Source organism: Saimiri boliviensis, chromosome 14 (genome assembly GCF_048565385.1).
Source record: "Saimiri boliviensis isolate mSaiBol1 chromosome 14, mSaiBol1.pri, whole genome shotgun sequence".
In the NCBI taxonomy this organism is placed as follows: domain Eukaryota; kingdom Metazoa; phylum Chordata; class Mammalia; order Primates; family Cebidae; genus Saimiri; species Saimiri boliviensis.
In genome coordinates, this window is record NC_133462.1 from 62,092,048 (window position 1) to 62,163,923 (window position 71,876).

General features: G+C 43.7%; 1 protein-coding gene and 1 pseudogene across 1 annotated transcript; one reads left to right on the forward strand and one right to left on the reverse strand.

The window, feature by feature from the left end:
• The first annotated feature begins 17,917 nt into the window (after nt 1-17,917).
• UTP25 (UTP25 small subunit processome component) lies at nt 17,918-42,136 on the forward strand. Its single transcript, XM_003930396.4, has 12 exons — nt 17,918-18,117; nt 19,699-19,738; nt 20,707-20,950; nt 23,074-23,244; nt 24,992-25,080; nt 26,672-27,082; nt 28,698-28,917; nt 30,591-30,793; nt 31,992-32,174; nt 32,311-32,423; nt 33,177-33,422; nt 41,252-42,136. Exons 1-12 carry the CDS (start codon nt 18,011-18,013, stop codon nt 41,493-41,495), a joined length of 2,271 nt encoding a protein of 756 aa, XP_003930445.1. The 5' UTR covers nt 17,918-18,010; the 3' UTR covers nt 41,496-42,136.
• Nucleotides 42,137-59,577: 17,441 nt separating this feature from the next.
• On the reverse strand, nt 59,578-60,687 carry LOC101045886 (large ribosomal subunit protein uL3 pseudogene; annotated as a pseudogene).
• Between the last annotated feature and the right edge of the window lie 11,189 nt (nt 60,688-71,876).

Here is a 71,876-nt window from a genome sequence, read left to right on the forward strand (position 1 = left end):
CTTTCAGTCCTATTCGATTAAATCTTAAAGCAGATTTACATACTATTTAATGAAAATATTACTTTTTTTCAAGAACGAAGAAAGAGCACTTGGGGAGTCAGGAGACCTGGGTGTCGGATCTTTCTCTGGCACTCCGTGACAGCAGAGATGCATCACTGTTGCTGTCTGAGCCTGAGTCCCTTCATGCAACAGACCTGAATGAATCCCACGATTGCCTCCTAGTCCTAATGTCACCCAGCTCTGTGATTAAATTCCAGAGGCGGCACTGAGATCCTCAGAAAAACTAACTGTGCTTTGGAATGAGTGTAAATTTGTCTTCAGTTTCCCGTCTCTCATTTCCCAACTGTCTGGGCAGTCTGAGCCTCAGTTTATTCACCTACTAAATGAGAATGCTACCTATTTCACAGGATTGACTATAGGATTCAATGAAATAAATAAAACAATACCAGGTCTCAGAAAATGTCATTCTTCTCTATTGCTGCCTTCCCCTCCCCATATTTAGGCAAGGATATGGCACAGTTCAGGGCACCTGGTATTCACTTTATAAAAACATTCAGCATTAAGTAATGTGTCACTGTGTATTTACTCTTGGGACAGTGAGGATACAAAGCATCTCTTCTCTGTTGATTGGATTAAGAGCAAGGCCCAAGTGTGACTCTCAGACCCTAGATAAGAATTCCCTTGGGAAGATACGGCTAAGGGACAGGGACGACAGGATAGAAACGAGAAGTTCTTTGACCAAGTAGCAGCCCCACCCTTCACCCTCTGCTGTCAGAATGTTCTCTACACGTAGTCTACATGCTCAGCCTCAACCTAGGCTGGCCTCCTATCCAATGACCCTGGCCTTCTGTGGAAGAAGGTAAAGATGGTGTCCATGGGGCGTTCCACTGTCTTGAGTGGGTCTAGACTGGCCGGGGAAAGTCAAAGGACCACCTGCCACACTAATTTCTCCACATTGCCTAAAATTCCAGTTGCATAACATTCAAAAAGGTGATTCTATCTGGTCCCTGCCCCAGACACAGACAGCCTAAACCCCACCTCAATTTCTACAGCTTCAACCTCAACCTTGTCCAAGCTAAGCTGGGGCCTAAGAAATGACTAGATGCCACGGAGGGCTAGCCCAGTCAAAGAAGAAAGGGGAAATATATACACAAATAAGGGTGTTCAGTACCAATCTCATGTAACCCCTGCTGGGAGAGCCCCAAAGTCAGGAGCAAATAAGGTTTTGGTTTTTCTAAGATAGATCAAGACCAGGGCCCTGGGTCCACCCGACATGAGACACAAACATAATTCCTTCAGTAAATATGTATTGAGCACTATACACCAGAAAAATAGCCACCCTTTGGAAACATATTGTCTCCTATTTCTAGGAAGGCCTTCTATTTAAACTTTCACATATGTGTCCTTCTGCTATTGTGACCACCTCGAAAATCCCAGCTTCCAGCCCCACTCCGATCTCTTCTACAGCCCTCTGTGAGCTCCAGTCCCATCCCCATCCTGCTCAAAAACATTCTGTGATTTCCTAGTGCTTACTGAGTCAAGAAACCTTATTCCCTCATCCAACAAATGCCTGTTGTTTATCTACTGTGTGCCAGTTTTCTGCTCTAGGTGCCAGGGACACAGCAGTGAGCAAGAAAGACAAAAACTTCTGCCCTCATGGTGCTTACATTCTAGCTGGGGAGACAGGCAATAAACAAGATAAATAAGTTAAGTATGTTAGTCCAGGGCAAGTTCTAAGAAGGACAACAGGGCAACTGGAAAAGATTAGGAGGGGGTGGAGTGGATGCAAATTTTAAATGGACTAACCAGGGGAAATATGAGATTTAAGCAGAGCTCTAAGAATGTGATGGAGGCGAGGTTGAGAGATCAAGACCATCCTGGTCAACATGGTGAAACCCCCTCTCTACTAAAAATACAAAAAATTAGCTGGGCATGGTGGCACGTGCCTGTAATCCCAGCTACTCAGGAGGCTGAGGCAGGAGAATTGCTTGAATCCAGGAGGCGGAGGTTGCAGTGAGCCGAGATCACGCCATTGCACTCCAGCCTGGGTAACAAGAGCGAAACTCCGTCTCAAAAAAAACCAAACAAACAAAAAACAAAACAAAACAAAACAAAAAACAATGTGATGGAGGAGCTGGGCTGGGTGAGGTAGCTCACACCTGTAATCCCAGCACTTTGGGAGGCTGAGGTGGGATCACAAGGTCAGGAGTTCAAGACCAGCCTGACCAATATGGTGAAATCCCATCTCTACTGAAAATACAAAAATTAGCCAGGCATGGTAGCATGCACCTGTAGTCCCAGCTACTAGGGAGGTTGAAGCAGGAGAATCGTTTGAACCCGGGGCAGGAACATACTTGCCCCATGAAAGGACCAGCAGGGACGCCAGTGTGGCTGGAGCAAGGGGAGAGTTGGGGGTGGGGCATACGAGGTCTGAGAGGTAACAACTTTTACTCTGAGAGTGAGGAGGAGCCACTGGAGGCTTTTGAGCAGAGAACTGATGTAGGTAACTTGTTTTGCACAAAAGACTAAGCACAGGCTGCTATGCTTAAGCTAGAAGGGCGACAAAGGTCAGGCAGAGAAAGACCAGTTAGAAGGCCCCTCTCTGGCCCGAGCCTACTTTCCAACCATATCTTCTACCATTTCGCTACCCTTCAACCATAATCAATTAGTCTTCCTCGAATATACTTTGCACCTGCTGATCTACCGTCTTTAAAGAAGTTGCCTCCATTTGAAATATTAATAATAACAACAACTGGAATACAAACTACGGCTTATTAAGCATTAATGACTCCAAACACTACTCATGCATTATCTGAGTTCGTTTACAGCCGTATTCTTTAATGTTCACATTTTGTCCCCATTTATTGGGAAAGCTGAGGCTTTTTACAAATTGTGACCAGCTGAAGCGCCCCGTGCCCAACCAACCACAGGATGTAGAGCCACTGACCCCTTTGGTCACAAGTGGATCATTTACATCTTTGAGGGTCTTCAGACCACATGACCCTCTGGGCATTTTCTCAGCCGAAGTCTTCACAAAGGGAGAGAGAGGAATGTTTAAGATGATCGTTAAATGTCAATAACCATTTTCTGGGTAGAAAAGGAAAACCAAAAAACATTTCAGGCAACGAGAATAGTATGATAACAGTTCGGCAGTACCTCATGGGATAGGAAACAGCAGTTTGCTGAAGGAAATTTGCAGGGATGAATTAGGCAGGAAACAGAACTAGAAGGAAGGCTTAGAATGTGCTTAGAATGTGACATGAAAGCGCTGAACTTTTTCCTGTTTATAGTGAGGGGCATTGAAAGGTTTGGGGTAAAAGAACAAAAGTCTTGTTTGTGCTGGGCAAGGTAAGCGTCTAGAAATGGTGAGGACCGTGGCCAACTGGAGAGCATGCTTTCTTTCTGTTTTTGTTTTGTTTTGTTGTTGTTGTTTTTCTGAGATGGAGTTTCGCTCTTGTTACCCAGGCTGGAGTGCAATGGCGCGATCTTGGGTCACCGCAACCTCTGCCTCCTGGGTTCAGGCAATTCTCCTGCCTCAGCCTCCCAAGTAGCTGGGACTACAGGTGCACACCACCATGCCCAGCTAATTCTTTTTGTGTTTTTAGTAGAGATGGGGTTTCACCATGTTGACTAGGATGGTCTCGATCTCTTGACCTCGTGATCCACCCGCCTCAGCCTTCCAAAGTGCTGGGATTATAGGCGTGAGCCACTGTGCGAGGCCGAGAGCATGCTTTCTTTCTAAAGTAAGCAGCCACAAAGCTGGGGCTGATGGCTGCCCTACAGAAATACAGGCCCAATCTTGCCACTGGGAAATCTAGATTTTTATGTAAAATCTACTAATTTTTTATACATTTGCAATTTTTTTTAACTTTTAATTACATGAGCCAGATAGAACACCCCACAGGAGCTGCGATCTGGGGGCCTCTTTCCTGGAGCATGAATAAGCTCCAAGAGGGCAGAGGCTTTGTCTATCTTGTGTGCTCCTGTGTTCTCAGGGCCTCACACAGAAGGTGCTCAACACATTTTTGCTAAATGCATGTGTGTGGGTTAAATAATTTCTATTTTATTTCATTTCTATTTTATTCTTGAGGAAACTAAGGCCGATGAAGGATAATCCCCAGGATCACATGAGAAGTGGCCACACTCAGGTTCAAGTCCAAATCCCTGAACTTCAAAATAGGCAAGCGGACTTCAAGAGACACAGAATAAGAGTAGAAAGAGCTCTTCAGACTCCTCTATCATGCCCTATCCCAGGACTGTCCCCACGTGTTACCAATGTCCTGTGCGTGGCTCTACCTGGTTTTAAATCCCCTGGGAAACTTTTGATCCCACCGAGACTGGTTTTCCCCTGTTATTTTGTTCAGGCCCAGGAATCAGAGACAAGGCTGCCCACATACCACCTGTCCCTCCCCAGCACAATGACATCTGCATACTGTTGAGTTGCTGCTAGCCGTAGCAGTTTCTCTGTGCCTTTCGGATTCAAAAAAGAACCCTCCAAGCCTACGCTAGCCTGGTGCCTCGCCAGCTTAATCCCCTGGGGTAGCCAGGAAGCTTCAAAGCTCAGTCTGCTCTAGTTCACTATTTACAAAACACTGTGAGAAGAACTGGGCACAGCTGCTGCAGAATAGAAATGGAAGGTGGTAGGGAAACAGTAGACCTAGCAAAGAGGTATTTGAGGAAATAGGACACCAGCACTGGCGGCTTCTAAAATAAGAATCAGTCCTTTGAGTGGAAATGTAAATAAATAAATAAGTTACATTCTATAAAATTTTTTATTTATTTATAATGTAATAAATAAATAAATAAATATTTTTAAAAGTAAAATAAGAGTCATAATTTTTACTAAGTCCTACCCAGTTGAAATAAAATAGATTCTTCCTTTCTTCCCCACTTACTTTCTGTCTTCCTCTAGTTAGCCTGTTAGTTAGTCAAGAAACATTTAATAAAGACCTTCAGTGTTCCACGTTCTTCCTAACTGCCAGGTAATGATTTCAATGGTGCCCATGAGCTGAGCGTATTACACTGAAGTCACGCACTTCTGATTTATTAAGAAAAGAGAAGGAGAGAAGGAAACACTGGCATGTTTTACTAACTATGGCAATTCACAGGGGGAAGATTGTTATTGTTCTTGTTCCCCAGTACAAATCTAAGAGTAATTTACCTATGTTAGCTTTTCTGGAATGGTTCCAGAATCCTGCACTTTGAAGGAAAAAATTGTGGCTGTGTATTCTGCCCTCCTTTGTTTGGAAATCCCCTGCACAGCGTTATCAGCTAGTCAGCCCGGTTCACTGGGGGATTTTTTAAAAATTTATTTATTTTTTATTTTATTTTATTTTTTTGAGACCGCATTTCGCTCTTGTTACCCAGGCTGGAGTGCAATGGCGCGATCTCGGCTCACTGCAACCTCTGCCTCCCGGCTTCAGGCAATTCTCCTGCCTCAGCCTCCTGAGTAGCTGGAATTACAGGCACGCACCACTGTGCCCAGCTAATTTTTTGTGTTTTTAGTAGAGACGAGGTTTCACCATGTTGACCAGGATGGTCTCAATCTCTTGACCTTGTGATCCACCTGCCTCGGCCTCCCAAAGTGCTGGGATTACAGGCTTGAGCCACCGCGCCCGGCTAAATTTAATTTTTAAGAGTTTTATCCGAGGTCTCACAGCTGGGGTAAATGGTGAGAAGGAAGTTGATTCCGCCTGATCTGTCTGACTCCGTGCCCTTTCCATTAGGTCATGAAGGGGAACCCGAGGATTGGCGCTTTGGAATGTTAATCTCACCGAGAGGACTGAAGTAATATCCCAGGATGTGAACATGTGCGACCATCTGCCTGTCCTGGGGGCGGGAAGAAGGCAGCGTGCTCTATCCTTGACCCTGATTGAGCCCAGGGGCTGAATCTGGAGCTTTGGGGCCTGGGAACCTCTCTACCTGCGTCAGTGTCTGGAGGCCCTGAGAGTTTCGCTCAGGCTCAGAGCAGGCATTGCAACCTCCCAGTTACTATTCTGTGCTGTGGCAAGTGCCAGCTTGTCCTCCCTTCCCCACCCAGCCCGGGAAACTGGTGGCATTTCTAGTTCAGGCCCAGACCTGTCCTGGCAGCCTGAATTCCATTGCTTAGACAGGAAGCTCATCTCAGCCCAGTGACCCTTTCTCTCTGGTTTGTTTTTTTTTTTTTTTTTTTTTTTTTTTTTTTTTTTTTGTCACAGAGGAATTTCTATGCCAGCAGTGCGGGGCAGGAGGGTGGGTGGCCAGAGGTTTCTCCCTTAAGCCACAGGAGCCATGGAGTGGAGGTAAGCTAAGCACGTGGAGGAGGAAAGACGGGAGAGAAGGATCAGGAAGCTTTAGAGAGTCCATTCCTAACGCTGCATCATCCTCAAGTTCCAAGGCAAACAAAGGTGTTGGGAAGGATGCGCTGTATGTCCAGCTGCCCAACCCTTGAGATCCTGCCCCTAGAGAGTTGAGAGGAGGAGTTTTCTCACATTCCCACATTCGGAAGGGAAAGAGGCTGGGCCTGGGCAGGTCTAGAGAGTTCTGTTCCCCTGCCCCTGGCGGAACACGCCCAGACTTGCTGACCTCTCAGGTAGGAGTCTGTCAGGTAGGAAGCTGGGCCTTTCATTGTGTGTGTGTATGTGTGTGTGTGTGTGTCTGTTGGGGGTGTGTGTTGGGAGGTGTGTGTGTTGTTGGGGGTGTATGTTGGGGGTGTGTGTGTGTGTGTATGTGTGTGTGTGTGTGTGTGTGTGTGTGAGAGAGAGAGAGAGAGAGAGAGAGAGAGAGAGAGAGAGAGAGAGGTGTGTGTGTACTGGGGGAGAGAAGCATATAGGATAGGGTAGCCAGATTTAGCAAAGAAAAATACAAGATGCCCAGTTAAATGTGAAGTTCAGATAAACAATGAATACATGAATATACTAAACGATTATTTGTTGTTGATCTGAAATTCAGATTCCTTGATTTTACTGGCAATGCCAATAAAGGGGCTTGAGGGGACTGGACCACGGCTGGCACTCCATTGCTTTGCCTCTCTGATTCCAGTGAGGTGGGGCTCATTCCTGGACACACATCCCCGCCTTGATCTGCTCCTAACCTTGAAGATAGAGAATTCCTTGGACATTGGCTTTTCAGGGCACACATGGGGCCCCAACCCACATGGCTAGGGCTCTTTCGACTTTAGTTCTCAAACTCCAGAGACTTTCATGACAACTGTTAATGCTCCATCCTGGAGCCCCTTTGAAGATGAAAAGCTCTCCTAAGAACTGAAGTGCTCTGTTGCTGTAATTAACATAATTAAAAGCAATTTTTCTCATGGTCCCATAGGAAACCGGGAACCTCACTTCTTGTATGAAATCCTGACCACACACTCCCAGGAGAGGGACACCACTTCTAAGCCAACCCTAGCCCCCCGGTCCCTGTCCCCACCCCATTCTGACTTAGATTTAGAAGTCGTTTTTTATTTCACGTTTGTTTCACCTTTTCAGATGATTCTTCATCAAAACATGGCATCCAGCTCTCCAGACACAGAACTCTGTCTCTCCTGGGACATGTCTGTGTCTGCTTTCCTCGGTTGAAGATATCTGGTGAATGGTAAAGCCTAAAGCTTTTCTACCTTAGAGAAGATGCTGTGTTACTAATCAGGTTAGGCCTAAAGCTTTACCATTTCAACCCTGGCTCTGCACCCAGACAGAAAGGACGCCCGCTGTTGTGGTCTCACCTCTCAACCACATGCCCTGACCACTAGGAGCAAATGCTTCCTTGATTTCAAGAGTCAAGTTGTGGCTGTCAGAGTGACCAGGCAAACAACATGTAAGCATTACTCTGCTAAGGCAGCTTGGTCATGCAGTGGTAACCGGGGCAGCAAAATTCATGTCCAGAAGCCCTGCACAGTGTCTGTTGTCCTATTTCTAGAAGTGCATCCCGCTGCATTCCCCAAGGAGATGATAAACTCTTCCACAGTAAGAGCAGCAGCATTTCATTCCCCAATGGCCCAGCATACAGAAGATCCTGTGTTACTAATTGCGTTAGTCCAAATTAATCTATTCCTGATAGGCCAAAGAAGCATCTCTGTCTCTTTCTGGGTCTCCAGGGCTCTTAGCAGACAGCTCTGGGGTTTCCTGGCATACCTACAATGTGATGAGAATTTGGCCTGTTGTGATTGTCAAAATGGGCAGGGTGATTCATGCCTATAATCCCAGCACTTTGGGAGGCTGAGGCAGGTGGATCACTTAAAGTCAGGTGTTCGACACTGGCCTGGCCAACATGGTGAAACCCTGCCTCTACTAAAACTACAAAACTTAACCAGACACAGTGGCAGGCGCCTGTAATCTCAGCTATTCAGGAGGCTGAGGCAAGAGAATCACTTGAACTCAAGAAGTGGAGGTTGCAGTGAGCCAAGATGGCGCCACCTCACTCCAGCCTGGGCAAAGGAGCAAGGCTCTTTCTCTCTCAAACAAAACAAAACAAAACAAAATCTCTAGACTGTGATGATGGCAAGTTAGCAAAAGGTTATAAAATTTCTCTGTCACTCAGAATCCATTTTTAACACCTTTACGTTGGTTCTGCTTTAGATTCTCTTAGGAAATCATGAGAGGGAAGAGTCCTAGAAAGCAGAGGAATGCACTCTGAGGGCTTGGTGTTTAAAGTCTGCTCCCCTCCCCACAACACACACACACACACACACACACACACACACACACACACACGGATCCACACGCACACACACATTCATCTGGGGGCGGCAGAGTTAGCTCTTCCCCACCCTTTTTCTGTTTCATTCAGTTTAACTTAATAGGAACTAATGCATAGACAGCAAATAGTGCTCAATAACAATAATCATAGCCCAAATTGAGCATCACTGACCTGGCCTCTTTGAGATTCAGAGTTACCAGAACATGTCGGATGAAATGGGGATTCTCTGACAGAGGCTTAAGGACAGACAGTGGTGACAAGCCCTCTGAAATAGCTTCACCATGAGAGAGGAGACTCTGGACTGGGCACGGAGGGCTTAGAGCCTATCAGAGGGAGAGCTGGTTCTGGAAACCGTATGCAGCTGGTGCTGACACCTCCTTCCCACCCATTCACCTGACTCTGTGGTGGTGCTAGGGAAATGGCTAGCATTTGTGAACTGAAGAAGTTGGACCCTAAAGAGCTGTGCTATTGAACGATCATCCCGGCATGGCAGACATGAAGCTGACCACCACAAGTTGCAGGGAGCCAGGAAAGAAGAAAGGGGAGAGTCTGGGGGAATGTCTGCTCTTGCCCCCTGGAACACAACCAGATTTCAACAACAACTACTCAACATGAGGGTAATCAGGACTGACCCTTTAGACTGGGTTAGCATTTCTGAGAGACTTGCCAAACCAGGGGGAAGAATGAATTTCCTGCTAATCTAAACCTATAGCTCAGCCTCACTGGGAGTGCCATATTAAAAGAAACTCAGTCCTTTTAATTAAAGACTGAAACACAGGAACAGTTTTCAAGGATGATTATTCTTCAAATAGCATACCCTACTTAGGAAAATAAACCTTAACTGTCTTTTCTTGAGAAAAAAGTCTAGTGTCTTCATTTTTTAAATCAGGAATACGCAATTCTCTGGATGATTTCTTTCCTTTGAATGATCTGTAAAGGCATTTTTGTTTCTTGAAGAGCCAACACAGGTTCGCGGGTGTATTCCTGTGTGGTTGAGAAAAATATTTCTCCTTATATTTCAGCAGACAATGCCCAGCCCTTGCCCATGCTGCCTTCATCTCTCTTCGCACTAGAACCTGTCCTGTCCCAAAGACATTCACTGTCATCTACCTTAGCCATCAGAGGAACGACAGTTACAATTACTTTAGGGCTAGAGGACAAAATTATCCAAACATTTATCTGGCTACCAAATCCCTAGCTGTGTCTTCAGACAAAGCTAAAGGAGCTGCTAGTTAGCAGAATAAGGGTAGCACTACTTTACAGCACTCAACACTGAATTACAGTTTGGCAATCTGCCTTTGTGAAATTTCCAGTGCAAGAATTTATAATAAACTTATGAAAGGACTTTTTTTCTCTTATTTTTCTTTTCTTTTATTTTTTTGAGGTGGAGTCCCACTCCACCTCCAGGCTGCACTGCAGAGGCACGATCTTGGCTCACTGCAACTTCCACCTCCCAGGTTCAAGTGATTCTTCTGCTTCAGCCTCCTGAGTGGCTGGGATTGAGATTACAGGCACACATCATCACACATGGCTAATTTTCGTATTTTTAGTAGAGACAGGGTTTTGCCATGTTGGCCAGGCTGGTCTTGAACTCCTGACCTTAAGTGATCCACCTTCCTCGGCCTCCCAAAGTGTTGGAATTACAGGCATGAGCCATTGCACCCAGCTGAAAGGACATTTTTAGTTATAAATTTTATTTCTAAAAAGTTTGTTCTAGCCAGAATGAATGCATGACGAAAAAAATAAGAAATAAAACTGTACAGCTAGAAAATCTTGTTCATGAGAAATGTATATGGTGGTTAAAGTAAATATGAGAAAAGCTGGTGTTTTACGGTCTTCACTATCTAAAGAAGAAAAGCCGCCCCCAAAAATGGAAGGTAAATAACTGCCCAAATAAAACATTCAAATCGTTGAAGCCTACCATACCAGATGTGCTAGGCTTGGGGTTAAGGCTGGGATGTCACAGTTTCCTGAGGAGTGATGTTAACAGTCAAAAGAGGGAGAACATTGCTTTGAGCTAATAGGCAATTATAGACTCAGTTTCATTCAAGATTGTAATTCCTAACTTGATTTTTTACAAAGCAGGACCACAATCTGTACCCTGGGGATTATTTTTCCCTTATTTCTCCCCCTCCAAAAGAAAATTATTCTAAGTCATCACATAAATTAATCAGTGGTGCTCAAAAAGGTTGTGATTTTCCTGGGAAAAATGGCACACAAAAGGTGAAAAAGAAAAAAATGCACCGTATGTAAGTCAGGCCACCCTAGGCTGGATGAATCCCTCCCTCCTCTCTGTTCCCTTGGCTCATGTCTCACAGTTTCTTGAAAGAATTTCTCACCCTGTGATGTTGTGGAGAATCATCGCCTTCTATGACTGCTCCCTCTCTCTGGACTGTGAGCTCCCTGAGGCCAGAGATTTTGTTTTATTCTTTCACATAAATTCCCTTGGCGCTTAATCTATTCCAGAGTGCAGTAGTAGAGAATCAATGATTACTCAGCAAACGAACACTCCCTAGATTCTGTACTGCACCCAGCTGCCTGGACGAGGCGTAAAAGTCATTTGGCAACTAATGCGTGACTGAGATTTGAATCCAGATCGATGTGAGTCCAGCATCCTTAGCCTTAACTCTTCCATAAACCTGCCTTTCCTGAGAAGGATCAGTCCATAAATGGAAGACAACAAAAGCTTTCCTCTGCCCTCAGTGGCTACCCCTCCTCAGTCACCTTCCTGGTTCTTCTTCATCTGCCCTGGGTCTTAAATTCTCAGCTACCCCAGGGCTCAGTTTTCAGGCTTCTCTGTGTTTATACTAAGTGATTTCATGCAGTCCTAATCATACACTCACCACTCCCAGATGTGCATGGTCATCCTGGCAGCATGGATCTTTCTCCTGAACTCCAGATGTGTCACATACATAAACCTCTCCACTTAGATGTCTAAGGGGAATCTATCTGAAGCTTAATATGTGAATTGAACTATCTGGACACTGGCTGGGTGTGGTGGTTCATGCCTGTAATCCCAGCACTTTGGGAGGCCAAGGTGGGCGCATCACTTGAGGTCAAGAGTTTGAGACCAACCTGGCCAACATGGCAAAACCCCATCTCTACTAAAAATGCAAATTAAAAAAAATTAGCCAGGCATGGTGGTGCAAGCCTGTAATCCCAGCTACTCAGGAGGCTGGGATGAGAGAAGCGCTGGAACCCGAGAGGGGGAAGCTGCAGGGAACCGAGATCACATGACTGCACTCCAGCCTGGGCAACACAGTGAGACCGTTTCAAAAAATAAAAACAAAAAATAAGTATTATCTGGGCACTTGTTCGGAAAACGAATGCAGTGTTTTTGAGCCCACAGGGATAAATAGAGAACGCAAGAAGTTAAGAGCTGTGAGGAGCTGGATGTAAGAAGTTAAGAGCCTTGGGTTCACTCGTGTGATTCCATCATGTTATAATCATATTTGCATAGTGACCAGCAGGGATGGTGTGGATTTCATGGATGTTTCTGGTAAACTGAACTCATTACAGTCTCAAAATATAATAACTATACCAAGAGAGACTTGAGATCCTGATTTCAATAAACACTGAGAAGTAGGACAAAGCACTTGGTAAAAATATGAAAAAGTCCCCAAAGTCACCCCATCTGGAGTGCAGTGGCACAATCTCACCTCACTGCAACCTCCACCTCAAAATCCAAGCAATTTTCATGCCTCAACCTCCCAAGTAACTCAGATTACAGGCCCATGCCACAATGCCTGGCTAAGTTTTGTATTTTTAATAGAGATGGGGTTTCACTATGTTGGCCAGGCTGGTCTTGAACTCCTGATCCCAATTAATCTGCCCACCTTGGCCTCCCAAAGTGTGGAGATTACAGGCATGAGCCATAGCACCCAGCTGAAAAAGTCTCCAAAGTCGTGGTTGGCAACATCCAAAGCATCAGGTAAGGCACCAGAAAGGAACCCTTGACACCCACTTCAGACATCCTTGTGATTTCTCTAAACTCCAAATCTGATCACATAGCTCTCTTGCTTTAAATCACGTATCAGCTCCTCACCTTTTATGGGATTGGATGTCATGTCAGCTTCTCCACACAGCATCCAAGGCCTTTCACAGACTGGCTCCTCACCCACCTGTTCTCTAACCCCCGACTTCCTGCCAGTCAACTGCAGTGATGGGGACCACTTGCAGTTATCCAAACACATCTCTACACTTTCGTTCATGCTTTTTTCTCTACCTGAAATGCTCTTTCCCTATTTATTCACCCAGAAAACCCTGACTCAGCCCATCCCCTGTGCAGCTCCCCATGAGCTTTTTCCTTTTTCCCACAGCAGAATGACTTTATTTATCCTCTGGGTTCCTTTAACCCTTTCGTACATCTTTTAGCCCGTGACAATGTCATTATTTGTTAACTGATTTGTCTCCCAACTAGACTCTGAGATCTTCAAGGTAAAAGTCTGATGTTTGAGTCTTTTAAATCCTTGATGCCCAGTGTCATTCCTAGAATACAGTAACTGCTTAGAAAATGCGTGATAAAATGAATAAATGTGTGAACAGCTGAGCCCTTGCCAGAAAAAAAAAAAAAAAAAAAAAAAAGAGTATGTAGTTATAGTAGTATTCCACTAGAGGGAGCAATGCAAAACTTCATGCCCTCTAACAGCATTTTAGGCTTGTTCTCAATTAAAGTAAATTAAAATATTTCCCATTTTAAGCTAGACCTAATGTAAATCAATCCCTGATACACCTGAGGAAACATACTTATAAAAGTTTGCTATATTCCAGGTCTTGAGTTTCACAGTGGTTACTTCTTATAGGTACAGATAAATAGAAAGGGCAGGGGCCCTATGTACTCATATTTTATATTTTTATGTTATGTGGCGTCCATCACAAAGCTCTGCTCTTCACAGACATAATCTCATTTCTAAAGCCTGCTCCATCTAGAAAGCTTATGGCTCCACATGCAATAAATGCTGTGGAATCCGATGACTATACAGCTTTCTAATTTCCTGTTGTCCTATATCCTTCATATCCTGTCTTGATCACATACACTTACTATTCATGAGGTCAGTAGACACAACTCATACAGCCTCAGATCTAGCTAGAATTTAGATCAATTTTGAGTTCAATACTCGTGTTCAATGAATGTGTCTGGCTGACACATGCTCAGCCTGAGAGCAGCATCCCCCTGCCTGGGTAAATGTGTCCTTGGAGATTCCTTAGCATCCAGCATTGTCCAGTTCAGTATTCAGCACAGTGGATTATAATTGTCTGTGTACTTATCTACATCCAGACAGAACTGTGGAGACTGGCATGATCTTATTCTTTCTCCTAGCCTCAGCTGCCAGTATAATACCTGGCACATGTTAAGTGTTAGATAATTTTTTTTTAAATGAATAGGTGAGCTAATTCTACAATTTTATAAGGGCAGTGAAAGACTGATTTCTGCCAGCACTCTCAGGGAGAAGCTGGATTGCTTTGGGTGTGTACACAGACATACGTGCATACATGTGGTAGAAGAGCTGGTCTTGTATGTAGGAAACTGTCTGATTTAAGGCTATTAGGAAAACACACACACGCACTCTCTCTCTCTCTCTCTCTCTCTCTCTCTCTCTCTCTCTCTCCTTCCCCAGAATCTTCCCAAATCAGAAGCTGAGGTGTCTGACTTTCACTATTAGAGAGTCATACCTTTGGATATACATGGCTTCCTCTCAATATATCTTGAAACCAAGTGACCTTGTTATCACAAAAAAAATTAAATCTCAAACTCCCCAGCATCTGAGATGTATCGTCAAGCAGTGCTTCCCCCAGCTCTGTTGGGAATCTCAGATAGACCTCTGCTTACTTTCTGTATTTTACATTAGAAAGTGACTGACTTGTGTCTTTAAATATATAGCTGTATGTCAAGTAGGTTCTTTCAATATATATATATCATAATATTTGCAAAACAAAACATACAAATTTGTATAACTCCATGAATTCATAATGATATTAAAAATGAAAACCAAAATTTAATTGGCCACCGTTAAATCTAGTGATCAACTTCTTATGTTGAAAATTGGCAAATGAAGGGAAAGAATCAAGCATTTATTCTTTCCTATACAAACTATATCACTGGGTAACCAAAATTTAATTAAGGTAGAAATTTATCTTCACAACAATTCAGCAACTAAGTAAACAGTAAAAGACAGAATCAGAGTATCACTCTGTGAGCTAGAATTAGCATTCATGAATTAATGAATTTAGACATTGAGCATCAAAGTCTGGTAATATCACAAAAAGAAAGGCAACCAGACATCATATGTCTTCTTATATGTAACAGACCAGCTATAACAAAGTCTGCTCAAACTTCTAGATCCAACAATCAACTGGTAAGAAATATAGAGAGGAGCACAACATGTTAAACTAACAAAGAATTTTTAAAAGACAACATTTATGAGACAATCAAAAATGTGAACCCTGGCAGTATATATGACGATATTAAATAGTTAGCACTTTTTTAGGTGAGATAATGCCATTGACGCTACATTAAAAAAAACCAACCCTTAACTTTTAGAAATGCACACTAAAATCTTTACAGAAGAAATAATATGATGTTCGGGATTTGCTTAAAAAATAATGCAGAGTAGGGACAGGGCAGTGGTTGGGCGTATAAATGAGACAAGATGGCCTTGAGTTGATATCGGCTGAAGCTGAGCAACAGGTATATGGGAGTTCATTCTTCCATTTTGTCTACTTTTGCATACACTTGAAATGTGCACTATAAAACATTTTTTTCTTTTAAATTATTAACTAATTCCTAAACATTCTGATATTCTTGTCCTAAGGGATAGCTATCCCTCTCCCACTCCTGGAGATCATTATCCTAGAGAATCTTCTGGAAATTGCAAATATCTCAAGGAAAGTAACTTGTTAATTCATTAACCGCTGTCTGTAAATTAATATAGAAGGTTATCTCCTGGACTGCCTTTAACCTTGAAAATACGGAGTGCCTGTGAGTAGAGGTAAAAGAAAACCTTGCAGGAGGGGAACGGAAGGGCAGAGGGAGGGAAGGAGAAAGAGGAAGAACGAATTTTGTCTTCATGACAGTTTTCCCAAGGCCATCATGTGTTGGCATATACATCTTCTTTGTGCAGGTTTTACTAAGAGAACTTTCACTGGAGGCATAAAAAAATGCTTACATTCTTGGCTCTTAGGTTAAATTTTCACAAAGGATTCTTTTTTCTGTTGTCAGAGGCTAATATAAATATTTTTAGGACAAAAAGGACTCTTTTTCCATTACCCAGTGAGCCAATGATGAGACTGTTTGGGTGGGGCTAGGGTGAATTTTTGCTTGCACCTGAGAACCGTCTAGACCTGTACACAAGACCACAAGGATGTGGAAACCAGGAGAGTAAGAGTCACCTCAAGCGCCTGGGAATACAGCTTTCATAGAAGATCTCTGGAAGAACACCAAGAAAGTGGTTGCCTCTGGGGAAGGAAACTAGGTCACTTAGGATATGTTGGGACGGGGAAAAAGGATGGCTCTTTATTGTTATAGCCAAGTTATACTGTGGTCAGCACCTTAAACTATATGATGACATCTTGCAAACAGGCTTTTGTTGACCTTCGTGACTGTACTTTTTATCTTAAAATTAGATAGAAGACAAATGGCTATTTGTGGGTTCCTCGGCTAGCCCGGTTGCTGGGCACCACCCACTCTGTTTGCAAGTGTTCCTCCTATTCTTTGGCCCTGTCCTCCCTTCCCCACCCCAGCCTCTCCGAATCTAATGAAGAGTAGCAGACGGTCACTAGGATGGACACGAATCACATTCTAATAGTTTTATCACAACTTTTACAGTGGGATATGGTATTGGGGAAAACCCAAATTTCCCACAGAAGTAGTCCAATAGCAGAGCCGTTCGATGCTCCTGTTTTACCTTAAATACTCAAGTAAATTCTGCGGCTTATGATTTAAGCACTCTGTTTCTATAGAACATGGAATCATAAGTCACCACTGGGAAAAGGGTCTCACCATCTTAACCTGTGTCTCAAGCAGCCCTGCACACTTCGCAAATCCCTGGAATACTGAGTCTACTTTTATATTTTTGCTTTTCCCTGGTTATTTAAGTGTTATTTACATACATTAAATTCACCCACTTTAACTGTACAGTTTAACTTTTTTTTTTTTTTTTTTGAGACTGGGTTTTACTCTGTTGTTACCCAGGCTGGAGTGCAATGGCGTGATCTCGACTCACTGCAACCTCTGTCTCCCCGGTTCAAGTGATTCTCCTGCCTCAGCCTCCTGAGTAACTGGGATTGCAGGCGTGCGCCACCACACCCAGCTAACTTTGTATTTTTAGTAGAGACTGGGTTTCGTCATGTTGGTCAGGCTGGTCTCAAACTGCTGACCTTAGGTGATCCACCCGCCTCGGCCTCCCAAAATGCTGGGATTATAGGCATGAGCCACAGCGCCCGGCCGCGGTTTAACTTTCCTTATTGTATACGTGATGTAACTACCAGCACAATCAAAATATAAGATGGTTCCTTTACCTTCAAACGCTTTTCCACCCCCTTTCGTCCAAGTTCAGTTATGAGACACCGGATTGGGTCTTTCCTAGCACCGACTGAAGGTGATTTCAGTAAAGTCACTCTACCTCTCTAGACGTGTTTCTGCTGTTGCTAAATGAGGTATGCTGGAACAGATTTATCTCCGGGGAACTCTTCCAATATTTACAGAAAACGCGAGAGTTGGGCGAGGGTGGGAATCTCAGACTTGTGGGCCCCATGCTTGATATAACACACGCAAGTGGCGGACCCCAATGTGTAAAAGCACGTGGTTGCATCCGTTAAGGTTTTTCTCTCTTCTCTTGCCAGCGTGCTATCCTTTCTAAGCATCAGCTTCCTCATCGGCAACATCAGGCTTATTAACAAGACCTATTTGCGCACTGTCGTGATGATGAAGTGAGACGTTCAAGCACCCTTAAACGTTGGTTGATATTTTTACTGCAGTATACTGCAAAGTCACTGCATTCGACTATCTCCACTACTACACATTGACGCACTTATTTCCATAACCAAAACACAAGCACAAAGCTCACGCCCCCCGACCCACGTAACCCGGGAAACTCCCACGTTCCCTCAGCTGCCCACGAGAACACATGGGAACCGGCGCGCGTGCTGTCAAAGAGCTGCGGTAGGGGGCAGAATGGGGAACCCGGCGTCCTAAGCCTGTCGCAAGAGCGCGACGTAAAGCGGATCTGCTTTATGGCACCGCCGTAAAGTGCCGTCGGCGAGCCCACGTGCTTGTGTTGACTGGGTAGTTTCCTGGTGAAAAAAGCGACTCCTGCAAGTGGGTAAACTTGACGTCTTCGCTATGGGCAAACGCAGGAGCGGGAGTCAGAGCCAGCTGCTCAACACCCTAACTAAAAAGCAGAAGAAACATCTTAGAGATTTCGGCGAGGAGCATCCCTTCTATGACAGGTCTGGAGGGGCGTGGCGGGGTTCCCCAGTCGCCACAGTGGTATCCTCGAGTTTGTTCTTCTGGCCTCCCGGATAGTGCTGCTCCGGGCTTTTCTCACGCTTCCCCAGCTCCCGCAGTGCTCGGCCGGGGCGATTCTGGAGCCCTTCGGCCGGGGCGATTCTGGAGCCCTTCTGCCGGGAGATGGAGTGGGCTTCCTGGGCCTTTTTGTTAGCCTGTAATTTCATGCTAAGAGACACGCCGGTTGTGTGGGCGGAGTTTTGTGTGGTCAGAGATCTTCCAGTCATTTTTTGTGGGTTTTTGTTTATATAATTTTTTTTTTTTTTTTTTGAGACGGAGTTTCGCTTTGTCGCCCATGCTGGAGTGCAGTGGCACGGCCTCGGCCTCCCGTGTAGCTGGGATTACAGGCGCCCGCCGCCACGCCCGGGTAATTTTTTGTATTTTTAGTACAGATGTAGTTTCACCATGTTGGTCAGGCTGGTCTCGAACTCCAGACCTCAGGTGATCCTTCCGCCTTGGCCTTCCAAAGTGCTGGGATTACAGGCATGAACTACCACACGTGACCTGTGTTTATAATTATTTTTAACTTACATAAAATGATGGCACATATTTGTGGGATACAGTGTGGTATTTCGATACCAATACATGTACCCAATGTGTAATGATCAAATCAGGGTAATTAGCATACTTATCATCTCAAACATCATTTATTTGCGTTGGGAACATTGAAAATCCGCTCTTCTAGCCATTTGAAAATATGGGATAAATTGTTAGTTATAGTCACGTTACGTTTTCTGTGTTTTTAAAGAGTTTGTCACTGATCTATGCAATTATGATAAAGAAATAAGTGTATTGGTAGTTGTGGTTTCTCTAGAAATGTCTAGGTGCAGTAATGATCTCAGTGCTCATCCCACCACTTTGGGCTGCTTTATCATCAGAGGAACATTCATTCTTTCTTTCTTTCTTTTTCTTTTTTTTTTTTTTTTTTTTTGAGACGGTCTCACTTTGTTGCCCAGGCTGGAGTGCAGTGCTGAAATCCTGGCTCACTGCAGCCACTGCCTCCTGGGCTCAAGCAGTCCTCCTGCCTCAGCCTCTCCAGTAGCTGAGACTACAGGTGCACACAAGAGACCAGGCTAATTCTTATTTTTTGTAGAGACAGGATCTTAGTATGTCACCCAGGTTGATCTCAAACTCCTGGGCTCAAGTGATTCTCCCGCCTTGGCCTCCTGAAGTGCTGGGATTCCAGAAATGAACCACCACTCCAAGCCTAGAGGGACATTCTGATTGAGAAATTTGCTAGAAGAAGATGAACCCTGAGATCTTTAACCAAGTTGTGTCCTTTTGGATGAGAGCTAGTTATTGTGTGATTCTGGTGTTTGTCATGTGACCTCATTAAACTTTTCACTTGTCAGTTATTAACCATATTCTTGCAAGTCCTGCTTAAGTACATATGTGATTTTTGTGTGGCTATATCTAAAATATATTTATAATGTTTAGTCTGCCTTTTTCGTTTAATGTCTTATTTGACTTTTTCCTAACTACATACTAGTAGTTAGAGTGTAACATTGCCTGTTTCTTTTCAGGGTATCCGGAAAGGAAGCAAAACCACAGATTTGTCAACTGGTAATGCTTTATACCTTCTTTTTAATAGTTGGTTTTGGTTCATTGCCACGGAGATTATATCTAATAAAAAGCTTGATTACATTTCTATTTTGATTTTAGATGCAAGCTATTATTTTGGCAATATTACTTAGTTTTAAATGCAGATGTCTATAAAAATGCCATTGTGATATCTAATACAGAAGCCACAGTTTGAAATTGTCCCAGGAGACTAGCCTGTTAGGCCCTTTTATAGAGGCTTACCAGAGGCCTCTTAGTGGATCCTAAGGGGGAATATCTTTTTTACTTAGCATAAAGGAGTCACAGATACAGTGCAAAATGAACAAAGGTCCTATCATATTACAACAAACTAAGAAAAAAAAACTGTTTTCTTCTGTTGTTTTTTAATTGTCCTGTTCTATTACACCTGTGGCCTAATGCCTAGGACGTAAATTGAATATCATTATAACCTGAAGTTTGTTTTAAAAGTCAGCTTTTGGCCAGGCACGGTGGCTCACGCCTGTAATCTCAGCACTTTGGGAGGCCGAGGCAGGTGGATAATGAGGTCAGGAGTTCAAGACCAGGCTGACCAACATGGTGAAACCCTGTCTCTACTAAAAATGCAAAAATTAGCCAGGTGTGGTGGCTCGCACCTGTAATCCCAGCTACATAGGAGGCTGAGGCAGGAGAATTGCTTGCACCCAAGAGGTGGATGTTGCAGAGAGCTGAGATTGTGCCATTGTACTCCAACCTGGGTGACAGAGTGAGACTCCGTCTCAAAAAAAAAAAAAAAAAAAAAAGTCAGCTTTCTTCCCATGTGGGGCAGTAGCAATTTGGAGACTATGAAGAGCTTCTACAATCATAGCTAGATTAACTATTTTAAGTAAATTTGAATTTGGGCTTCGTTGAATAGATATTGGCTTGATAATAGTTTTAGGATAGCAATGAGAACAATATAGTTTTTGTTCTTAAAATTCTCATTTTCCTTTTAGTCAGAGAGTTCAGATACTTCAGATTCTGAAAGTGAATCAGAGAGTGAACCAGAACAAGTTTCTGGCTACCACAAGCTGCTTGCTACATTAAAGAATGTTTCTGAGGAAGAAGAGGAAGATGAGGAGGAGGAGGAGGAAGAAGACGACAGTATTATAGATGATGCAGAAGTGAATGATGAAGGTGGTGGTAGTGATGTCAGTGTGGAAGAAGAGATGGCAGCAGAGTCTACTCAGAGTCCAGATAGTAAGTGTCTTTGGTATAGGCTCATCATCTTTGCCGGAACTATAGACAGTTCACCTCATGGGCATGGTATCCTGTATACTGTGTGAGTTGGATGAAAGGACATAAATCCAAAATAGGGATTTAACCTTGTTGGGTTTGATTATATCTTTAGAAATGTGATGGAAACACAGAACCTTCTTAGCACAACTATGCAGAAATAACATTTTTGTTTGTGATTTCGGGGACTTCACCAATACTAGTGAAAGACCTCCTGATACAGAAAAAGGAGAACTGTCTTTGTGTCTGTCTGAATTTATTGAAAAGGTTACTGTTCTTCCGTTAGGGAGACCAAGTTTGATGGAAGATAGACATAAAAATATATAAAAATTTTCGAACAGTAGATTTGTGATTGCACGAAACAGTCAGATGTAAGGGGTTGAAGAGAGATAGAGTCATTGAACACTGCCAGTGTAAATTAGGGAAGGCTTCAGGGACTCTGTCTCACTCAGACTTCAAGGTGACTTTTTTCTTTAACTTTAAAATCACCTTCATTGAGGTATCATTTACATACAGTAAAATGTATCCTGTTTAAGTATACAGTCTGATGGGTTTTGACAAAGGTATACATCAAAATCAAAATACAGAACATTTCCATTACCTCCAAAAATTTTACCTGTCCTTTTACCATCAGTTCCCCACCCTTGGCATCAGACAACCACTGACCTGCCTTCAGTCACTATAGATGAGTTTTGCCTGTTCTAGAAATTCATATAAATTGAATCATATAGTGTAAATCCTTTTGTCTCTGGATGTTTTTACTTCTCATGTTTTTCTAATTTATGTTGTGCATGTATTAGTTGCTTATTACTTTTGATTTCTGCGGTAGTATTCCATTGTCTGAATATACCTGGGTGACTTTTTACATCTCACTATTTTAATGCCTATTTTTCTTACAGCCTTATTTTTTTCTGTACCTTCTGATATTATATATCATTCCAGATATTTTAACTGATCAGTTTTACTGAAATAAAAATTCATTCACTCACGCTTAGGAGTTTGTTTTGTTTCTATTTTTCTTTGCTTTTTTGGATTTTTAAAAATGAAAATTTTTTTATCATTATAAAAATAATATATATTTACTGTAAACATTTACAAGGGTAATATAGTTACCCTATATCCCTGCTACCCAGAGATAAACATTGTATATAACCTTTCAGACTACATTTTTATGATTTTATGTGTGAGTACAAGTGTGTATATATATTTACGTGTATCTGTATAATGGCCTTATACAGAATGTATCATGAAGAATATATTACATAGTATTCTTAATTACATGGTATTCCGTTGTAAAAATGTGATGATACCCCATTGATAGACATTTTTTCTCCCAGTTATTTCTTATAATCAGTGCTGCTTTGAACATCTTCTCATGTACAGCTTAGTATACTATGTCTAGTTACTATTTTAGAATAAGTTTCTAGAACTGGAACTGAGTATATTAATCAGAGTTCTCCGGAGAAACAGAACCAATAGGATATGTATATATATGAGAAAGAGATCTGGCTCACACTTATAATCCAGCACTTTGGGAGGCCGAGGTGGGCAGATTGATTGCGCTCAGGAGCTTGAGACTAGCCTGGTCAACGTGGTGAAACCCCGTTTCTACAAAGAAATACAGAACTTAGCAGGGCATGGTGGCACATGCCTGTACTTCCAGCTACTGAAGCTGAGGTTGGAGGATCACTTGAGCCCAGGAGGTGGAGGTTTCAGTGAGCCAAGATGATGCCACTGCACTCCAGCCTGGGCGACAGAGCCAGACCCTGTCTCAATAAATGAGTGAATGAGTGAATTAATGAATGTAGCACTCATTCAAAAACATCCTCACAGAAACATCCAAAATAATGTTTGGCCAGATATCTAGGCACTGTGTCCCAGCCAAATTGGTACATAAAACCCTTCAGCACACATCACATCTGTGTTGATGATTAGGCTTAATTTTGAAATCTATGTTTTTCTACCTGAATTTGCCTAAAGATAAATAGCATCAATGAACATTATAGTTGGTATAGCCTGAGGAAATTTTGTCAACAGAAGTATAATTTGTAAGTAAATGATTTATAAAATGTTTCTCAAAACTGCAGATGTGGCTTTATCTGCTGACCCTGAGGGAAAAGAAGATGGGGAAGGGCCACCAGGCACATCACAAGCATCCTGCGACGAGTTCACAGATGCAAAACATGAGTCACTGTTCAGCCTGGAAACCAACTTCCTAGAAGAGGAAAGTGGAGACAAATCTTTGAAAGCATCACAAGGTCATTGCGTAGTGTGTGTGATTTGAATTCACCAGGTGCTCAGTATGGAATTTGTGTACTAATACACATTGAATCTATTATTGGAACAAACAGCAATAAAAATAGTTTAGTGGTTAGATCTAGAGCTGGGAAAAATATTTCTAAAAGGTATTTTATGTTTTTCAAGGGTTACTCAGTGTTTAGGGGTGGGAGGGGATTGTAGGAGAACAAACAGCTTAAGAATGATGGTAGGGAAGGCCAGCCTCCCAGGCCTCACCTTTTCATTCTTCGGGTGAAGGGAAGAGTTCTGACTTTCTCCCCAAGCAGGGAAAGAGAAAGAAAAAGAGGAAGAATACTTCATCTACCCCTCACTTGCTCTTCCTTTTTGGAGCAGTAATTTTTCAGATTTGCAAGACCCAGGGAGGGCTAATCTGAGTGGTCTTTATTACCAGGGAGACCCTCAAAAACCAAAAAGCCCTACCCTTTCTCTCCTGCCTCCCACAGACTCTTGATCACTCCTGTGACCAAATGGCAGTCACTTGTACAAGACCTGCCTGTGCCAGGCTTTGATGGGTTCCTGCCGTCTCAGGTCCAGTTTCTCAGCCAGTGCCTGAGTGGGCAAGTCGGGCCGGTCTCGTTCCGTATCCTGATTGCCTTAGTTGATGCCATTGCCATTCTTCAACCCAGCTTTACCTTTAACGGCACAGAAATTTTAATCCTCATTTGCCTCATTTAGTTCTGTTGGTTATTTTGCAAGAGAAGGGAAGTGACACGTAGAATTTGTAGATTTTAGTATAAACTCCATTCTGAACCATTAAAACTTAGAAACTTTGGAAGAAACATTAGGAAGCTTGACTGTCCCAAAATTTCTCTGGTTTTCTTTCTTGTACAGATATATTAGCATCTAAAATTCTTCTCTCCTATTGTTCACTCTTAGATATTTAATACAAGATGCATTTCATTTGAAGTTTTACTGTTTGGATGCTTGAATGGGTCATTTAACTTTGTTCTGTTTCTTATGAGTGGGAGTGGGAGAGAAGGTTGGGTGGCTAGCTCAGAATACTAAAGATTAGAGTGCAGATGCTATCATGTGGATCATTTGTTCAATTCAGTTGAGTATTGATCATTTCTGTGTGTCTTGCAATGCAAGATCAATCAGACATGGAACCTGCTCCTAGAGATGATGCAGTCTGCCAGATAAGACACATATATATGTATGTGTTCGAATGGGTGGGTAGGGCAGGGTAGGAGACTTGAGAAAATGGTGACTCTATAGGGAACCAGGAATGGCCTTTTAGGGGAGCTAACGTGCCTAACACAGTAAGCCTGGGAAGTATTTATTGTGATTCAGTGGGTAACATTAAATTGATAATATTTGCATACGCAAAAATGAAGTGAAGGAGAGGCTGGAATTTTTGGTTGAAGGAAGGAAAAGCACAGAGGCAGAAGAATTTGAGGGCCATGTATATAGTCCAGAAATGACACTGGAAATGCAGGTTGGAGGTATATTCTAAAGTGCTCCAAATTTCAGGCTGAGAAGTTTCTTCAAAGGTTTTCAAGCTGGGAAGTAATATAGTTAGAGAAATGTTTTAGGAAGATGGACCTTTCAGAAGCTTTTGAGCTCTGGACTTGGCTAGAGGTTGGGGAAAGTCAATTAAAAAAAGATGAGTTAATACAATGCAGATCAACTTGCCGTTCACAGGGGAATACCAGAAAATGCCTTTATAGTTGCATTAAGTGTGCTGACATCTTTTAATTTCTGAATTAGATCCATTTCTTCAACATGTGAACAAAGAACTGAAAGAAAAAGAAATTCAAGCTGTTGCCACAAATCCTAAAACTACCCACGAGCTTAAAGTAAGTGTCGCTTGGTCATCCTGGTCCCAAATGAAGAAAGCTCTAAATAAAACAGTGGTCTTGGGTTTTAGTGGTCTCCCAGAATGTATGATACACACTAGTGGTAGATAGCTTGGGGCACAGGTGTAGATAGAAAAAGCACCAGGAAGCTGGAGTGTGGGTGCCAGGTAATATAATGATAGGTAAGAGTGGATTTGGAGGCCAACATCTGCAAGGAGCTGTCACATTTTGACCTAAGCCACGTTAGTCTGCTTTTTTGCTATTCACTATTCTGGTCTGCTAGAGGGGGATAATAATGCCTACCTCAAAATAGAATAGTTTACTGACTAATGCATAGTTAGTGTTCAGTAAAACAGTAGGTACTGCTGCTGTTCATTGGTTTGAAATATCTGAGGTAGGTCCACAAATAGATTATTCAGATATTGGGCAGTTTTTGCTTCTCTGTTGTCACCACTGATACCATTCATGCGAGTTGGTCATCCTTTTTTAATTGAAATTTTTATTGAGGAAATAATTGTAAATATACATGCAATTGTAAGAAATCATACAAAGACATCTTGTACCCTTTGCCAAGATTTCCTCAATGGTAAAATCTCATAGAACTGTAGTATAGTATCACCACCAGGAAACTGATGTTGAAACAAACCGCCAGTGTTATTCAGATCTTGTTTTACTCCTGTTCACCTGTGTGTGCCTGCGCCTATATTTAGTTATATACAATTTTATCATGCGTATGTTCCCGTATCTACCCCCGCCATCAAGATGCAGAACATTTCCAGCAAAATTTTTGGTTTCCCTTTTATAACCATATCCACCTCCCTCTGCACCCCGCCCTGCCCCCATTTCTAACCCCTGATAACCACTAATTCTTGTCTCCATTTCTATAATTTTGTGATTTAAAAAATGTTAATTGACTTATACAGCATGTAACCCTTCGAGATTTTTTTTTTTTTCACTCAGAATAATTCCCTGGAGATTCATCCAAGTTATTTCAGCTATCAGTAATTCATTCATTTCTTTTTATTGCTGAGGTCATCCTATTTTTAGATCAGCAAATTAGCTATAGTGAAAAATTCTTAAAACTTGTATACCACAAAGTAGAAAATAGTATTCCTTAGGATTTAAACAAAATTGACAGATTTCTTGCCATGTAACTTGTCAGCACCTTTAGTATCTAATGTATATTGTGAATCTCCCTCTGAGGGATTAAGTTTTGTGATGTTTACCAAGGGTATTTGACCACAGAGCTCCCTTGTTTCTGGAATGAAGTTTGACTCTTACCAGAATATATTCCACAGAACATTGTGGGACAACTGATAGGGTAAAGATCTCCGATCTAAAGTCAGAAACCTTGGGATCTAGCCCTCAGCGCCATTTTCTTCTGTATAAACTTTGTATCATACAAATTCTCTATGAACCTCAGCAGAACCTAAAGTGTAACATGAGTATTATGGTAACTACCTTGCAGGGCTGTTGTGAGGATTAAATGAGATGATCTATATATCATGAAAATGTGCTAAATATAGTACTATGTGAATGTGATTTACTGTTATTCATGTCTAATTTAGCTCTTGATCTGTTTCTCCCCTAGTGGCCTATCCTGGGCCAGCTTGTCTTTTCCTCTAAGTTTCAAAAGTTGGAAACATTTAAACCCCCAAAGGATATTGACTTAAAGTCACTCCATCTCCAGAAGCCTCTGGAATCCACCTGGACTAAGACCAACAACCAGTTCGTATCTGGTCCCCAAAAATCAAGTAGTCCATTCACCCCAATCCAGAAAGAGCTCTTCTTAATTATGAATTCTTACCGGGACCTGTTCTACCCAGAAAGGACTGCCCTGAAGAACGGGGAAGAGATCCGCCATGTGTACTGCCTGCATGTGATAAATCATGTCCTCAAAGCCAATGCCCAGGTGCTTGGCAACAATGGCAAACGCCGAAGCCAGCAGTTTGGAGTGGGTGATGATGACGATTTCAGAGACCAAGGATTAACAAGGCCCAAGGTGAGTGCAGCAGGAAGGCTTTGCCCTCGAGAAGGAGGCGGCCAGGCACTGCCATAGAGGTGCCTGACACTTAGCAGGAGCTTGGGTGTTTTAATAATTGACTGGCGTAATGAATGAGCCCAAATGAGAGCACATTAAGTGGGCCAGGTAGTGTCAGAGCAGCCCTGCAGCAGCTTAGTGGGCTGTTTCTGACAGTGGATGTAGCTGCAAACTTGTGAGAAGGAGGTACTTCATGACACTTTCCTTAAAGATAAACTCAAAGCATGTATAAATAAAAGTCCGTTATAAATCTCTTCTTTGTGGTTGCCAGAGGTGGACAGGACCTTAATGAGCCTTTTATCCAGTCCCTCCATATTACAGCTGTGGACAGCCCCAAATCTGTAGAAACTTGAAGAGGGTCTTGCTAAAGAGAACCAGGGACAGAGCAGCAGAGATGAGACAAGACCCATGGATTCTCTTTACTAAGCCACATATGTACATCAGCCTTTGAAAACAAAAATTCACATTTGCCACTGTAAAGTTATTACTGCTTAAAGTGATGGGTTTGTGCTCATAAGTCTTAAGCTCCAGTGGATTTGAGGCCTTAACAGGAAATGATTTTCAATTTTGTCTACGTTATTATGGAACCAGGTCTTGTCCCCCTGCCCTGAACTGCATCTCACCATATTGAAGAAGCCTCATCTTTTTAGAATTTTCTCATTGAGTTTAATAGAATTCTAGAATTTTGATACCTATATGGCTTTTAGAGATTTCTTAGTCAAACTCCCTTGTGTAATAGTGGGAGAAACCAAAGCCCCGACACTTACTTAGTGTCACAGCTAGAACAATAACCCAGTTCCTCTTAAATCTGTGCTGTACCAAGGTGAATCCACTGCACTCGTTGGGGCTTGAACATCAGGGTTATAAGGTTGTTTCCATTCAGAATTACATAGAAGAATAAGAAGCAGATTATCTGTGAAGCATATATAATGTGGTGAATTACATGATTTAACTGGGGTTATGTCCATTATATTGTTTATAATAGGAAATTAGAAATTAATCATTTATTAAGCATCTTCTGTTTTTATTCTCAGTAACTTTAAACATTTTTGAATATGCTTAGAAAGCTGAAAGAATGTACTAGTGAATGCACTAAAAATGCAAAGATGTGTTAATCTTTTTTCTTACCTGCTTTATTTCTTCTCTACTTGTTCCAAAGAAGTAGATATTATTCAGTGGGTCTTATGGATAAAAATACTAGACTAAATTCTGTGGGAGACCAAAAAATGGAGTAACACTTCTCTCCCTCAAAGAGCTCATGTGTTTATATCCTTGAGTTTTTACTGGTAAGTGCATCTGTGAGAGGCATTGGCTTATTGTAAAAGGTATTTCCAAATTCTGCTTGAGAAATGTCTCACATGGAGCCATGGGTCTGAAGCCCGCAGGCCGTGGTGCTGGGGGCTCCGTTTCTGGGTTTGAGCCAGGCCCTTTGCAAAGCGGGTGATGTAGGTATGATTCCTGGCTGGGAGCCACTGCTCTGCCTGGAGCTTTTTAGCTCCACCTCCTTAGCAGGCTCACCTCAAGCTCCAGTTCCTTCCTCTGGCCCCCACTCAGGCTGCTGTTGCCCTCTGCGTAGGTACTGATAGTGGTGCCATTCCGGGAAGCTGCTTTGCGGGTGGTGCAGCTCTTCATCAGCCTCCTCGAGGGGGACAGCAAGAAGAAAATCATTGTGAGCAACAAAAAGAGATTTCAGGGAGAATATGGATCAGATCCCGAGGAGAGACCACCCAACTTGAAGAGGCCTGAGGATTATGAAGCCGTGTTTATGGGCAACATTGATGACCACTTCAGGATTGGTAATTCTTTCTTAGCAACTTTGAGACCTAATGTATGAAGGTCGACATAGCATTCCACCTTTTAACAGAACCAGTGTGCCTTTGAGACATGTCGTTTGCCTTGGGAGAGTCTTGCCTTGGCTAGTGGGGTGGACATTAGGCCAGTGGAGTAGAGAGGGCCTCTGAGACCACATATGAAAGGCACATGTACATTTATAACAGGAATTTATAACAAGTGTGTAACAGAAGTGTGTAAGCACACCCATAACTGGTAGCAGATAGGCAGATGTGGTGAGGGGTGCTCTAGGAAGTGTTGGGGCTGACAGGGTCATTCTGGGCAGGCTGAATAAACTGAATGTCTGTGCATAAGGCGGACTTCCCCCTGTCTGCTACGTAGATGCCTACCCTGAATAATCTCCACACGTCACTTCCACCTAAATTTTTACATTTTTGCTTCTCTCTCATTCAGCTCCCGTTGACTTTGGTTGGTTATACCTTTATAGAGTAAAGTTCTTGGGAAAATGTTCATTAGTCACATATCCTAATTCACAAACACTTATTGAGTATCTACAGTGTGCCAGGCACTGTTAAGAAGCTGGGAATACACAAATAAATGTAGAAATAAAAGTTGTAGTTCCCACTGCTAAGGAAATCCAGCCTCTGACAGGGAAGAGGCAGTGCAGGATGTGTGTGCAGTGGTGGTTCTCGGAGCATTTAAAGCAATCCCCCTTACCCAAAATGGGGACAGGTGGTTAGGAAGGATGTCCTGGCGGAGGTGTCATCTGTACTAGGTGGAAATCTGTGTAGGATTTAGCCAGTTTCAAAGGGAGGTAGCTGAGTGGAGGGAAACATTTCAGACAGGAAACTGCCATTGCAGAGACATCAGAGCGACTAAGCTTGGAATGACCTATGGTTCACACAGGCTTTGGTATGGTGGAGTACAAGGCATAAGGAGATGAGGGCTGGTGTTTTGCTTGGAACATATACAGCTGTCCAGCAAGCAGTTGGCATATCGTTCTAGAGCTCAGGAAAAAGATCGGGGCTAGTAATACAAATTGGTGTGATGGTGATGTTAAAGCTGTGATCAGTGAGTCAGTTTACCCAAAGCTTTATGCAGCATGAGAGCAGAGCTGACAAGTTAATCTGTCGGCTTGTGGAAGAAGAGTTATTTGGATTTGGAAAGATGGACAAGGGCCAGGTTAGTGATGTAAGCAAAAGTGAGCACTGAAGTCATGGAAACGATTAACAAGGAAGAGAGCATTTCAAGGCAGCTGTACTTTCTGTGCTGCTTGTTCATTCCTCATAAAGAAGCTTTCAAAAGTGTTTATCCCGTTGGTGACTGAGGGTGGCGGGGACCTTAGCAAGAGTCATTTCTCTGGAGTCCTGAGGATCAGAGGCTAGATTGCAGTAGAGTGAGAAGTGAAGGAGAGATTTGAAAGTAGGGACTATTATCGAGAGTAGTTTGATAGTGACATAAAGGAAGAGAAAGTAGGAGCTAGAATGGACTGTAGATATAAGGGTAAGATTTCTCTTGTTCTTATGTTTTAGTAATTAAAGCATTTGAGCACAGTTAGGTGCTAAGGGGAACATACGAGATGTGGAAGCTATAGAAGCGGTGGGCTGCTTTGAGAGGGTGGAGGGTAATGGCTTGGTAGTGACTAATGAATTGGTGTGTACTTGGCTGTTTTATGTAGGAGTGGCAATACTTCAGAGAAGCATCCGGCTCTATGCCCCGTTTTACTCGTCAGATATCCTCATTGCTTCCCCTCTGGGCTTGAGGACCATCATTGGTGGAGAAGGAGAGAAGAAGAGAGATTTTGACTTTCTGTCTTCTATCGAGCTTCTCATCATTGATCAAGCTGACATTTACCTGATGCAGAACTGGGAGCATGTCCTGGTAATGCTGGCCATTCACATTCAGTGGGACAGTGTTCACATTTAGAGGGAGAAGATGCTCAGTGGTTTAAGTCCTAAAGAATTACTTAAGTCCAGATTGAAACTGTTTGAAAGCAAGGACACATTCCACGTTTTCTAATTTGAAAAAGTCTTTTGTCTCCTTTTCTACCCACCAATTGTCCATAATTAAACTATCTAGAAATTAAAATTCCTGTCAGTTATTTTTAAATCTCCAGAAAAGATTTCTTTCCCTTAAAATTTCTTTCTACTAACTTTAGGGTGGGTGAATGGATGGATGGGTCCTCACCAGGAACATCTTTACCTAACATAATTCCACCTGTGGTTTTTGGTTATGCTCTTTTGTTTGATCTGGTGACGATGGGAAAACACTGCTCAAGATTTTTTAATGTTGGATCTTGCTTTGTAGAGAAACAGGATGTTTTTATCTCCCTAATGTAATTTGTACTATAATTTTTTTCTCTTCTCCACATATTCTGCCGTGTTACCAGTTTCAGGACTGAGAAACTGCTTTGGAGCAATCCTTATTAAGGAACTATTGGTTTATTTTTCTAAGGCATATGGGAACTCACCCCTTCTGCAACCCCGTGACAAAGTTAGCAGGAAGTTTGGGACAAATGAAGGGTAGTACTTACTTCTAAAATGGGAGACAATTTTATAGTACTCATTACCCTTCAATATCTATTACAGTGTAAAAATACAATTAAAACAGAAAGGGTATTTTGACATAGTCAAGTTTTATTCTTAAATTTGATGAAAAGGCAGGTAGGATGATACTGGGGATATTCCTAATGTTTGGAGAACCAGGTCATTGAGGGACAGCAGCTCTGTTTTCCATGTCATTTCCCTTCTTGTCCAAGTCTGGGACTTGGGGCCCCTAGAGAGACCAGTGTGGCATTTCAGAAGTTCGTTTTAAAGGAACATTCCTGTAGGTACTATTTTGATCCTTTTTGAAAATTCCAGGCGGTGGCCAGTTTTAGCTTATCTCCTTATTGGGGATGTTTGGCTAACCATGGGCAAGTCACTCACCCATCTGAGCCACAGTTTTCTTGTTGCAGTTTAGGAGATGATAGTACATGCTCTTTGGGCTTAACTGAGTTGATAGATTCATAAAATGTTTAGCAATGTCGAACGTGTAAATGCTCGATAAACACTAATGGTAGTATTATTTCCACTCAAAGCATTTGATGAATCACATGAACCTACTACCCTTGGATTCACATGGGGTAGACTTTTCTCGAGTGCGGATGTGGAACCTCAATAATTGGTCCAAGTACTATCGCCAGACACTGCTGTTTGGGGCCCTTCAGGATGCCCAGATCAACTCAGTGTTCAACAAGTACTGTGTCAACGTGCAAGGCCAGGTGGGTTCTTGTCTTATTTCCTCAGTATCTTCATGAGCACTGTTTATTGTTTGGGTCCTGAGTCAGAAGGAGGGGATAGCATTTGCTCAAGAAGGGGGATGGTTCTTCACCTAATACTGTCATTGACTACTGGCAGGTGGCTGTGAGGAATGTCCCAATGACAGGTTCCATCAGTCATGTCCTGGTGCAGCTGCCGCATGTCTTCCAGAGGATGGAAGCTGAAAACCTAGCTTCAGTGATTGATGCCAGGTAACCCACTGCTCCCATCAGACCCCTGGGGACCACATAGAGAGATTTGACTTGGGTGTACAATCCTAGAAATGGATTCCATTTTGCTTTTATTGATTACTGTCTACCAAATCAGATGAGATAGTTTAACTTAATTATGTCGTTTGTCAGAGGAGGAAACCGAAGCCCAGAGAGAAACAGTGACGTGGCCTAGTTCTCATAGTTAGTGGCAGGGTTATTACTGTAAATCAGGACTCTTTCCCTCTGGACTGTGGCATTTTAAGATTATACAGCTTTATGCTACAAAGTGTCTAATGTCAGCAAGTTAATTGTGAGCCCCTCATGGAAAGAACTATTTTTCTAATTGTGTAGATAATTTCTCCCTTTTTCTTCATTGTGTTTGGTTAGTGAACCCCAAAGTAGCTTAGTTGGGCTTAGTGTATGGTAGATGTTCAATGATTATTTGTTGACTCACTGACTGACTGACTGACTGAATGAATAAATAAATAGCATGGCGTATACTTCCTAGAATGATTCTCTAGGATATGATGCATTACATCTGTTTTTTTACAATGAATAGTGTTGACACTTATTTTTTTAGTGTACGTATCAGGTTTTATTCTTACATAATCTCTTTGATAGGAGATAAATCATACTGGCCTGTGGGGAGGTAATCTTTCACACAGGATTGTGATTTGCCCAGGGTCACACAGTTAAGAAACACCATAGCTTAGCTCTAGAACATTAACTTTGCACTTTGCCATTCCAAATCAGGTTTAACTTTTTTGTGAACAAGATTTTGCCGCAGTATCGTGATGCAGTCATGTCTCACACGCTCATCTATATCCCCTCCTACTTTGACTTCGTGCGTCTTCGAAATTACTTCAAGAAGGAGGAACTGAATTTTACCCACATCTGCGAGTACACGCAGAAATCTGGTGTCTCCAGGGCCAGACACTTCTTCCTCCAAGGAGAGAAACAGTTTCTGCTTTTCACAGAGCGCTTCCATTTCTACAAAAGGTAAAGTGTGTCAGGTTTCAAGCCTCCTCTCTGCAAGGAAAGTGCAGAACAAATCATGGCCTGCTCTGAGCTCATGGCAGGCTTCGTGGTGTTACAAGGTCATCTCTCACTCTACCACTCTTATTAAGTACCCAGAGGGTTTTTGGTGGGGACGGACTCTTCTTGGTTGGTTAGTTAGTTTTCTCCCAAAATGGGCATTGCTGAAGAAGGATGTAGAAACCAAAGCATACCTTGTCTATACACCTGGGGTGTAGCACTTGAGTTGTCCCTGTCTAGAGTAGTTCAGCTCTGTAATGTCCTTCTTGCAGGAGGGACCTTCCCTGTGTTCACTTGAGTTGTCTCTGTCTAGAGTAGTTCAGCTCTGTAATGTCCTTCTTGCAGGACGGACCTTCCCTGTATTCACTTGAGTTGTCCTTGTCTAGACCTGTTCCCTTTGTTTTCCCTCAAAAGTATTGAGAGCTGTGTTTCCTGGGGAGATGGAGGCTGAGTACAGTGTCAGTCTGCAGACAGTTGGCGTGTTCCTGAGGCACGCACAGATACTTCCTACCAAGGAGAACTAGGACTCTGGGCTCCTTGATGTTTACAGAAGGCGAAAGGGGAGGGGCTTTGAGTTGAATGTTGAAGGGTTTCAGTATTTGCTTAGCTTGCCTACCAGGTGACTTTGACAAAATAAGTTGATTGGCCTTTTTGTTATTTTTTTTAAAACTCAGGCTGGGTGCTATAATCCCAGCACTTTGGGAGGCCGAGATGTGCAGATCACCTGAGGTCAGGAGTTCGAGGCCAGCCTGGCTAACACAGTGAAACCCTGTTTCTACTAAAAATACAAAAAAAATTAGTGGAGTGTGATGGTGCACACCTGTAATCCCAGCTATTCTGGAGGCTGAAGCAGAAGAATCACTTGAACCCAGGAGGCAGAAGTTGCAGTTAGCTGAGATCACGCCATTGTACTCCAGCTTGGGCAGCAATAGCGAAACTCCATCTCAAAAAAAAAAAAAAAAAAAAAACCCTCTAATTAGAGGGTTAGTAATATTGAGGCTTCTGTTGCTGTTTGGGTTAGTGCTAGAGCTCATGTATTTTATTGTTTTGCTAAGTCTCTGTTGATAAATGGGAAAAGGCTTTTTTATTTTACTTTTAGGTTTTTGTTTTCAATTCTTGTGGGTACATAGTCTGGAAAAGGCTTTTTTTAGCCCTTGCCTGTAGAGGTATGTAAATTATATCCTGTTACCCAGTGGATTTAAGTTCTGACTTTACTGTTTTATTAGCTCATAATGGGTGCATTTTCTCAGAGAATACCAAATCAATACGCCAGAAATTTCTAAACCTTCGGAGCACGTTACACGATGCCCTTTGCCTTTGCATTACCTTTTAGTTTATGCTGACGATGGTGCTCCCCAGATATGTTCTTGTTACCAGGACAGGGAGGGAGGAGTCCTAGCCAAGGCATAGCAAAGCTGGCATGACACGAGCTCTTAGAGAGTTGAAGACGGAATTTGTGTTTCCCAGGCTCCACTCTTGGCTACCCAGAGAAGGCTGTTTGGACAAAGAGTGTTAATGAATGCCTGCTTGTTGGCATCATGATTGGCTCTGCTGCAGTAAGTTGTTGTTTCAATTCATATTGGAAAGTATTTGGGGGAGTTGTACTCATCAGGTCTTAAAAGCTCTTAGCTTTCTATCCTCTTGACAAATGAAAGCAAGCCCTTTAAGTGAAGTGGATGGATTGGAAAACTTCCCAGTGTGATTGTCTCTAGCAAGTGTGAATTAAACTGGGATGAGGACTGCTCTTACATATCTCAGCAGCTTTTCAAGGACAGGGCATGGAGCCCTTTGTAAGCAGGACAGTCCCCTGTATTACACTGTCTATTTACCAAACCATGTTGCCCTCAAAGTCACAATAAGGACAAATCTCAGCATATGCCATTTGCTTTATGCCCTGAGCTAGGTTAATTGGTGTTTCTTTTGCAGAAGATGAATGAAAATAATGTGCTTTAGAGTTCTGCAACAGCTAATTATCTCAAGGTTTCCAACTATAGAATTTTTTGCTTGAGAGATCACCAAGGTGATGATGGGTGTTTGCTGTGCAGTGCCTTTATGATTTTTTTTTTTTTTAATTTGACCTTGGAAAAAGTACTTTTTTTTTTTTTTTTTGTGGTTTTTTGTTTTGTTTTGTTTCGTTTTGGAGAAAGAGTCTCACTCTATTGCTCAGGCTGGAGTGCAATGGTACAGTCTTGGCTCACTGCAGCCTCCACCTCCTGGGTCCAAGCAATTCTTGTGCCTCAGTCTCCAGAGTAGCTGAGATTACAGGTTTGCGTCACCACGCCTGGCTAATTTTTATATTTTTAGTAGAGATGAGGTTTCACCATGTTGGCCAGGGTGGTCTTGAATTCCTGGCCTCATGTAATCTGCCCACCTCAGCCTCCCAAAGTGTTGGGGTTACAGGCGTGAGCCACAGCACCCAGCCGGAAAATGTACGTGTATTTTAAACTGTAGTATCCGACTCTGTTTTTATATTCTCTATGGCAGCTGGCAGTTTTAGGAAAGTTACAATTCATTTTTGAGTTAGCAAAAATTTTTTAACTTGAAGATTTGTTTTATTTGGGGAAGATTAAACTAGCAGAATCTTAGAATTGAGTGAACATTTGGTCATGATTACCCTCCCAGCAATGGGTCACGGCTCTTTTCCAGTGTGTTTTCACTGGGTCACCACAGCAGGGAGGATCTCAGCCAGAAGGCAAGTCAGAAACTGGAGGTGGGATTTGTGGAGTTCGGAATGGCTGCTGGGGAGTTTCTGAGTACTCCCTTTCCCTACATGAGAATCCAACTTCTAGAAGTAGTAGACTTGGTCTTTATGGACCAGAGGAAGGCGCCAGCCTTTCAAGTTCATTGTGGTTGCCTCATTTGTCTCTAACAGTTGGCTGGTGAAAGAGACAGCTGGAAGGTCCTGTCAGGATGGTTAGGCTGTGTTTGTAGGGGGTCACTGAAGACAAAGCATATGCAAGGGAGGAGGAAGGCAGGGGAAGGGGTGCTCAAGCTATGGAAACTTGGCACTAACTGCCCCTTGGAAGAAGTTCTGGTCATGTTTTCTGTTGTCTCTATTGTGGGTGCATTGGGACTGAGACAGGTGTGTGTGTGTGTGTGTGTGTGTGTGTGTGTGTGTGTGTGTGTGTGGTGTGTGTAATATAACACTTAATGGCTTTGTTTTATTTTGTTTTTCCTGATTATGAGGATATTACACAGTTACTGTAGAGAACTTGGAAATTTTGGGTTAAAAATCTCACTGCCCTGATACAAATACTCTTTTTGGTATATTTTTTCTGTCTTTTTTATATTAAAAAAACACGGGTGTTTAAAAAAAAAAAATACTGGCTGGATGTGATGTCTTACTCCTGTAATCCCAGCACTTTGGGAGGCCAAGGCAGGCAGATCACAAAGTCAGGAGTTTGAGACCAGGCTGACCAACTTAGTAAAACCCCGTCTCTACAAAATTACAAATATTAGCTGGGCCTGGTGGTGGGCGCCTGTAATCCCACCTACTCGGGAGGCTGAGATGGGAGAATAGCTTGAGCCTAGGAGACGGAGGTTGCAGTGAGCCGAGATTGCACCACTGCGCTCCAGCCTGGGCAACAGAGCAAGACTCACTCTCAAAAAAAAAACCCAAAAAACAAAACAAAACTAAACTAAAATTGGAATCTCTTTTTCTTTTAAGGATTTTTTTCCTTTGTCTTAGATATTTTATGTGCTCACTGAAAAAATATTCAAAGACCTTAACATTTTGGCCTATGTATTTGTATATTGTGGATGTATTTTTAAGTTACTATATATGGCTCTATCATATCCTCTCTTCATCCAGGCTTTTATTTGAAAAGATTTCATTTTGAAAGAAAATTGCTAGAGACTAACAATAAACATCTGTTTATTTATAAACCCTTTTACCCCAAATTCCGCCAGCTGTTCACATTTTATCACATTTGCGCATACCCATCTTCTCTCTATTCCCACTCACATCTCTTATTTTTTCTTCCTGAACCATTTGAAAGTAAAGTAGCGGGAGTCTTGATTGACATTTTACCCCTAAATATTTTAGAATGTAGCTCCTAAAAACAAAAACATTCTTTTATCCAACCATAACACCATTATCATACTACTTGGTGTTACTACAATGATATCATCTGATATTTAGTCTATATTCAGATTTTCCTAGTTGTCACCAAAATGACCATGATAGATCTTTCCCCTCCAGCCAAAAGGATTCCATAAGGATCATATACAGCATTTGGTTAACTTGCTGCTTTTGTTTCTTTAATCTAGTTTAGTTCTCAATTGGGGCACAGTTTTGCTCCCTCAGGGACATTTGGCGCTATCTGGAGACATTTTTGTTTTGGTTATCACAACTGGAGGATTCTTCTGGTGACTGTAGTGGGTTGAGGCCAGTGATGCTGCTAAACCCTCATGCACAGGACAGCCCCCAGCAACAAAGAATTATCCGTCTCAGAATGTCAGCCGTGTTAACATTGAGAAACCCTCATCACTCTCTGGCTTTTTTACTTTTTCATGACGTCGACTTTTTTTTTGAAGAGTCCAATCTGGTTTCCTGTAGAATGTCTTACAGTCTGGATGTATCTAATTGTTCCCTTATTATTTAGATCTCTGGTTCCCAAACTTTGCTGTACATTAGGGTAGAAGCTTTTAAAAGGCCAAATGCACCGGTCACATCCCAGTACCGATTAAATCGCTATGTCTGGGTATGGGGGCCAAACTTAAGTATTAAAAACAGTAACAACCAGCCAAGTGATTTCAATGTGCAGCAGTTTGGGCATGACTGATTTAGAATAAACATCTTTTGATAAGAATTCTACTTAGGGAATATCATGTACTTTCCACCACATCAAGAGGCACGTAATGTCACTTTGTCTCATTCTTGGTGATGCCAAATCTCTAAAATCACTGAATCAGTGTGGGTATGTAATTAATAAGTAATGTGTGAGGTAAACATCACCTTGTTCTTAATGGCTGCATAGTATCACATTGGTTAATTAAGCTAGCTTCCTTTTAGTAGGCATATAGGATTTTCTTTTTCTGTTTTCTGCTGTTGTGTTTAGTAATGCCCAAAACATCCATATGCATATATTTTGTTGAAATACCTACTTATTTTGTTGGGATAGATTTTGAAAGGAAAACTTGTTAGCACGGAGTGTACACAATTAAAAATGTGTCATGCGTTGCTACTTCTCTGCTCCTTCTCATGTTTTCCGTATCTTCTCCCGAATTCATAGACAAAGTAATTTATGCTCCATTGACCTATTTCTGCAAAACCCCGTGGACTGAATTATTGCTGCTCATATGATCGTCATAATGGTATCTCATCGTTTGGGTATCTTTTTCTTGCTTTTTTGTGTCTTCCGTAACTTTCAGTGGAATGTGGAGGCCGAGGTGAATAATACTTATGTCCGGGTGCACCCCTTTTTCTGTAAGCCACTGGTGAGGGTGCTATCCATCTAGTCAGGATTTGGTTGTTACTATAGATACCCTCCCAACACCACAGACTTCAAATTGCTCCAGCAGACAGCGGGCTTGGTGTAGGGTTTGCGGTGCTGGATGGTTTTTCTCAGTGTCCTGATCACTCAGCCCTCACTGAGGCCTCAACCCGTGTGCCAGAGGAGCATCTCCCTCCACACTCGGATCCCACCTCACAGGAGGCCTCTTGCTTGATCTCCTTGCAAGGCATGAAGTCTGGGGGAGGGGGTCTCCTGGTCCAGCTCAATTTTTGGCAGGCCCTTTTTATTCCAAGCTTTGGGGGTGAGGCTTTCTCAGGGTTCCTGTCCCGCCACCTCCATGTCAGCCAGACTCTACCTTTTATCTGTGAGGAATCTTTGTGGTGAAGTGTATACAGCTCCTTCCCCAGTCATGGCAGAGCTCTGCTTGTATCAGTGTAAGAACTTGGGCTGAACAGGTTTCTTACCCCTTCCCCTGGGGCGGAATGCTTTTTACTGGGTGCAAGTCTTGTGTGGGGGAGAAATGGAAGGGTAGGGGGTGTGCTGCCCTTCCCTTAAGGGCAGACAGTTTTTGCTTCTGTTCAACCTCCCCCTCCAAGGGATTTGCCTTTGCCTGTGATTGGGGGTGGGGGCAGGGTGGTTCCTTTCTCCCATGTGCTTCAGGTTTTTGCCATGGGTTTCACAATAATAGGCCTGGGAAATAGGTGGGCTTTCATGTCCCTGCCACCAGTGGGTTCCCCTCGGGTCTTTTGCTTTGCCTCCAGTCTTTCTCCAGGGCTCCCAGTTCAGGCCCCTGGAATGAGCTCATGAGTAGATGTGAACTAAAGGAGCATCCGGGGATCCCTGGGGTTCTAAAATCAGGCAAGTCTATTCTTGACCTTTAAGAATTTGTTAAAAGCGTGTCTGTCTTCTTACTACCCACTTGTTTGGCAGAGGCTATCTTTCTCCCTTTCTCCTCTGCTCTGCCTAAGGTGCAGGAGTTCATGTGTCCTGTGCTTCCTCAGAAGTGCTACTCTTTGGAACTCAGTCCATGGTGGGCTGAAGCTGGCTCACACTGGCTCCTGAGACCTGGTCGCACATCTCTGTGTCAGCTGCGTGACATTGGTAGCTTGAAACTGACAAATCCTTCAAATTAGCACCCTCCTTTTCTCCCACTGAGGACCAATTATTAAACATACACCAGCTCATTACCAAATTCAGTTTACCTGATTGCCTCGTGATGGTAGTTCTCTGGGCTCAAGAAAAGGAATATTTTTGTATAATAGATTATCTGACTTTTTCTTATTAGTACAGGAGCAGTATTCTCTTGAGTCTTATACATTCTAAGCGGAAGTGGAACTCAATGTTGTTTTTGTTTGTTCTGAGAACTAGTGAGGTATAACAGCTTATTCAAGTTCATTAGCCATTAGAATTCCTTCTTTATGGAAAGGTGATGTTGAAAGGTGAACCACATAATAGATCACAGTCATAGTTTGGAAACGGAGGGTCTCCAGAGAGATCAGGATGAGCCGTGAGGGAAAAAGACAAGGGAAGCTTATCTTCTGTGAAAGAACTAAAATCCCCAACGGAGTCTAACATCTTCAATGTAGGAGAGAAACCAACAGGAAAAATCAGAACCTTGTCAACATATAAAACCTTTTGTTACGGAATCCCACAGGGAACGGGTGACCTCAACCTGACTGAACCATACCGTGAGTTAGTCCCCTGGGTCTACACCACCCCCCCACCACAGGGTAGCTCTGTGCAGCTGGGAAAGAGGTGGAAATGCATAAGCTGTTGAAACTAATTGCTTTCTCATGATGCCTAGCAGGTCCTCAGGCAGGGTTTTGTAAATGAATGGACTTGGGACATCTGCCATGGAGTTAACGTGTCTCCAGAGTGGCAAGAAAAGACTAATGGGAGTGTATTTACAATTTGTGCAGCTTAATTTATGTACTGGGTCTACCCTGATCTCCATTATAGAATATTCTTTTTTGCCTGATTATAATAAGGATAATGTTTCATTGTAAGTGCCTGCTTTTTAAGTTTTCTGTGACAGATTTTTAAATCCCAGTCTACTATTCTTTCCCATGATATCTCAGCCTACCCTGAGTAGGATCAAGAAATATGTATTTATTTTATCATTATTTTAAGCCAAATATGAGGAGTTCGAATGTACTGTCACAAAATAAGTGCTGCCACCTCAAATTGCAGTAACTTTTATTCTGTTATTTGTGCCATTGTTTTTCTCTGACAGCAGGAAGCAACAAGCATGAACTATGCCTCTGTACAACTCTTAGGCAGTGTTTCTAGAACTTGTTTCTCAAGTTGACATAGCCTCTCTCGTTCCAATTCTAACAGGTATACAATAAAAGGCATCAGGAACCTGATTTTCTATGAACTGCCGACATATCCACACTTCTACAGTGAAATCTGTAATATGCTGAGAGCCACCAACAGAGGAGAAGAAGCCACGTGGACCTGTACTGTTCTCTACTCCAAGTATGACGCCCAGAGGTTGGCTGCCGTGGTTGGTGTGGAGCGGGCAGCACAGATGCTACAGTCCCAGAAGAATGTCCACCTCTTCATTACTGGAGAAAAATGAGATTTTCGTTGAACAGGAAATGGCATTTGGCATGTTACATAATGCTTCATTCTATGCCACTTGGTCTCAGTTCTGATTACTTGCAGGAGGGGGATTGCTGCAAAGAAAGAGCATGAGGCCATGTCAGTATTATCTGACATTTCTTTCTTTTCAGGTCATGTGTCCCTGAAAAGTTAAATGTAAACCAGATTTCGGTAAATCACGTCTTTCAGAAGTCAAGAGGGGGCTAGAAGGACTCTAAGAAGTTGGTAGAAGAAAATTTTCACTTTGAATATTTTTGTGAGACATGAATTCTTTTATTACGGATACCTCTAATTGATACACTTAGAAAATTCTTTCAGATTTTTCTATATGTTTGACACTTTTTTAAAGTAAGGCATACTCATCATTGCTTGTGAGAACTGGTTATGAGACATTGGAATACTTCTTGCTGCTACACATCATCTTAATTTTGGGTGGCATGGGTTTTGTAAAACTTATTTTCCCCAACCAAACTTTTTCAAAACCTTAAATAGTCTACCTTAATTCAGCCTAGAAGAGTACATTGATTCACTGATCTTTTTATATACTTGTAATAATTAAGGTTTTAGTTTTGTTCAAATACATACTTAAAATCACATTACATAAAAATATCTGCTCTGTTTCGAGAAGTAATTTTGTTGAAACTCCATGTTAAAATATCCATCTTCAACAGTAGTGTCTTCATAATAACTAGTCACTTTTTGAGTCATAAACAGATGCAAATAAAAAGGAAATTACACTTTTAAAAACATTCTTATTTTGAAACATTCCCAAACAGAAAAATTACAAGTACAGAACCTGAACCATTTGAGAGTAAGCTGCCCTCACTCAATGGGCCTATCACCTTTAAATACTTTGGTATATATTTCCTGTAAACAATTAAGGGTATCGTTTCTGATTAGGAATGCCCCACCAATAAGGATAATGCAGATATTCCAAAATCCAAAAAAATCCGAAATACACCTGGTCCCAAGCATTTCAGAGAAGAGACATTCAGCCCGTCCTAGTATGCACTTGTAGTTTCTTCTTTGATGGGTGGGTTACAGCTCGTTCCATCATTATTTCTTTAGATGCTTAACTGGCCTCAAATACAGCCAGTGGGAGCACCTTCAGGTTAGCCCTTGTGTACTTTTGACATGTCCCCCAGCTACTTGGTCACTGCTGTGTTTTTTGACAATAAGACATTCCAGGTTTCTCTCCTCCAGCCCTGCTTGCTTTTTGTAGGACATGATTTTAAAAGGTTAGATGGGAGTGCCTGCTGTCGTGGTGCCACTGCTCCCAGGCTCCGTGGTCAGAGCCTGGGAATTGTGTCCATGTGTACGCACACATATGTATGCACATTATCTAAATTTGCTTCACATTAATAACTAAATTTACTTTTATATCCATATACTGAAAACCATGAATTCCCACCAGAAGCTCCAGTTCTAGTCCAACAACACAGGGTTGCTTCTCATTCGCTTTCTTTCCATTTTGGTAAGTCTTTCTCAGACAGTGGCTCCCACTATCCTCTGTGTAATAACCCATGATTGGTACACATTTTTTTTTTTATTGTTGGGCACACTAAAAATCGCTTATCCAAAAAAAAAGTAAAATCATTTCTCAGATAGTATTTCTGCTAAATATTTAAATAGACATTTTGACTTCTGTCTTTTTCTTCAGCATGGTAAGTAAAACCATTTATTCCATATTTAGATGGTTTTCTAAATTTCAGAAAATTTAGTCGATGGATAAAAGTCAACCAAACCCATGCTACAAAGAACTTTTTGTATCTATAGGCGTGCCCTGTGTTTACTGGCATAATTGTGCTGCCGCTTACCATAGATCCCATATATTATGAGAAAAGAAATGAGTTTATTTGCCTAGTTCAGAAATGTGAAGTGAAGGGACTGTGATTGTCTTTCTCTCTCTTTTTTTTTTTTTTTTTTTTTTTTTTGAGATGCAGTCTTGCTCTTGCCCAGGTTAGAGTGCAATGGCACGAACTCAGCTCACTGCTCTCTGTGCCTCCCGAGTTCAAGAGATTCTCATGCCTCAGCCTCCCAAGTAGCTGGGACTACAGACGCATACCACCCTTCCTGGCTATTTTTTTTTATTTTTAGTAGAGATGGGTTTCGCCATGTTGGCCAGGCTGGTCTCAAACTCTTGACCGCAAGTGATCTGCCTACCTCAGCCTCCCGAAGTGTTGGGGTTACAGGCATGAGTCACCATGCATGGCCGATTACCAGCATCTTTCTCTGCTTCCATGTTCTTTTGCCTGTGAATTGTAGTTCATCTCGTGGTTTCCATTATCACTGTTCACAAGGCTCCCAAATCTCTAGCTTCTCTGGCTCTCACATGTGAGCCTGGATTTCAAATCCATGATGTAGCCCCAGAAATAACCATTTTATTAAGCACCCCTAGTGATTTTCATGCTGGCGTAGAGCCAAACCCAGCCAGCTGCTTCTTGCCTGCAGAGAACATGGAGGATTTCAAGTGTGAGCAAAGTAATGTTGCTTTGTTTCTGCTTCATCACCTGGAAAGAAGGTAAGTCTCTGCAGTTCACCCTGGCTTCGTGCAAAGAGTGGAGTCTCTGGAAGGGTTTTATTAAGAGGATGCCTTACCATCTGGTCTCTTTCACATACACAATAAAGGAGAGGACAGGCTACTGAAATGCGGATGCATACGCTGGAATTACACACTATCTTGACGTTAACAAGGCTCATTTATAGCAAGCAAGTGTCTATATAGGGACTGGAATATAGGCAAAGGAGTGGTCTCAAATCTGGGAAAAGTGGAATTAAAAGGTAGAGAAAGGAACTTATCCAGAAAGTAACACTTTTAAATGTTTTTTTTTCTTTCCCCATAGTAAAAACAACTAGCTTAGCACTTTTCTTTTTGAGGGAGAAACACTTTGAATCATGGATGCTTCTCACAGCTGGCTGCACCATGTGCAGTGTTCAAAGAACAAGAACAAGCTAATCATAGAGAACCAGCAGCAGCTAAGCAGCCCTCTGCTGGCTTCCAAAGGGCTTATAATTGAGTGCAGATGGTCCTGGCAGAGATGGGGAATGTGTCCCTGCTGACGACTCATACCCCAGAGGACCAAGGGGGGCTCATGAAGGGTCTCAGCCCTGATTGTGCCCTCCTGATGGCCAGGAGCTAGGCTGCTGAAGGAGGAAAGGGAAAGGCAGATGGGGCCAGAGCCTGCTGCCACCTTCTGACCAGCCTACCCCAAGCCACGTGAGCAGATCTTGAGGCTGCCAGAGTTTAGATTTGGTAAGTCTAGGGTCTCAAGATTACAGAAGGCGTGGGATGAAGGAGCGAGAGTTAGAAGTTCTTTATAATTATCTGAAGAGCCTCATCGTCCAGCTGCAGGTGGCTGTGAGGTGCCAGAAGCTTCGTGGAAAGGAATGTCAGTGGAATGCTCAGAAGTGGCTCTTTCAGGGCACAGCCTCTGAGGAGGGTGGGGCCGTCACAGCTAGCCCTCCCTGCCCCTAGGCATCCTCTCCTTCCAGTCCCTTTCCCATCTCCTCTCTCAAAGGAGCATGGGAGTGATTTTTATCACCCAGTTTCTGTTGCACACTTACTAATTGATGAAGCATTGGAAGGTGAAAGAGGGACCTCTTATTTCCGTCTGAGCCTGGTCATTTCCTCCCAAGCGAACCCCACGATGTTCGCCTGGCTTCCTCCTATACCACATGCTCTCGCCAGAACTGCAGCAAAACTGCATTTTCTGTCCTGTGTCTAAAGCTAACCATATGTTCCTGTCTACTCAAGTTTGCTTTGTTTCTATTTCCTTTCTCTGAGGACCTTCGCCTCTTCAGATGTTTGGAGGAGTTGCCTCTGCTTGCATTACACGTGTTTCAGAGTAGATCATGGGTTCCCCTTACACCTCTGGCCACATTGCCATTATTTCTATGGTAGCTAAGGGCATGAGAAAGAACAGAGCTCCAGGCCTTTTTCAAACAAACTAGTTTTCTCAATAGTTACAGCCCTATGCTAAAAAGGAGTAAGGACTAAGATGTAACTGCCATGAGGGAGCTGTTTGCTTTGCACAGAAAAATCTAATCTTGCCCTGCTGGACAGCTCAATGCAGATGTCCCCTCACTGCTGGGAGAAACACCTGTCCCTGCTTGTTCTCCTGATGGGCCCTCAGTCAGGTGAGGGATGACACATTCCTAGGTGCTTCTCCCCGAGCTGTCATGGTCTTCAGTCTTGGGCCTCTGCAGCTGGCTGTATCCAGGTGGGAACTGTAGCCTTGGCTGACCCAGAGAAGGAAAGAAGGCAGTCTGCCGCTTGGCTGATTTGGGAGTTGCACTGAATTCCTGCCCATCTGTTCTCCCAGCTGAGCCAAGGCCAAAGCTGTCTACCTTTTGCCAACCTAGGGAATGACAGAGCACGGAGCATCGTCACTGAGACATCTGCCCCAGTGCCCTGCAACCCTCGTCCTCACTGACCTCTGCAGCCCCTCTCATCTGCCAGTTTGATTCTGCAGGGAGAGGTGGCCCTGGGCTCACAGCTGGTGTTTGTCCACAGATGTTCTTGGGTTTCTGTCTGCTTTCTCTCATTTTCCAAAGCTGGGTGTTGGGACCAGCATCATCACTGACATTCTGTGACTCTAAGCAAGTCCTCATGACCACCGCTCAGTTTTCTCATCTTTTTTTATTCTTTTGAGACGAGTGTCACTCTGTCACCCAGGCTGGAGTGCAGTGGTGCAATCTCGGCTTACCACAACCTCTGCCTCCTGGATTAAAACAGTTCTCCCTCAGCCTCCTGAGTAGCTGGGATTACAGGCGCCTACCACCATGCTCAGCTAAATTTTGTATTTTTAGTAGAGACAGGGTTTTGCTATGTTGGCCAAGCTGGTTTCGAACTCCTGACTTCAGGTGATCTGCTCTCCTCAGCCTCCCAAAGTGCTGGGATTATAGGCATCAGCCATATAAAGGGACTCACCTTATAGACGGACCGTGAGAGGAGGGAAGAGACTGCTATTGTTTGCCCTATGTCCACCTACCTCCCTAGTTCCAGCACATTGGATTTTAATGAGGTTACAAAGTACGTGGTGAAAACACTACATCATTTTCCACCCCCCATCCCCCACCTCTTGCCATAAGATGTGGCCCATGAGACAGAAGCACTGACTACTGAGCAGGACTTCTAGGGGAGTTCCTGAAAACTCGGAGGAGCACTGCTTTGACCCTTTGCTCTTCCCTTTTAACTGCCTGGAACACGGAAGTGATGACTGAAGCTCCTGAGGCTGTAAGCTCTGTCCATAGGATAGTGGTGGAGAAAGACAGAAGGAGCCTGGTTCTTTAAGGACGTTGCAGAGCTGCCTTACCAGTCCTGCATGGTATTGTACACTGCTCTTAATGTGAACACGTAAACGCCTCATTTGTTGCAGCCACCGAGGCCAGGGCTCTGTTAGCCCTTCCTGACTGATACAGAAGACAAAAATAGCATCACAGACTCCTGAACCCCAAAGACACTGCCTATTCTTTCATCTGTTCTCGGCAGGGACCAGCATTGGGACTGTACTTCAGGGTTGATCCTGGCCGTTTGGTGGCAGTGAGGAGTGAGCCCTCAGGAGTCTCTGCTATCATTCTGACATGTCCATTCCACACTGGATCCATAGAATGAGAGAACACAACTCTTTTCTCATAGGATTTATGGAAACTGATAGTTGCAGGAAAATAATTGGCAAGAGAACAGACTTCAACTCTCTGAAAGCTGATGACCACCTGTTTTTTCTGTCTCTTCCGTTGTATTTCAAAGCTAAATTAGGTCAAATAGGAAATGAATCAGAATCCCCAATTCAGTAGAAACTTAAGAGGTCTTGTGATCCAATCTGCTGCTTGATCCGTGAATTACCTGTAGCACATCTCTGAGAGGTGGCCTCCCACCTCTGCTTGAATTCTTCAAGAATGGGGTGCTCATTATGGCTTTTCTAAACATCTCTGATTGTTACAGACGCTGTGAAATTTATCCATCAGTCCTAGTTCTGTTTATGAAGCTGTACAGCACAAATCTTTTTTTCCCCACTTATTAAGCCTCAACTATTTGAAAACATCTACCATGTCTTCTATGAGACTTTTCTTCTCCAGGCCAGTCATCCTTAGTTCCTTCGACTCTTTCCCCACCACTCCCCCGCCCCGCCCCGAGGTTATTCTTTTGTTCTTACTTACTAAAAAAGCAACCCGTGCCCATTCAGCAAAGACAAGTAAAGTAGTGAAAAACAAAAATCAAAACTACATCTATTTGGTAATGTCTTATGTTTCCTCCCAGATTCTTTTCTACATGCATGATAATAGCCAACAATGTAAGTATATGTATATATATTTACTTTTGCATTACAAGGTGGTTTTGAAGGCAACATTTTTTAGAGTACTTGTTAAGTGCCAGAAACTCACATCTCTCACCCATTTGAGGTAGGAAAATTATTTTTCCCCATTCTATAGAGAAGAAATCTGACCCTTAGAGATATGAAGTCACTTTCTGAGTCAGCGGGACTGCCAACATTTGAACACAGGTAGCACAAAAACCTACACTGTTGTTCACATTGTTTAAGAGCAAAAACAAAAAAGCACTCAATAAATACTAGCTATTATTACCCTTTTAAGGGAGCAATCTTCTTAATTGTTGAACTGTTAAAAGAAGGACTAAGGGATAGCTCACACCTGTAATCCCAGGACTTTGGGAGGCCAAGGTGAGTGGACTCCTCGAGGTCAGAAGTTCGAGGCCAGCCTGGCCAAAGTGGCAAAATCCCATCTCTACTAAAAATACTGAAATTAGCTGGGCGTGGTGGCACCTGCGTGTTATCCCAGCTTCTCAGGTGGTTGAGGCACCAGAATCGCTTGAACCCGGGAGGCGGGGGTTGCAGTGAGCTAAGACTGCGCCACTGCACTCCAGCCTGAGCCACAGACTCTGTCTCAAAAAAGAAGCAGCAGCAGAAGCGGAAGAAGGACTAAGGGAGATGATAAGATCTTCTTGCGGAGGGTTGTTATAACCATTGAGTCGTTCTGTGTGCCATCCTTCTGGATGCCACCAAATGACATTCTAAAGGAGAATTCAAGCACCTGAAAAGTATAATGTCTCATCTATCAGGATTGCTTAAGGCATATTTTTCACTCCTTTGCTGCCCTGTTTATCCTTGGTCCACTGAGCTTTACCTAGAGAAATTAAATTCTTAACGACAGTCCAAATAAAAGTCAGTATTTTTTTCTTGAAACACACACATACACAGAGAAGCAGCATTAAGAATGTGTGGGCACCGAAGCCAAGCTGCCGTAGATGCAAATTCTTGCTTTAATATTTTCTAGCTGTGGAACTTTCGGCAAATTCCTTAAACTCGCTGTACCTCCGTTGCTATCTGTAAAATGGGGATGGTCGTCATAATACCTGTCTTCAGGGTTGTAATAACTAAGTTCCTTCATCCATGCAGGGCACTTAGAACAGGACCTGGCACAGAAGTAAATGCTCAATACGTCTTTATTACATACAGACCTTCTCTTCCACGTTACAAAGCTTAGTAAAGTCTTAGATAATTAACTCTTATTTGGGGTTATTCTTGCTTATATGCCTCATACTCTTCAAGTGAAAGAAAAGAGATTTTGAGAGAGAATGCTTCAGAAAAACAGCTGTAGGGATCTTTTTTACTTAGCAAATTCCACCTCTCAAGGGTGAGGAACGCTTGTGTGTTATGAACACCAGGTGGCGCTGTAAACAAGTACAGTAAGGAAATCTGCGCCTCCCCTCGGGTGCCGGCCTTGGGCTGCACTGCTGGTGTCTGGCGGCTCTCGGAGCTGGAGAAGATGCAGGGACCCAGGCTTCTTTTTTTCTTTCTTTCTTTCTTTTTTTTTTTTAAACAACTTTCACACATAAGACATTAAGAACTTCAAAGACAGTTACAAAAAACTGTGATAGAATTTGTTTATAAGTTAACACCTTATTAAAATTATTTCATTAATAGTGTATTTCAGGAAATAATTTTATGGAGTAGTGAAATTACGTTTTAAGAAATGGAAAATCTCCAATAGGGGCTATGGTGTATTTAAACTCACGAATAATTTCTTAAAAACTAACCCCTAAATTATGATAACTATGAGTAGCCTCATTTGGTTATACATAACCCAATTCTCAATGAAATTTACATATATGAGGCTCAAGTCCAACAGCCCCCTGGCTTCCCATCACATGCTCTGGCTGCACCCTTCTGCGAAGAGATTGGCCATAATCCCTTTAGAACTGTGGTTTCCTGTCTAACCTTTTTCCAGAGGGGTTTTTCTCACAGAGAGGGAGATTTTCTCACTGGGTACTCTCCTACCTTCTTTTCCATCCACGGCTCCCAATCCTAGGTTGCCACTTTCTTCTTGAGACTATCCACTCCCCTACCTAGGTCAGGATGGATGTCGTCACACTTGCCCTTTGGTCCTCTTCTTGGGAACAATATTTCCCAAGCCAAAAGACATCAGGAAACCGTGGGGAAAGATAAGTGAATTAATATTATGGAACACCTACTGTGGGCCAGGCCCTGTCCAGGGTGCTTTATGTACATCATCTCACAACAACCCTTAAAAGCCGGCTGGTTGGCCGGGCACGGTGGCTCATGCCTGTAATCCCAGCACTTCAGGAGGCCAAGGTAGGCAGATCACCTGAGGTTGGGAGTTCGAGACCAGCCTGACCATCATGAATAAACCCCTTCTCTACTAAAAATACAAAATTAGCCAGGTGTGGTGGCAAGCACTTGTAATCCCAGGGACTCAGGAGGCTGAGGCAGGAAAATCGCTTGAACTCAGGAGGCAGAGGTTGTGGTAAGCTGAGATCGTGCCATTGCACTCTAGCCTGAGCAACAAGAGCAAATCTTAAAAAAAAAAAAAGCCAGCTGATTGCTTATCACCATATAGCAGGGGAAGAACATGCTCAAAGAACTTTGGGCAGATGTCCCAAAGTTAAACAACTGTCTAGTGGCCAATGCCACATGTTTTTTCTGAATCCCCACATGATTGAATCTAGTGAGAGGGAGGTCAAGACCAGCCACTGAGATGGAGACGAGTCTGCGAAGGGATTTCTCCCTTTCCATCTCTGCTTGAGTCTTGTCAGTTTTATCAACCCACTGCCTCAAACACGAGCTCACCTCTCTAACTTCCTCCCCACAGCTTGACTTAGTACAGGCCTTCATTAGTCTCTTCCTGGCAAAATCTGCACTTTACAAACTGATAACCTAGGCTACTAGTCCCAGCTTTACCTTTTACTGGGAGTGTGACCTTTGGTAAATTACTTACCTTTGCTTACCTCAGTTTCCTTATTTGTAAGGTAGAGATGATTATGTTTTTCTTGAATGGTATTGTAAGAATGAGATGAAACCACATATGTTGAAAAAGAAGAAGAGTTTCCTTCTCCCTTTTCCTTGGACTGACCATTGATTTATCCAGTCCGTGAATATGTGCCAAGCACCCACGATGTGCCCAGAATTGTTTCAGGCACTTAGGACACAGCAATGAATGAGGCACTCATATTTTTTGCACTCATAGACAGAAAAGAAACAATTAGAAGCTAGATAAAAGTACAATTTCAGGTGGTGCTGAATGTTGGAAGAGAATAAAACAGGGTCAGATCATAGTGATCTTTGACTATCCTGTTTCCTTGCCTGGAATGCCCAATCACTACTTCTCCCCAGCTGAAAGCATTCCTCTCTCAACGCCCCCTTCAAATGATAGTCTCTGTGAAATCATCACAGCTCACTATCAACTTTAATCGTGCCCTCCTCTAGACTCTCCTTCCCGCTGGCTGTCTAAATCCACCTGTGAGGCTGAGGACATTCACTCGTATCTTATTGTTCCATTCTGCACACCTTTGTCCCACCCTCAAGCAAAGCTCCTCGAATATACTGAAGAGGAAAACCAACACTATGACCGCAAACAACTACCGGATACGTTGGTTTGCGAGTGGCAAATCCTCAGTGGGGGCCACCGAGAGTGGGGAGAAAGGGGATGGGCATCCTGGCACCTCTAGATGGGGACAAAGGAACAAACTTCCAAACACAATGAGAGATTCACCTGGGATGTGTGCGTGTTTGTGCGTGCACACGCCCATGTGCTCATGACTGCGCATGTTCCCGTCTGTCTTAGAGGCAGGGATGAAGGCTGGTAAGAGGGAAAATCTAAATTTTCTAGCAGGAGGGGTACTAGTTCTTTGGTCTGTTTGTTTTTTCCTAAAAGGCTTAAGAAGCTTCCTGCAAAAGGCTGGATTTCTGGAAGCCACTTAAATGAAGGCATTTTGCACATGAAGGACATGTGGAGACTGAGTGAGGTCACCTGATCCTCAGTGCCCGCAGTGAGCCGCTGGCCACCCGCATCATCTCAGCTCCAGCACCACAGTAGCAGATTCATCCTTTTTAATGAGATGCTCGGAGTCTGAGCACAGCTCCTCCCTGGGGTCCTAATCATTTCTCAGAAAGTGGCTGCCCTGCGCCCTGGAACTCAAGTTTTTGATTTGTTTCCCTTTCCAGCTCCAGCCGCAGCTGGGTGAGGAGGTGTCGACGGGAGGGGAATGGCCGTGTAACACCTGTCAGTTTTTCCCAGCCCCTGTGGGTGGGCAGGGAGATACCCCGGTTTTGTTCTCTCTGTTATGAAACCTGCAGAGAAAGCTAAATCTGGCTGCACTGACTTAACTCCCGGGTCGAGAAAAGCTGCTCAAGAGTCTTGGGCACGGAAAGGAATGGGAGCCAGCAGCCGTCATCTGTAGAGCTGCCTTTGTTCCCCACAGGAACCTGAACTCAGAGGAAATGCCAGCTGAGCTCTTCATGCCCCATCTGTGACAATTCCAGCTGTTCCGCCTCAGAAATCTGGCTTGGAGAGTGTAGTGGCTTCCCTACACTCCATCAAAACAAAGCAGGGTGGCTTGTGAAGGTACTAATTTTGGCTCTATTTTTATTGCTGTAAATGTTCCTGCAAATTGCCACCAAGAAGTTAACCAGGCCTTGTATTCCTTGTCTTGGGGAGCTTTGGGAGAGAGGTAAACAGCACTTTCCGGGCCAGGGGAACTTTGTTGGCTTGTCACTTAAGTAGAGGACATTGAAGCTAGGGTGGAGGAGGGGGAGACAGAAGCAGCCAAAGGAAAAGAATTTTGAGCGTTCTTCTAGAACAGGAGAGAAGGGTATTGCAAAGACCTTCCCGTCCAAGCACAGAACAAAAGCAATGACACTACTCCTTTAAGCACTTATAGAAGTTTGGAAAATAGCCAGGCGCGGTGGCTCACGCCTGTAATCCCAGCACTTTGGGAGGCCAAGGCGGGTGGATCACGAGGTCAAGAGATCGAGACCATCCTGGTCAACATGGTGAAACCCCGTCTCTACTAAAAATACAAAAAATTAGCTGGGCATGGTGGCGCATGCCTGTAATCCCAGCTACTCAGGAGGCTGAGGCAGGAGAACTGCCTGAACCCGGGAGGCGGAGGTTGCGGTGAGCCGAGATCACGCCATTGCACTCCAGCCTGGGTAACAAGAGCGAAACTCCGTCTCAAAAAAAAAGAAGTTTGGAAGATAAACAAGTAAACATGTTAATGGCAGCAAATCTATAATGGCTTGCAGCACCTCAATTCTTGCCTTCTCAGAAGAAATAATTCCACGGAGGGGCATAAGGCAGAGGGAGAGACCAAGGCAAGGTTTAAACAGGTGTGGAAGTTTATTAAAAAGCTTTAGCGCAGGAGTGAAGGGGAGGAAAGTACACTTGGAAGAGGCCCAAGAGGGCAGCTTGAGAGATCAGTGCACAGTCTTGCCCTCTTGACCTGGGGTTTTAGACACCAGCATGCTGGCATATTTGCATCCCTTATCCTCCGATTCTTCCCTCGGGATGGGCTGTCCGCATGCACAGCGGCCTGCTAGCGTTTGGGAGCAGAGCACACACCGTGTGTTTACTGGGATTGTGCGCATGTTCTCTTGCGACGTTCTTCCCTTGCCAGTCAAATGTCTCTAAAGGTCATATACCAGTTAAGCCTTGCCATGTTGCCTCGTAATGTGCATGCTTGAGCCCACTCACCCAACTCCTTGGATCAGGAAGCTGCTGATCACCAGTTTCAGGTGTTTCTGTTTGCTGGAAGACTGCCTTTCCCTGGCCCTGGCTGAAACCAATTATTATTTTAATGAGACAGTTTAACAGTTGCCTGACCATCACCTGATAGTTGCCTAACATTCCTGGGGTGTAGGGGTGTGGGGGTGTAGGGGTGTGGGTGGGTGGGTGGCAGCGGGAAGGTGCAGGGGTGCCTGTCCTGCCCTGCTCATGTCTGACTAGCTACCTACTGTAACAAAAAGAGACCAGAGTAACTGAAGGCCAGGGCAGAAGGTCTTCCCTAAATGTTGTAGCCTCTCTAAGATGTCCAGGACTTGTGCACAAATCTGGAAGCAGGAGCTGGAGGTATGAATGAAATTGAGTTTCCGGTCAGTTAGGAGGTGTGAGATTTAGAGCCGATTATATCTGGTTTAAAGAAATGAATGAAAGGTGATACTGCTTACACTCCTAAGCTTTCGGAAGCAGAATATATATTTGGATCAAAACATTAGCACAGCATCCCAGACACTCTTCTTATGAGTAAACAATAGGCCAGAGCTGGGAAGCAAAACCCCAAGTGGGATTCAAGGGACCTTGCTCTCAACTTTGTAAAGCCACGAGTTGTGAGAAAAAGGTGGGCAACTGACGTACCGCAAGGAGCAATGTGTGAGTTTGCTAGGGTTGCCGTGACGACGTACAACAGACTGAGTGGCTTCAAAATGCAAAATTTGGCTGGGCACGGTGGTTCATGCCTATAATCCCAGCACTTTGGGAGGTGGAGGCAGAAGGATCATTTGAGCCTAGGAGTTGGAGACCAGCCTGGACAACATAGTGAGATCCTGTCTCTCCAAAAAATAATTTTATAAAATTAGTTGGGCATGATCATATGGGCCTGTAGTCCCAGGTATGTGGGAGGCTGAGGCAGGAGGATTGCTTGAGCCTGGGAGATGGAGGCTGTACTCCAGCCTGGGTGAGAGAGTGAGACCCTGTCTCAAAAAACAATAAGTAAATAACCAAAATCTGCTTTTAATTCTGGAAGCTAAAAGTCCAAGATCAAGGTGTTAGATGGGGTGGTTTCTTCTGAGGCCTCCCTGAGCCTTCGGTGGTCTTTCCTCTGTCTGTTCATCTGTGTCCTTCTCTTCTTATAAGGATGCAAATCAGACCCACCCTAATGATCTCATTTTACCTTAATCATCTTTTTTTTTTTTTTTTTTTTTTTTTGAGACTGAATCTCACACTGTGGCCCAGGCTGCAGTGCAATGGTGTGATCTCAGCTCACTGCAACCTTCTTCTCCCGGGTTCAAGGAATTCTCCTGCCTCAGCCTCCCAAAGTTGGCGCCCGCCACCACACCCAGCTAATTGTTGTATTTTTAGTAGAGATGGGGATTTCACCCTGTTGCTCAGGCTGGTCTTGAACTCCTGACCTCAAGTGATACCCCTGTCTTGGCCTCCCAAAGTGCTGGGATGACAGGCATGAGCCACCAAGCCCAGCCCACCTTAATTATCTTTTTAAAGACCCTATCTCCAAATACAGTCACATTCTGAACTTCAGGGGGTTAGGAACTCAAGACAGGGATTTGGGGGAAGCACTAATTTAGCTTATAACACGTAGCAATGCCCCCTTTCTGCTCAGACTTTAATCCAAATATAGATTCACCAATCTGTCAGAAAAAGGCCACTGAGAAAGGAGGCCACACTTCCAGGAGGAAATTACATTGGGGAGGAATAAACACAAGTCTGTGGAGGTGTGGGAAGGAAGCTGAAAATCTGTTTATCTGCTTACACGCTTGGTACTTCCCACACATGGGCTGCAAAAGGATGGTACCCCACGCTTCAGCCCTGTTCGTTCCCTTTCACCCACTCCCACCCTCTGTGGATAGCCTGCGGAAAGCATTCTGATGTTTTACTTTTCTTTCTTCAGTCACTCTAGGGGAGAGTCTGTAGGGCATCTTTACAGGAGGCTGCAAATACTTTGCTACAGAAAACTACCCAGACCTCTTAGTTAAGAACCTACCTTATTGGACCATTTGGTGGGAAAAGTGTGGCCCTAGAAGACTGGCCCTAAGCTGGGGCTGTTAAGATGTGACAAAATAAAGGAAAACTAAGCTGGTGCATATAATAATAACAGCTTCTGCCCCAGGAGGCATCTCTAGGCTCCTCGATGGCTCCTTGAGCTCTTGGATGGGTCCAGCCAAGAGGAGCCCCAGCAAATGATGTGTGATCACGTGGAGGCCTTAGTTCTCCTGGGTCTCCCTGCTGGGTTGCAGGTGGTTGGTGGCTGCTGTCTCTATGAAAACCACAGCTCCTGCTGCACCACTCTCTCTACTACAGCCCACTCTTTGGATTCCTCCCTTTGCCCTGGGACACTCCAGCCTCTCTTGTACATGTCCCCTGATCCTGCCCACACCTTTGTGAATAGACACTTCATTAATCTTTCTTTAATAACTCATGTCAATGTGCCATTTGTTTCCTCTCAGGTCCCTGAGCTTTTCTACGTGCTAGGCACTGTTATAAATATAAATACATATTTCCTCTTTTTCAAAAAAAAGGTTGTTGAGATATAATTCACATACCATACAATTTACCCTATAAAGGGTACAATCAGTAGCTTCCGGAGTATTCACAGATATGTACAAACAATATCACAGTAAATTTTTAGAACATTTTCATCACCTCAAAAAGAAACCCCATGTCCCTTAGCTACAACCCTCCTCTTCCCCACATCCCACCTCTCCGTCCTGAGCAATCGCTCATCTACTGTCTCCAGATTTCCCTCTTTCTTTTTCACATGAATAGAATGATGTAGCATGTGGTCTGTTATGACTGACTTCTTTTACATAGCATAGTGTTTTCAGGATTCTTCCCTGTGATTATAGCTTATGTCAGCACTTTGGTCTTTTTCATAGTTGAACAATACTCCACTGTATGAATTTAACACATTTTGTTTCTCTATTTGTCAGTTGATGGACATTAGATTGTTTCCACTCGGCTATAATGAATAATGCTGCTGTAAACATCCAGGCACAAGTTTTTGTGTGGAGATTGTTTTCATTTCTTTTGGGAATGTAAGAGTTAAATCACTGAGTTTTTTTTTGTTTGTTTGTTTTGGGTTTTTTGTTTGTTTGTTTGTTTTTTGTTTTGTTTTGTTTTTTTTTGAGACAGAGTGTCGCTCTGTCACCCAGGCTGGAGTGAACTGGCGAGATCTCGGCTCACTGCAACCTCTGCCTCCCAAGTTCAAGCGATTCTCCTCCGTCAGCCTCCCGAGTAACTGGGACTACAAGTGCGTTCCACCATGTCTGGCTAATATTTTTATACTTTTTTAGTAGAGACAGGATTTCACCGTGTTAGCCAGGATGGTCTTGATCCCCTGACCTTGTGATCTGCCCACCTCGGCCTCCCAAAGTGCTGGGATTATAGGCGTGAGCTACCACACCCATCCAGAATCGCCGAGTTCTATAGTAACTCTGTGTTTAACTATTTGAGAACTTGCCAAACTGTTTTTCAAAGCAGCTCCACCATTTTACACTTCCATCAGCCATGTATGAGGATTCTGATTTCCTCACATCCTCACCAACACTTGCTATTATCTGAATTTTTTATTCTGGCCACCCTAGTGGTGGTGGTATCTCATCGTGATTTTGATTTCTATTTCCCTGATAACAAATGGTGGCAGGCATCTTTTAATGAGCTTATTGGCAATATGTCTCTCCTTTTACTCTCACAACTACTTTATGAGGTAGGTGAGCTGCTAAATCCATTTTACAGACAAGAAGAATGAGGCATGGAGAGGCAAAGAGACTTACCTTAGACACACAGTGAGTGAGAGTGAGACTAGGATAGGAACTGGAACAGGCAGCCCTCATGCTCCTAACTGTTAGAACACACTGCCTTTGCACAAAAGAACAAGAAGATGTGTGGGATAGCAGAGCAAGAAGGCAGGGTGGCCAAAGGACTTTTAAGAAGAGGAATATCTGCTGTGCCACTTAAAATAGCTTATGTTGCGGCATGGAAATCTCCTTCATTTCCATGTGTGAATGGTTATCTTGTGGAAAGCAAGGAAAGAGGGCCAAGTTCTTTCGTGTTTGGGTTAAAGCCAGAGTAAAAATAAAGGAACAGCCACAAGCAATAGGGTGGAGACCAAGAACTCAGCTGGAGCAGAAAGTCGGAGTCAGAGCTAATAAGATCATATAGATCCCTTAATAATTCACAGAAATATGGAGGAGGGCTGTAGCTTTTCCAAAGTCCAGACAGTTCAAACAAACTTTATCTGGATCTGAAGGGCCTGGGAGACCCTCAGCTGGGTTTCATTTATAAAGTACTTTAGCAAAAGTGTGGCCATTCCCTCCCCATCTCACCGCCAAGTTCTCAGCCTTTTATCCAAATGAAGTGTGGGCACCAAAGTGTGCTCTTTCCTCCTTCTGTCTCGTTATTAACATTAAACACACTGGCCTTTGTTTCCAACCTTGAAAAGACAGTAAAATCAACATCATTCTCCAAAACATCCCTCCAACATGGGCCTATGGCCAGGTGTGGTGGCTCTCACCTGTAATCCCAGCACTTTGGGAGGTCACGGCAGACAGATTGCCTGAGCGCAGGAGTTCGAGACCAGCCTGGCCAACACAGTGAAACCACGTCTCTACTAAAATACAAAAACTTAGCCGGGTGTGATGGCGTGTACCTGTAGTCCCAGCTACTCGGGAGGCTGAGGCAGGATAATTGTAAGAACCCAGGAGGTGGAGGTTGCAGTGAGCCACTGCAATCCAGCCTGGGCGACAGAGCAAGGCTCGGTCTCAAAACAAAACAAAACAAAACAAAACAAAACAAAATAAAACAAAACAAAAACACAAAAACCAAAAATGGACCTATAAGAATTCAGAGAGGTTAGAGAATCCCTGCTTCGAAGCTTTCTCCCCTCAAACTCATCCCAGGAATCTTCTCCCTTTTACTCCCACCCCTACCCTCAACACATCACACCACACACACACACACACACACACACACACACACACACCTGCCAATTCACTGCCAGACTGCCTGATGGTGCTCTCTGCTGAGAAAAGCCAGGGTAACAAGAAGGAGCGAGTGAGTCTGCAAATCAGGTATATTTCTGAATTTCCATTCTGCATCCCCAGCATCTGTCTGCTGATTTATCAAGAGAACCAGAGATCGTTTAGGAATGATGGACAGTCCTCTGAGGAAGCCATGCCAGAAGCATGATGAGCAGAAATGCTGAACAAGATGCTGGCTGGAGGGGAAATCAATCTCCCAGGCCGATTAGTTTGGGTGGGAGCCAACAGAGGCTGAAACTTGTTACAGCTACAGTCATCCTTCTTGCTACTTTCTTTTCTACTTCCCGGAATAAAATCAGATTAGCCTTAGAGCTCGAGGTAGCTAACAGGTCTGCACATGCCATGGCAATGTCTCAAAACAGATGACTGTTATTAAAAATGCACATGATGCATCTCTCCACTCGGTCTGCAAGGTACTTAAGGACAGGAGCTATGACCTTTCTTCTATGATTTATGTCGTAACCAGCACAATGCTGGGTCCAAAAGCTCACTAAGCAACTTGTTGAAGTGAATAGGCTTAAAGTAGACATGAAAGGAACTTTCTTTTAAAAAAAAATAATAATAAAACAAAGAGACTTTGTTTAATCTGCCAGCTAAGAAATGAAAGCCAGATGAGTCCAATTCATTATGATGCATAGAGAATAAGATGGATAATTATAAACAGAGAAGCTCACAGAGAAGTTTGGAGAAGGGGGTTGCTATTCAATGTTAAAAGCGAGATGCGCATACAGATCTAGTTGAAGATTGATCTAACTGGTTAGTGAGGGAACCGGCAGGAAGACAAATCCAAGTCAAAGGAGAATACAGGATAATCATTGAGAGTAAGGATGAAGAAGAGGGTTTGCAAAGCTGGGCAAAATTACTTAATGTCCTACACAGCAATAAGATCAGACCCTTTGAGATTATGTTTTTTCTTCTTTTTTTCAGTGGAAACTTTTATGGAGAGCCCACCTACAAAATCTGTTCCTCGCATTAAGCTTCCGCTTCCTTTGCAATTCGGTTTTTATTGAGCGGTCCCGTGAATGCTTTCTTCTTCTCCATGGTCTGGAAGTGGCCATGACCAAACTTGGAGGTGGTGTCAATGAACTTCAGATCAATATTCTCCAGAGCCCACCGTTTGGTCTGCACCAGCAAGGACTTGCAGGCTGAGGACTTGCTTCTTGGTTCCCACCACACAGCCTTTCAGCATGACAAAGTCATTGGTCACTTCACCATAGGGAACAAAGCTACCCAGAGGGTTGATGCTCTTGTCAGACAGCTCATAGTCAGTGGGGCACTGTTCTTGATCGGTTTGTGTCCTTGATAAGGTAGCCCTGGCCGATCTTATAGATCTTCTTGTTGATCTCAGTGTGGTGATGGTAGCCTTTCTGCCCAGCGCGTGCTAGAGAAGGCCTCACGGGCGGGATGCCATGCCCCAACACAGGCCACCTAGTACAGGCCTTGGTGGATCTTGCAGAGCAGCTTTTTGATGTGCCAATGACAGGTGACCCCTTTGTAGCCCTTGCCCTTGGTCACCCCAATGACGTTGATCATCGCATCCTGCCCAAACAATTGGTTCCCAGGTACCTGCTGCTGCAGCCTCTTGTGGGCCCAGTCCAGCTTCTCAGCCACGGTGCCTCTGTTCACCTGGGTCTCCATCAGGTGGGCCTTCTTCTGGCACAGAGGAAGCAGACGCATCTGGGTGTGAGCAGTGACGCGGATGACTGGGCCTTGCTTCTTGGTGCTGCTGAAGTCCTGCTCCAGCGGCTTCTTGCTGTCCTCATCCTGCCTCTTCTTGCAGTCCTTGGCGAAGGCCTTCTTCTTAGATTTATGTCAGTTCTTATGGAAATGCCTCTTGCACACATTGCTGATGTGCTCAGCGATGACAGTCTTGAAGGTCCAGAGGCCTCGAGGGGTTTCCACGTAGCCCACAATGCCCACAACCACGATGGGTGGCGTCTCCACAGTGGTCACAGCATCCACCACCTCCTTCTTGTTCACCTTGGATCCTGGCCTTTGGACTTCCCGCACGATGTGGGTCATGCCAGCCTTGTATCCCAGGAAGGCTGTGAGGTGGACCGGCTTGGAAGGGTCATTCTAAGCAGGCTCTTCACCTTCCCACGATGCCTGCTGCTGCACTTCTGAGGCAGGAAGTTGAAGGACCCACGTCTGGGAGTGGAGAACTTTCTGTGAGACAGCACACCATCAAATCCCGCCCATAGAGGGGGGTTATGTTTTCTATTTGACAGAATTCATTTGCCTTTCTACTGAACAAGAGTCATTTGCAATGTAGCAAGCTTCTCAAGTTAACATCTGATTTTACAGAATCTGGCCACTAATCATGAGTAATTGGAACCAGAGAAATGCGCTCTCTCACTCACTCTCTCGCTCTCTCTCAAAAAATCCTGGGCTGGTATAGCAGGTGACAGTAGCAGTTACAAGTATTAATCCTGTCATTGGCTTCTGCGAGTTTGGATGGCAATGTCAGGCAAGGAAAAGTAGGCAGGGTACGCAGTGCGGCGAGCAGTCATCACTCTTGGTAAGATACCACTTGCCGATAAATAAAGCCGCAATGCAGGATCACCAATAAACCTAGAAAATGATCTTCAGAGTGAGCTAATCCAACCTGCAATCCCTGCCTCCTTTTCCCCCCCTGAGATTTCCATCCACATTCTTCAGGCGGAAGGTAGAAATGACCACCTACCTGGGGTGAACACACTTCCCCCTCCTTGCCTACCAGTTTAAGTCCCAGATTTGTAAGCCAGTCTTTCCTGTGAGGAAGGGAATTAAATCATTGTTAAACAAGTGTTTGTTTTCTTTTGCTTTTTCCTTCACAGGCCAGAAGCCATTTCTCTGGATCCCACTCAAGTTTAGGTCGGCTGTGCCAATAGCATCAACACTGTGGGCTGTATTTATAGACAAGCGGTATCTGACAGTGAGGGAATTGCCTGTTGAATGACTTGGAGGATCTCCCTGCCCTACTGAACCAGGATGAATAAACTCAGCAGTGGAGCTTTGGAGGCTTTACCGTCCACCTCAGGGGATGTGGCTTGGGAAGAACTCAAATTCACCTCTACAACATTCTAAAACTGGCAGAGGCAAATGAGAGAATTAACACTTATAACTGTTACTGTCACCTGATATACTAACCCAGGATTTTAAAAAAGTGAGCATATAACTCACGCTTATAATCCCAGCACTTTGGGAGGCCAAAGCGGGTGGATCACAAGGTCAAGAGATCGAGACCATCCTGGCCCACATGGTGAAATCCCATCTCTACTAAAAAATACAAAAATTTGCTGGGTGTGGTGGCCTGTGTCTGTAGTCCCAGCTACTAGGGAGGCTGAGGCAGGAGAATTGCTTGAACCCAGGAGGCAGAGATTGCAGTGAGCCGAGATTTCCCCACTGTACTCCAGCCTGGCACCTGGCGACAGAACAACACTCTGTCTCAAAAAAAAAAAAAAAAAAAAAAGGAGAGCATTTATCTGGTTCAGCCCTGTTTGCTGCTATGAACCCTCTAGCCCCTGCCTTTTTTTCCCTGCTGGTTCTAGGGCACCCCAAGGAGCACTCTAAACGGGCACATAGCACAGTCCTCTGGTACATATCACTAATACCATCATTTCTCTCTAGTTCTGCCCTGAAACTTCTGTGCAGAGTTCTATTACAGAGATCACATGCTCCTGTGCACATACCACTCAGGATGTCAAAGCCACTGGTACCAGGGCCACAAGTGCCCCTGTGCTGTCTGATGCCCTCCATGTCCCTGCCAGGCTCTATGGAACAACTCAGTTCTCTCCTTATGGCAGCCTTTTCTGCCTAGGACTCAGGCAGGTGCCCTTAGCACCATCTGAGTTTCTCTGCTCCTCTTACATGGACCCAGATTTGTGCAACTCTACTCTTTGCTCCTTCAGGTGAACTCCCCTGGGAGACTCACAAGAAAGGTCTCTTAGAGGAACCCAAGCCACAATTCCTCAAACATGCTTAGGGGTGTCTGGATCCAAGGTAAATAAAGTTGAGGTTCAAGCTGAGACGCTGTCACTCTTTAGAATGGACATAGATGGAATAAAAGAACATCACCCACCAGCTCTGAGAGGAAGTTCACATGTATTTTCTTAGCTAAGCAGAAAAACATGAGGACAGTTTCCTAGCTCCCCCTGAATCACATCTTCAATGTGAGAATTTGCTATTCCAGGGAAGAAACAGGAATATTCAAAAAGAGAGACTGAAAGGTGAAACCTAGAGTATAGTCTCAGCTGTGCTGCTAATGAGCCTGAAAAAGTCCTTTCCTCTCCCTGGCCTCAATTTCCTTTCATGTCAAATGAGAGTGGTACTCTAGACTCGGGGTCAGCAAACTTTCTGAGTAAAAGGCCAGCTAGTAAACAGACCCTATGGGCAATACCGTTTCTGTCACAACTACTCAATCCTGCAGTTGTCATACAACAGCAGCTATAGGCAATGTGTGGCTGTGTTCCAATAAAACTTTATTTACAAAAACAGGCAAACAGGCAGTGGGCTGGGTTTGACCCACAGGCCAGTTTGCCAACCCTGGGTGTAGATGACCTTCAGAATTCTTTTAAATAACAATAATCCCTTTAGGTGAAAATTGGATCTTTTTTGATACTACATATACAATTCATTTAAATGTAAGATCCTCCTTATAACTCCAACTGTTTTTGTTTTTGTTGTTGTTTTAAATGTCTTTTCTTCTCTCCTTCAGTGATAAATTGAACCTCAACAGAATTTATTTAGAGGCTAGAATAGGTCAGAAGATGCTCTTGCTGAGGAATTTAACGATATACATGACTAAATCCTAGACCTCAAAGTGTTCACAATGTAATGAAAGAGACATACACGTAAATGCATAATTATAAAGCATTACAGTAATTGCTATAATCATGCTATTATCCATTATCAAGACTTAAGTTCTATTACATCCAAATTTCAGATGCTAGAGTAGACCAAGTTCAAGGACAGTTCAACATAATATGTGTAGGATATGCAGAAAATTGGTGGGCCATCTGAAATGCATTCCTGTGAAAATTGAGTGTTGTGACTTTGCAGGGAAGTCTTGACTGAGACTAGGACTGGTCCACAGAGCTAGTTTGTGACAGATTACATTTGTGCCTAAAGAGTGGCCATCTGTGATAAAAGTCAGACATTTGTTCAATTGCAAAGAAGGCGTAGTTATGATACAGAACATGTGAAGGGAACTTTTTGTTCTGGAAGGCAGCAGGTGACATTCCATTTGAATGAGAAACATCAGAGAGAGCCGTGCTTTCACTCTCACAAGGTATGATCCCTAGCTGCACAAAGCTTTGTATTTCTTCTTGCATTTCCTTTTTTCAGGGAGATGAGGGGCTGGTGGTGGAGACGCATGGACCGCACAGCGTGTTATTGTTCCACGATTTTGTCTTTGATGTACTTGCTTCTGAAATTGATTAGGACTTGAAATATCCTTTTCATAAAGACTGCGATAAACTTAAAGTCCTTTGACAAGATGGCTACATGAAGCAAAGGGCTTATCTCTGTTGAGTATTGAGTAGCCACCCAGATATCATTGGAGAAGCAATGACGCAGGTAATTCAAAACACTTTCGACTCATTTTAGTTAACTTGGGGATGTGGTACAGTTTTGCAGGGATCTATTTATATTTCTTATATTTCATAGCCTAATAGAAGCTTAAATAGTTATCTCAGCCTTCATTGAGCAGATAATGAAAGAGAGGCGTAAAGAAGAGAAATGAAATACTTGCCCAAGTCACATTGTTAGTTAATGGAAGAAACAAAACCAGAACCTAGATCTTCTGATGCCACATTTTGAGCCCCATGAACCACTGGTAAGAACTACCTTTTATGCTGGTACATGGTGTGTGTGTAAGATTTTTACACCTATAATTATCAAACTGGTGGTTTTTATTATGTCCTTTTCTGTTTGATTATCTCCTTTTAAAAAGTGCTAGTCATGCCCCACAAACTCACTACAAGGTCTTAGCTAGCATTTGTAAACAGTGCTCTGGTTCACAGAATTGCTTGTATGCCATCCCAACCATACACCAAATGAGGCTTTCGTACAACACTGAAAAACTATTTCCCTTGTAAAGATTACATTTCTGCTGTCAGTTTTTGTAAGTCAGTAGAAAGAATTTGTGACTATTTGGTTTTCTTAGGGAAAAAAAAGATTAAATGTGAATAAAGGGAGCCACAAATCTTTCATACGTTTTCAGACCATGTTCAAAAACTCACTGTCTCCATGAACTCTTTCCGCACTAGACTCATTGAGCTCTCTGATCTTCTCAACACTGATACCTTTTTACAAAACATTTAGTCACTTAACCTAAACTTCAACTTTATCCCCCTTTTTCTAGAAAAATTGCCAATTCCATTGGCATCGAGGACTCTTACCTGCTTATTACCCAAATCTGGGAGGTGTGGTAGAAGGCTCACATGTATGATACAGAATGACAGGCATCCACGCATGTCAAATACTGTATATCTGAGAGCCGAAAATATGATGGAAATGCAGTGAAAAGTCAAAATCAAGTGGTTGAGGATGGAAATTAAGCTTTAAAAAAAAGTCACTGTGGGCCCAGTGGCTCCTACCAATAATCCCAGCACTTTGGGAGGCGGGAGGATTGCTTGAGCTCAGGAATTCAAACCAGACTGGGCAACATGGTGATACCCTGTCTCTGCCCAAAACACAAAAATTAGTTGGGCATGGTGGCATATAGCTGTAGTCCCAACTGCTTGGGCAGGGGGTAGGGGCGCTGCTGCGAGAGGATCGCTTGAGCCTAGGGAGTCAAGGCTGAAGTGAGCTGTGATCACGCCACTGCACTCCAGCCTGGGTGACAAAGCAAGACCTTGTCTCATTTAAAAAAAAAAAAAAATCAGATTTCTAATGCAATTTAGAAACCTTGCAGTCTGTGGATTCCAGAGAACTGAATTCAACCATGCACTAGCCCTTCCTCCCAAACATCTTCAGAGTTACACACTTCCAGCAAGGAATGCTTTGAAATTCATTTTGTTTGCTCAGCCACCAAGCCTGGGGGAGATCATGGCTAAGGGCAAGGAGCAGAAGGGAGACACACAAGATGTGCAAGTCTTTAAAAAAATCCCCGTAGGGAGAATCATGCTACAAATGGGCAAATCACATCCTGAGACGGTGGACTCTGAAGACCTTACAAAACAGCCTTCAGGCCTGATCTGTCTCCTTTCCCAGCTTGAACGGTGTTTTCCTAAACCGGTTTCACTTTCCTCCTTCTCCAAAAGGTGGCATCAGAAAGGAGGGAGCAGGAAGGCACAGGCCAAACGCTCATCTCAATGGCTGCCTCAGCCATGCTCTGACAACTGAGCTGATGGGAAAATTGCTCGTAATTAAATCACTTCATTAAAAAAGAGACCATTTTTCCAAGCAGATGCACTCCGCAGTTCTTGTGGTGAGTAATTTGTTGTGTTAATAAGCTGGAGAGGTTGAATTCCAAGGTTGCAGCCGCTGACAATCCACAGAAATAGGGACCATATTTTGGCAATGCCCTTGCCCTGTCGAGGTACGGAGGAAAGCTGACAAACGGCAGTTCCTTATCATAGTTCTGCTCGCTGGAGACCTGGGGGTGCTGAGAATGATGTTTCCCAGTCTGTAGGTTTAGGATGCCAGCAAATAAAACAAACACCCAGAGAAAGGCGCTGTGTCTTTTGTTCACTGACAAACAGGGGAAGACTTCCTTTTGTAGATCCTGCTGTGACAGAGGAAGAGGGTGCTTCCTCAGCTGTGTTTGAACTGAAGCATGGAAAATTCCCATCTGCATTCGACTCTGTGGTTTTAGGGCAGCTGGATAGGCAGTGCTGCACAGTCTGAGGCTGTGGACCCTGACGTTAGACTTACCGTCGGTTCCATTCCTAATACTTCCCAGCTGTGACACCTTGGACATGCATGGTAATCTCTCTAAGCTTCATTTTCCTCATCTGGCAAGACAGTTATAATACCTACCTCTTGGGATGGTGGTAAAGAGTAAAGAAGATAGTATTTGTAGAGTGCATACCGTCTGGCAATAGGAAATACTTACTAAATGGTAGAGAAAGCTTTCCCCCCACTTTACAAATGAGGAAATGGAGGATGACAGTGATTAAGTAGCTTAACCAAGGTCATAAAACCCTGGGTGGCAGGGTCAGGCTCTAAAGCCAGGCACTGAGCTTTCCCCATTGGTACAGATGGAGGCAAGCACTTAAATGCATGTGATCTTATTGGCTGTGAACTGAGCAGGACCATTTCTGATATTTCTGTCTAGAGCGGGCCCATCACACAGTGCGCAGGTTATATTCCCTGATGTATAACTTGGCAAAAATGGTGCCAATCCTTTGGTTCTTGGGCTGATCTTGTTTGAGGATTCTGTTGCTCAGAGCCCCTGTGCCCGTCTCTCTCTAGCTTCTAGAGAACATTTGGTCTCCTGGGTTCCCTGTAGCCAGTCTGCTGCTTCACTTTTCTTCTTTAGCAGCTAAAAAAAAAGACTTTTTCTCTTATTTCCTGAGATCCCAAAGAAAACTGGAGGTCCTGGCTCTTGCCTTCTGACCTCCACTTCTTTCTCAAGTCTCCACTTTAGTTTGGCTTCTGTGGAAAATTCCACTGTGGCCTTCTACGGATGAATGCACTCTTTAATTATATTGACTCTACAGAGATCCATTTTCATAACCCTAACAGGGTTAGTCCCTGAGTTCCTGTGACTGTTAGATGATCATAGACCCATTCTGCTGGGTACAAGGGCCCCTCAGGGAGGCTCATTGACGGTGGCCAGTTATCTGTCATGAGTCATTGCTATCGTACTAGAAAATGGAAATGTATGGCTTTGATCAATATCTTTCCTTAGGGCTCAGCGTCTCTTGACTCCATTCTCTTGCTGGCACCCTGAAACAGCAGCAGTTTTCAATTTTTTTTCTCTATTGCAAATAATTTTTTTTTTTTTTTTTTTGGCTGCAGTTTCTCTGAGGGCGCTCACTGCAAAAGTGAGGCTTGTGTTTAGTTCTCCTTCCCTCTCTTGGATTTCCTTGCTCTCTCATTCCCCCCTCCTCCCTTTTCTCTCTTTTTCCTTCCTGTCTTTTCTTTCCCCTCACTTCCCCTGCTTTCCTACCTTCTCGCTTCTCCTGTCCACGCTGTGTTTCCACATTCTTTTCAATTCAATAACTATTGGTTGGGCACTTAGTTGATTAGACTAGGTAACTGAGTAACCCCAAAATGAGATGGTCTCCGTCCTCAGGGAACTTTCGCTTATAACTTAGTAGAAATCTTTCCTATATTGCCTTTTCCCCTCAGCTTATAGTGAAGGCCGAAAATCTAGACGCTATTTAGGGTTAGTAAATATTCTCTTACAAAAAGTCAAAATGGAGGAGTTTGGCTTAGTTAGTCATTCACACATTAGTATGAATTAATTTAGTAAGACTGTTTTCTCTTTCATACCTAGTTAAACAGCTTGCCCTATAAGAATAAAGATTCTGATTGGGGAAGAGGAAGTAGGAAATTTGGAAACTATAAAACAATTTTTGGAGATTGGCAGCCTCAGGGAAGCCCTTGGAAGAGGACGAGAACACTGTTCATTAAGATAGAGATTCTTGTTTTAAAACGACATCAGGCCGGATGCAGTGGCTCATGCCTGTAACCCCAGCACTTTGGGAGGCCAAGGTGGGTGGATCACCTGAGGTCAGGAGTTCAACATCAGCCTGGCCAACATGGTGAAACCCCATCTCTACAAAATTACAAAAATTAGCCAGGCATGATGGCAGGTGCCTGTAATCCCAGCTGCTAGGGAAGCTGAGGAGGGAGAATTGCTTGGACCCAGGAGGCAGAGGCTGCAATGAGTTGAGATCATACCATTGCACTCCAGCTTGGGTGAAAAAGCGAGACTCTGTCTCAAATAAATAAACAAGTAAATAAAAAATGAAAGCAATAAAACATAGTTTTTAAAGATATTCTTTTACCCATGGCTTGTCAAACACCTCTGCGACCTATAATTTGAAACAAGGCTGAGTCAGAGAATTTGGAGGGATTATGATTTTAATTTCTCCAGCTGTAAAAATCTTTGACTCCACTCTCAGCAGCAAGAGGTGGAACTTTTTTACTATCTTCTCCACCAGACCGTAAGCTCCATTAGGTTAGGCTATTATCTGTCTTGTTCATAATTGCATCCTCACTGCCTAGAACTATGCCTGGTGTACATGTAGTAGGTTCTTAAGAGATACTTGATAAATAAGTGAATGGATAACCGAAGTGACAGTGGGATACAAACTGCTATAGCAGTGCAAAGGAAGGGGAAATTGCATCAAGCTGATGAATGCTTTCTACACCCTGGTTTAGAAAGAGCTTCATGACAAAGGGCTTTCCGTGCAGAGCTAGTGGACTGTTTGCCTGGACCTCAAGGACAACAGAGGAAAAAAATAACTGCTGGGAACCAGTAGGGAACATTACCCAGTTAGAGCAATAGCACTTCCAAAAAGTGAACACTCTAACAATGAACTATTTCTTGAGCACAGGGGAATGGACAATCAGAGTGTTGCATATGCTGACTGTACAGGATATGCTTGGTGGGATGATTTTACTTCCCTTCCGAGCAATCTGGGAATTGTCAGGAAAGTGGAGAAAGCTTCAGGCTAAGAAGGGATTGCCCAGGGAACTGCCTGGTGTTCCTGCAGAATCACTGCATGCTCCACAGGGCAGAGCCTCTCACTGAAGGCTCCAGGTGCTCTGTTTCTCAAGAGCTGTCACTCCTTAAACCCGAGAACCCTTTCCAAATGTGTTCTACAGGGTTGTGCCTATCTGGAGTGAGTGACAAGTGACGACGCAGTCTCTTTGCAGGGAAGTCTTTCCAACCCACAGTGGCGTGGGTGCGGGGATGATTCTACCCCAAGGCAGGGAGGAGAGCAAACAGCCTTCAGTGAACCCCTTCAGCCTGAGAACCCATAATTACCATGTAGACTGGCTGCATAATGGGACCTATTTTCCAGCTCCCTGAGCGACGCAGGTGCGGCGAACCGGGGAGTCTTCCTCCCGTGCTGTGCACCTTCTCCTTCCCCCACTTACACCGACAGATTATTCCTTCCTGGTGTCCTTTTTTTTTTTTTTTTTTTTCTTTTGTCTCAGAAATAACGAGGTGTCAGGAGTCTGCCATCCATCACCCTATCGGCAGCGAGTGGTGACTTCTGATTAGTGGAACACCATGGGCGCAGAGGGAGGGAGCGTGGCGGTGCCGGCTGCTCTGCCTGGCAGCTCTGTCGCGCCTCAGAGACTGGCGTTTTGTCTGTGTCAACAAGAATCCGCCTGGGTATTATTCATGTAGCCGGACATAATGAATTCAACCGTTTGCTAGTGCAGCAAATAGGTTTTTTGCCAGTGATATTGGGATCAAGCTGAGTAATAGGATGTGTCCATACCAGAGTAATGTCCATTTATTAGCTTCTGTGGGAACACACACATTAAGAAAATCACATTTCACATGGCTCTGTAGCTGAGGGAACTGCTTGTTAAAAATTTCCACTCAAGCAACCTCGAGCTAAGGATTTGTATTCCAAAGAGCTGGACCTATTTCACCAAACGTATTTACTTGAGATGTAGAAAAATCCTACAAGCTTAATGAGCGCAAATGACTCTGCCTTATGTCAGATCCCTATGGGAACGTTAACCTTAGTGAAGGAGAAAAGCTGTAGGTCTACAGAGAGGGCAACTCAGGGGAAATGGCTGACACATGCTGTCTTTCAACATAACGTCAATTGGCTTTTTTAATGGCAACATGAGATTGACTTTAATTGCCTAGGGGGTTACGCTGGGAACAAGAACGGGCTTCTAAGTCATCAAGAGGAGCAGCTGTCTGTAATTTCAGGGACTGGGGGCAGATTCCCTTAGTCCTCCTCAGAAACCTCTCATCAGTTCAACCAGGACAAAACTCCCACCATTTCAGATTCATCCCCTGGCTTGAGATTTGCCTTTGCCCAGTGAAAGATGTCACTAGGAAGCACCACACATGAAGCCTCTTAGAATTGTGCAGTGCCAGCCCCCACAGATTTGGTCATTTGAAACTCTTTCTTGTGAATGAGTTTTGATGGGAGGGAAGGTGAAAATTGGAGGGCTCTGGGATCTGGTGGAGGGGAAAGAGAATATAGACAAGGTAGAGAGGGGATGACTAGTAGTTCCAAAAAGGTAGGGAAAAGTAGATTTGGCACATCTATAGTCCCAGCTACTCAGGAGGCTGAGGCAAGACAGTTGCTTGAGCCCAGGGGTTCGTGGCCAGCTGGGCAACATAGTGAGATGCTCTCTTAAAAAAAAAAAAGAGAGAGAGAGAGAGAGAGAGAGGAAGAAAGAAAGAGAGGGAGAGAGAAGAAAAAGAGTCAAGGCCAGAAACAGAGACCTCAAATTTTGCCTATTTCACAGTCTTGCAAAGGAAAACGTAACAAGTAGCAGTCCCAATCTTTGTCACTTGGGAGTTTAGAAATGTAGAAGGCCTTCTAAGGTACATCCCATGCAGCCCAGACAACTGCTTTCCATGAAGCCAAAGGGCCAGGTGGAAATGTCTTGGTGAGACGCTTTCTTCCAGGTGGGAAGGAAAAGGCAGACATGAAGGTGAATATTCTGAGGTGAGGCAAACCCCCTCCTGTGTGCCCACAGACGGCCCCAGGCAGTCCTAGCAGCGGAGGTGCTGGATGAAGCTGTGCTCCTCCATGGGTCTGTCAAGCACGTCTCCCACAGAAGGTGCTCCCTTGGCACCAACTTGGCAATTGTAGCCATCAGTGTTTTGTGATCTGGTGAAAGTGTCCGTGTTCCCTGGTAGTCAGTAAGGCAATTCCTTTAGCTCAAACCATCAGGTCAGAGAACGCTGGGGGTTCCTGCCAGGCGAGCACATCTCCCAGCCCAGCCTCTGTGGTGCTGGCTCAGATGCCTCTTCAAAGATCAGATTGCATTCCCTGCCCTTCACAGACGTCCCTCACACTGACTCGACTTCTCAGGCCTTTTTTTCCTCAAGACCAACTTCTGGACAGATTACTGCAGTCCTCCTTGCTAGCTTAGAAGACAAACACAGGTGTACCCTGTTCTTTTTTTAACCACCTGCCGCCAGGAAGAAACAGCCATGTTCCAAAGAAGTTACAATCATAAGGTGAACACAGAGGTTCCAGCATTTTACTCATTTTCTTCTGGCCACTGTCCCTCACAGCAGATGCCAGCTAATCCCTCAACTATTGCACAGCCCCTGGCCCTCTTTTCTTTTCAAGCTGCACGTGGACAATCACATGACAATCACATAACTTTGTCATCTTTAGGTG

Coding starts and splice junctions, on each gene's coding strand:
- UTP25 (XM_003930396.4), top strand. CDS start 18,011: ATGGGCAAACGCAGGAGCGGGAGTCAGAGCCAGCTGCTCAACACCCTA. Junction 19,739..20,706: donor AACCACAGATTTGTCAACTG/GTAATGCTTTAT, acceptor TTTTCCTTTTAG/TCAGAGAGTTCAGATACTTC. Junction 33,423..41,251: donor CGCTTCCATTTCTACAAAAG/GTAAAGTGTGTC, acceptor CAATTCTAACAG/GTATACAATAAAAGGCATCA.